This window comes from Cavia porcellus, unplaced genomic scaffold (genome assembly GCF_034190915.1).
Source record: "Cavia porcellus strain 051 isolate PalLab524CR breed Dunkin Hartley unplaced genomic scaffold, mCavPor4.1 scaffold_18, whole genome shotgun sequence".
Taxonomy (NCBI): Eukaryota; Metazoa; Chordata; class Mammalia; order Rodentia; family Caviidae; genus Cavia; species Cavia porcellus.
In genome coordinates this window covers 39,429,341-39,490,061 of record NW_026947501.1, presented here as the reverse complement: position 1 = coordinate 39,490,061, position 60,721 = coordinate 39,429,341, and the positions used below count along the sequence as shown (strand labels likewise).

At 43.4% G+C, this 60,721-nt stretch overlaps 1 protein-coding gene across 1 annotated transcript; it reads right to left on the bottom strand.

Moving 5' to 3' along the window:
• Window positions 1–8,094: 8,094 nt before the first annotated feature.
• Rpia (ribose 5-phosphate isomerase A) lies at window positions 8,095–35,361 on the bottom strand. The gene is made up of 9 exons (XM_063229700.1): window positions 35,034–35,361; window positions 28,196–28,256; window positions 26,629–26,684; window positions 19,836–19,895; window positions 17,964–18,028; window positions 16,977–17,045; window positions 15,854–15,995; window positions 14,228–14,327; window positions 8,095–8,980 (listed from the first exon to the last, which is right to left on the bottom strand). The coding sequence occupies exons 1-9, from the start codon at window positions 35,316–35,318 to the stop codon at window positions 8,886–8,888; spliced, it is 933 nt and encodes a 310-aa protein (XP_063085770.1). The 5' UTR covers window positions 35,319–35,361; the 3' UTR covers window positions 8,095–8,885.
• Between the last annotated feature and the right edge of the window lie 25,360 nt (window positions 35,362–60,721).

The window sequence follows — 60,721 nt, the reverse complement described above, 5'->3', positions numbered from 1 at the left end:
CCTGCCTTACAAAGGCCTTGGAGGAGCTTCAGTTGGGCAGAATTTAACCCGGGCCCAGCCAGCACAGTCAGCCACAGAGGCCTTGTGCACAGGGAGAGCAAAGCTAAGCGCCAGGCAAGGGCCAAGCTAGCAGACACTTGAGATCCACATCTTCACTGCAAAGCAGTGTGCTCTGGCCACTACTCAGTGCGATTCTCAGTACACCTCCTGCTCTGCTGCTGAAGCAGCCTGACCTGGTCTCCCAGAGTCAGTCATTCTGGATGAGAAGATACAGTAGAAACTCAAAAACTGGAGCTTTGCACGCACCCTTTGGAGGTCCTGACGGAGGGAACGCTCTAGTGGATGTGACGAGACATGTACTGTTACATGTCACTTAGTGCTGAGAGCTCTAAGCTGTGAATATGGGCAACTCCTGCAAGTCCTGCTGGGCAGGCGTCATTGGTTCACCAAGGATCAATAGACAACCCAATGCACACAGGTCCTGAGCACCCCACAAGCACAAAAAAAGACCCTCAAGTTCCAACGTTGTTCAGATTGGCTTTCTCTTTAATTTCTAAAGATACTTGGGAAATAGCTTGCCTAAAATGGAACGCAGGTCAGTTCTAAGATTAAAACACAGAGCCCAATCTTTCACCTGGAATCAGCCTACGCAGCCACCGGCATTCGTCTATTGCGCCGGAGCGCCCCCTGCTGGCCACCTTGAGGGATGGACACCAAGCTCTTTGAATAAAGGTGGTATTACGAAGTACTAGTATCTCAAATGTCAGTATCTGCATCGCGTCCATCATTACACCTGCATCACCTTCCGAAGTATGTTTGGCATCTCCTACACAAACACACTTTCCAATGTATATTTTAATAACATTGTTCAGGTTCCTTAGAGAACACAGGAAAATGGGCCACCTATGAAACACATTAGCTCAGACTACTTTAATATCGTTTGATATGCACCGTGTTCATGTAGTCAAGACCATGCTGTGTGGGTCACTGTCACTCTACATCCAGTCTCATCCCCTGTCCCTGGCTCCATTGGCAGCTGGCTTCTGGCTAGATTTGGCCCATGGAGGCCAGTGGAAAGAAACTGGAGAACAGAAAGAAGGGATATGGCAAGGCTGTCCCTCTGTGTGCGAGGCAGAAGAATTTTCCAGCAGTGGCTACGTCTGCTTTATGATTCTTAGCTCCCTCCAAGTGCCCAGTGAGACGAGGACTTCCCACTGTTGTTCATCTTTGGGTCACTTCAACCTAACAATGGGTTCTTGGTTCTCCATCACCTGTGAAGAAGTTCCCATGATAAATTCCTTTTGTTTGAAATGCTAAGTGGTTTATTTTCCTGACTGGATCATGACTGTGTAGTCACATGTGTATCACATGTGTAATTCTGGTTAATTTAGTACTTAGTAATTTATCATTCAATATTATTCCTTATAGGTCTTCCTGTATCTTTAGTTCTTTAAAAATGTTTGCTTTGGTTTTGTTTTTGTTTTATTTTTGAGACAAGGTCTTGCTTGCATTCTAAGCCAGCCTTAAATTACGTAGTCCAGGCGGGCCTCAAAACTCATGGTGATCTTTCTGCCTCAGTTTCCCAAGTACTAGGATACAAGTTTTCTTAATGACTGTTTTGTAACAGCCCTCCATATCATTCAATTTTCCAATTTTTGCTAAAATATAATATTAGTATGACCATCTCTGTGCATACGTATCTATCCAAATTTCTTTTTTTAATTAAGTATTTGCACAGCCTGGCTTCAGAAATAATTTAAAGGCATGATTCATTTTAAGGTTGTTGGTACTTATTTATTGCTGAAAAAATGTCCAGTAACAAAGGTTAGACCAGTTTATAATCCCACTAACAGTCTAAGAAACCTGGTCTCACCATGCCCTCTGCATCTCTGATTACATTAATTTGTTTATGATACAAATAGCTTTTTTAAAAAGGCATCCGCTGCTGTTTGTTTAGGTGTACCCTGTTTTTCTTGTTAAGGAGGTGGAACATTTGTCAAGTGTTTATTATCTAGATGAATTTCCTCTTTGGTAAACTACCTTGTTTTGGTAAACTACTTTAACAATATTCATAATGGCAGGAGTATTCATCAGGGTTCTGTTTCTGTTTTGTTTTGTTTTGTTTTGCTGTTTTTTATTTGTTTTGAGACAGGATCTCACTGTGTTATGCAGGGTGAACTTGAACTATGTAGCACAGGCTGGCCTCAAATGTACAGCAATCCTCCTGTCTCAGCTTCCTGAATGCTGGGATTACAGACCTGTGCCATCATACCCAGTTCATCAGGATTCTTAGATACATCACAACAGAAGCTGGCTCTCGCTTAAATGAATGAGAGAGATTTATTGGAAGGATATCATGCAACTCCAAAGTGAATGGGGAGGCTGAAAAATTAGGTTCAGAAATTGAGCAGAAGCAACAGAACACAAAAAGCTTGAAAGACGCTCCAGTTCCCAGACTAAAAGTCTGAATAAACCCTACTGTACATGCGGCCACCCGAACGCTGTTCCTGGCATTGCTGCCACCCACCACTAAATTCTGGAGCTGAATGAACTCTATGCTTTTCTTGCATCTTTGTCATTCCCCCTAATAACTTGAAAACTGCATTAATTCCTTCCCTTGTCAGGGCGTGGGCTCTATTTCTCTACCGCCTTGATGTCAGATGTGAGCAACCCAGAGTAGGAGTGACACTGCATAAAGCCTGACAGAAGTCTGCTTCCGGCTTCCACAAGAACACTCCTATTGCAGTTTGGATAAATTGCTCTCCAAAGACCCACATGCAACTGGGTGTGGTGGCACACACCTGCAGTCCCCTCGGAAGGTGGAGGCAGAAGGATTGCTGTAAGTTTGAGGACAACCTGAGCTACACAGACTCCTTCCCTCCCACCCCCACTTCCTGGCCTCCATGAGGTCATCAGCTTCATCTGCCATGTGCTCCCACCAAAATATACAGCCTGGCCACAAGCCCAAAGCAATAGGATTTCTCAACAAGAAACTAAAGCCTCCGAAATCTTTTTTTTTTTTTTTTGTCTTTTTTGTTTTTACTAGTACCAGGGATCGAACTCACAACTGCACACTTGCAAGGAAGGCGCTTATGCCGCTGAGCTAAATCCCCAGCCCCAAGCCTCTGAAATCTTGAGCCAAAATAATATTTCTCTCATTCTACATTGAAAGTCTCAGTGACAGAAAAGCTAACACAGCTCCTTAGAACCCAGCTGCCCATCGTGCTTAAGGAACCCCAACATGGCTGCGGAGAGTGAGGGGCCCAGGCAACCCCTGAACCTTCCAGCTACAGTCAGTTTCTCCAGAGGAAGCCACATCCAAAGTCTTCCCACCAGCTGCGCTGTTCCTCAGCCATGAAGGCTTGAAGGTTTCTGTGTCCACCTCATCCTCACTCACCTTTGTCTCTGCCCAGGGGTCCCCTGTCAGTGGACACTGCCTTCCACCCCACTCTTCCCCACCCACCATCGCCGCCTGCCTGGTGTTACTGTAGTTAAAAAAATAAAAAGAAGAACTCAATGCTATGATCAAACAGATACATGTTTTGTAAATGAAAGAAAATAAAGAAGGAATTGAGGAACAGGACAATGGTGGGAAAAAGCCACACAAAAGCTTGTACATGAATGTCCACAGCAGCGTGATTCATCATAGCCTAAAACTGAAACAATTTATAATTGTTTATATGATTTATCAACTATGATACATCCACACAATGGAACCTTATTCAGCAGTTAGAAAACAAGTACTGATCCATGATATAATATGGATAAACCTTGAAAATTGAATGCTAAATAAAAGAAGCAAAATTTAAGAGACTATTGTTTCATTCCATCTTATCATTGCTCAGAGAAGCAAATCTATACAGATGAAAGGTGAATTCATGGCTACCCAGGGCTTAGGGTCAACCACTGGGGAAAAACTGGTGGGAGTGGCTGTCATGAATATAGAGTTCTTTCCATTTTTTAAAGTTTTATCAGTCTATGTTTGCAGCACATAATGATTACATTCATCATGAGGAGCTAATACATATATATATATATCTTAATTCCTTTTATTTCCTAGTCATAAGGGTCTTTCTTTAGGGTAATGAAAATATTCTAAAACTGATGGTGGTGATGTCCACCTAACCCTAAAAATCACCCTATTGTACATTTTGTAGAGGTGCATTATATCTCAATCCAACTGTAAAAAATTTTTAGTTTTTCTTTCAAAAACAGATTCAGCAAAATGAAGGCTGTCCAGGAGGCTTTCCTTGATTTCTTCACACAAAATACACACACACAACCCTCAAGTAACTCTGCGCCATGTTTCATAAAGACATAAAATTATTCTACCAATTTCTCTTTCAGTCAGTTCCAGGACGAAGTGGAAATAAAACATTTTTATGAAATCTTCATCTATTAACAAAAGTAGAGAGCACCACACTCCATGTTCATGAGATTCAGTTCATGGTTTCCCCCTCCACTGTCTTTCCCATTATTTTCCATAAGTCATTTTGCAAATTCCCTTACTCTTAATCCAAGGCCCAGGGAACTTAAATTATGTAGTCTGATAGTAATTCAATGTGTCTTATATTCTTGATGTGCCAACAACTATTCTAAATTCTTGACAGGCATTAGCTCATTTAATCCTCAATCAACCCTAGAAGATAATATTGAGACGCCTCCTTTACAACAAACAGGTCAGGACTTCAAGGTCAAAATAACTGGCTCAAAGCCTATGAAAGAACGGGATTTAACACTGAAGCTGAAAGAACAGTGTCCCCTTTCCTGGAGTCAAGATCACTTACAAGGTCAAGGAGGTCACCTACTTAAAAATAGTTACAAGTTTCAGTTTAAACTGGGGTCATTCAATAGATCCTCACCCCACTGTGCCCTCTCCATCTGACCCAACTCACTTCCAGCTCTCAGAAATCTAGTAAGGCCACAGGGCCAGGCTTGCTCCAAGACAGCACAAGAGCCTTAAATCCTATTACAAGGGTGAAGCCAGGGCTGCTTCCCTGGAATTCTGCCTCTATCTCTTGGAATGTGGCTAGTCCAAAACAAGATGGACAATATTTTAAAGGTGCAGTAAAAAGAACGTAAAACACTGATTGTGTGTTAAAATAGTATTTCAAACATTTGGGATCAAACACTTAAAGGTATGTGACTTGCAGTTGTACAGGACAGTGCCCTCCTGGACGCTCTGGGAGGGCTCCTCAGAGGTCTGCAGACACAGGAGGAGGCGTCCCTGGCACAGAGCACAGAAAGCCAACTGCAGATGAACTCAACCCTGTAGCTCTGGAAACGAGGATTCATTGGCGACCGCAGACTGGTTTCCTTCCATAAGGCCAGTTTCTCAGGGACAGTGAGAAACATACTCTCTCCTCTTTGACGCCCATGCGGTGTCCCTTGACATTCCCTTGAAGATGCAGCTCAGTCACCAGGGACCACATCCAGGGATCTTCCTGCCACTGGGCTAAGTCTACAGACACAGAGGGCACCACCCCGGTTCCCTGAGTCACTTGGCTGCTGTGCTGAGGTTCTTGGGGAACTGGGGTAACACACAGGGTTTCACCCCTGAATTTACTTTTGTTCATCAATGCACACTGCTCTGCTCCTTTCCCACAGAACAATGGTCTCGCCTTTCCTTCCCTCTGGATTCTGCCTCTACCCCACCACCCACATTCACAGGGACACTTCCACTCTGTCTGCGTCCCGGGGTGTTTACCAGCTGGGCCCACCTAGGGACACCTGAGTGCCAGGCTATACTGGAGTGTTTTGCTGCCTTGCTATACAAGCCAGTTACTAAATAAGCAAAGGCACTGAACCTGTATCAAAACAACACCTGATTCCGGGCGAGTGAGGAGCCAACATGAGAGGAAGTGAGCAGTGAGGCTTCTGAGCAGGACGCAAGAGACAGGGCTGGAGCCAAATACAGGGTGTCCGGGAGCCAGGGTGCCCACCACAGGGCAATGGCAGCGCAACAGCAAGTGTCCAGCACACGCCAATCCAAGGCAAGGACGCCATGATTAAGGGTGCTCAGGCTCCTGCCATCCCGAGACAGGGAAATGCTGTCCTGACAGCCAAGGACTGGCAGGCCCTGGTGTGGCTGTTAACACAGGCAAGGCCGCAGAGTTTCATGAGTCAGCTGACAAGGACATTCTGTGATTATGAGAACAAAAACAAGACCCCCTCCTTGGTCATGTGAATACAGACAAAACACGCAGCACCGAGCCAAGCCCAGTTTTTGGGCCCAAAAAAGTCCAAAGCCTCTGTCCTGCCATTGAGACACCCCATGGCTCCCCACAGCAAGTGATTTCCCTCATGCAGTGAACTGTTGACCCCAGCTTGGTGTTTCTGAATGGCCTTCAGCTACAGGAAATGAACCCTGTAGCCACTCCACTAGGACAGCAATGTCTACAGCTGTCACTGTGACTATATCACAAGGAGAACAGGATAGGGGCTGTCAAACATGGAGGGGACAAGCCCAGAGTAGGCAGACCCATGGCCGTCAAGCTTCCAGAGTGACACAAACAGATGTCTACAGAGGGCACCTTTTCTCTGGCCACCGTAGGATGTCACGGGCACCCCACCAGCCTGGAAGCCCTGGTCTTCGGGTGAGGGTTTTACAGGCCCATTTCTCCATCATAACCTGATGTATTAACATGAGTAAGTCAGAGGTGATGGCATGAAGGAAGCCGTGGTCAGTCACTCACTAACCACCTTCCCTCTCCTCTCACGGTCCCCTTCCCCATTGTCTGCCACCCCATCATCTCTTCCATCAGAGATTGCCAAATTCTGGGAGCTTGAAAAAAGATGACAAGTGTCAAAACTGTATGAGCTCAAGCTGGGCTTGGTGGCACAGGCCTATAATCCCAGCACTCAGGAGGCTGAGGCAGGAGAAGCATTCTAAGTTCCAGATCAGCCAGGGCTATAAAGTGAGCTCAAGGCCAGCCTGAACTGCATACTGAGACCATCTCAAAAAAGACAAACTGTATGAGCTCTAATTGAAACTAAATGAAATTTTATTCAAATCCGATTTTCTTCCAGAGGCTTTAGAGGTGGGAGCAACCTGTTTTAGACACAACACACTGGCAGCCTATCCTGTGCCCTTCAGATTGGTGATGTATATTAAGAAACTTGTTTTTTTCACCCAAGTTATTGCCAGGAGGGTTGTGTTTAGTAATTTTATTGAGAAATCCTTAATCAAGATTTACTTCCAGCAACCTGCACCTCAGGTAAAGCAGATGTTTTGATTTCATAAGAAAAACCTTACAACACAGAAGACCTGCAGTCTGCTCACAGGTGCATACGCTGTGACAGCCACAGAGCATTTACATGTGATGTGGTGCATGCAGGTGTTTTTCAGAAGCCAAGTTTAACCTTGTTTACCTCATGAATTCAGTCCATGCCACGAAAACCGGATTATTTTGCAAAATTTGTTCTGCTGGGGTTTCTCTGCTAAGATGTAGAGCCCAATTTTGTGTAAAAATGATCTGACTCAAAGTCTAAAGGAAAAATAAAGCAACACTAACACCTTCCCCACCACGTGTGCCACAGCTCCTGGGGACTTAGGAGTAAAGGAAGCAAGGAGAGGCCTCTGCAGGCCCCAGTCCTGATTAACTTTTATTCTGTGCTTTAATTAAGAGCTCAAGCTTCCCAACAGGGTCAGCTGAGGAAATGAGTTTCCAAACACTGCAAAACCAGCATGGGGAAAAGGAGGGCTCTTCACATAAAGGCCTTAACAACAGAACTGCTGGCCTATATAGATTTGTTGGGGCCCGTCTGGATCTAGAATCATCGCAGAGCTGGTCACACCCTTCCTCTCCCTGCCTACTGAGCTGTCCCTGGACAGTTTGCTGCCTCCCAGGCCAAAAGGGAAGCTCGGCTTCCTTGTTTTACTGTGCTGCAGCCTTCATGACTAAAGAAGTTTGATTCCATTATTTTGTTTAGCTGTGTCACCCTCATGTAGAAGTCAAACTCTTCCAGAAAAAGCCTCGTTCACCAGTCCCGAGTCTGTGGCACAAGATTTCCACCCCTTCCTTACTTGACATAGACTGGCAGGGGCCAGATCTCCATCTCTGCAGATTCCATAGTAAAGACAAAGAGTCAAAATGGCATAATAACGTTTTATTTCAACCTTCAAACAACATAAATAGGTGACGGCTTCTGACAAGGAACCATGCAACATTAATGGGGCAACAACAAAAACAACACAAAGAAAATCATTTGAAAACAAAAAACAAGTACTTCACATTTCATAGCGGTGCTTGGGCAAGTGTTTCCGCCAACGGCTTCCAACAGCAGGGAGCAGAGAACGCCCTGCTAATTCCTATTTGGAGTCCCTACACTCCGCACTGCTCTCCTCAGATTTCTGTAAACTTGATCTTAAAATGTAAGCAGGAATTGTGCGTGATCATAATGAAAGCTACCTAAGTGAACAAACAAAACAAAATACAAAGTGGCAGACAAGTAAACAGTTTCCTGTAAGGGCATCAGGAGGTCACCGCCGGTAGGGCCTTCATCTCACCAATGTAAAGGAAAGTTCTGCTTTTTATCTCAGCAAAGCCAATGTTCAGAACCTCAACCAACAGGCTCAGAAGTGTCAGACCATCCCATCCCCCTCCTCCCCTCCAATTTGTTTTTTTGATAAATATTTTATACAAAACATGAAATCAAGTTCTACTTTATAAAAAACAGTATGTTTAATAGTAAAAATATATATGTTTAAAGCTTTCTTTTAAAAAAGACATATAATAACAATACTTAAGACTGGGTTTAATCCACTGCCCTTGCCCACAGCCAGCTGTCCACCCAGCAGGACACGTTAAGGCGAAGGCTCCAGGAGGTACCACGTCCACCTTGGAATGCTGGAGCCTAAAGAAAGCATTCTGCTCCCTGCAGGGTTAGCAAGGCCTCTCCCTGAGGTGCACCGAGCCGTCTTGCATCCCGAAGTAGACTCTCTCCGCCATGTTGATGAACAGGCCCGTGTCCACCACACCTGCAGGGCAGAGGATGCAGAGTGCCTCAGTGTTCAGCCTTCCAGGGTGAGAGGGGGATTGAACACCACAGAGTGGCTGGAAGCAAAGAGCGTACGTAACACTGGACAAATGACAAGTCTAAAGCCTTCTCCCACTGGGCAGCGCACGGATTCCATTGCCTTCATTTCTTCCTGTGGCCTCTTTCCCCATCCCACAGTGCTGTTATTCCTGTCCCTTAGTTCTGTCCCACCTCAGCACCTTTGCTGGTGCTGTTCCCTTTGCCTGAATGGTCATCTTCACGCACTCTAGGGGTTGCTCTTCGCTACCCTTTGATATATCCAAGTCATCCTCCAGACAGACACCACATAACTGCTGTGTGCATGCTCTGCTCCCAGTTATCTCCCATCACATGACCAGATCTGTAAGACTTCCTCGAGTGGAAAGAGATATTTGCAAAGCACACACATGACCAAAGAACACATCAAAATGCATTAAAAAGTCCTCAAGTCACTAAGAAACAGACAATCCAACAGAAAAATGAAAGACAAGTACTTTAAAGAAACAGCCATCCGAAGCCAGCACCTCCCCTCCCTGGTAAGCGGCGGTAGTGTGGCCCACTGCAGCCCTTCCATGAGGAGATCTAGCAGTGTCTCCTGAGATCTACGCCATGTTGGAACTTAGGACTCTGGGAAGCCAAGCCAGCACCTCCCCTCCCTGGTAAGCTGATGCAGGGTGGCAGACTGCAGCCCTTCCAGGGGGAGAACTAGCAGTGTCTCCTGAGATCCACACCATGTTGGAACTGAGGACGCTGTGAAAACAAATGACCATTCTGCCTCCCTGCTGTATCCTCACCAAAATGAGCCAGCTAGGCTGAAAAGGCAGCCTCACCGGTGGGGAGGGCAAACAGCAAAGCCACGTTGGCAAATGTTTGCTAGTACAATTTCTAAAACTGAACACACGAGCTATGATCAAAATGTACAATGAACTTATTACAATAAAAGAAACATTCCTATAATCTCCTTCAAAATTCTCCCCTTCACTTCAAAAATACTTATCCCATTGTCCTTGCTACTTTATGATGCAAATTCTAGAAGTCTTCTTTCATAAGTGTCTTTACAAGGTGTGACCAAAAAATACATGTACAGTGAATACTGCTGCCGAGAGCCATCCAGCGGAAAGGTAGGCCCACAGGAATTATCAGCGTGTCCTCACCCACCTGCTCACCCGATGTAGCACCGAGCAACTTCGGGATCCTCCCCAAACTCAAAACGATGATGACATATAAATGCTTTGAATTCAGTCAGCACACTGAGATAGCCACAATGGTGTAACTAAAGATGCTCACAAAACAAGACTTCAAAACCTCTTTAGAAAGTACCAAGAATGACAGGATAAGTGTTTTCTAAGCAGGAGGTATTTTGAAGGGGATTACATCAGTGTCTTTTACTGTAATAAAAATTTTTAATTAAAACATTATTATATTGTGAAGGTGAAACAAAGAATTATCTAAAAAGGGAAGGTGATGGCTATGGTTAATTTCCTATTACCTTGCTTTAAAGTCCTGTATTTTCATTGTTTAGTTGGTTTGGCTGGATTCTGTTTTGTTCTGTTCGAACCTATTATGTCTGATGGTATGGACAGCTATATTACGGTAGCCATTGTTGATTTCCTATTACCTTGGTTTTGACATCCTGTATCGCTCTCATTGTTTGTTTTGATTGACTTTATTTTGTTTCATTTTGTTTGGTTTTATTCTCTTTAAAATAAAATTTTAAAAATTCACTATTTTGTTAATCACATCTAATGTTCACATCTAACCACACAGCAGTCCTACTCCTAGACAGGCAATCAGATGGTCACTTAAAAAAATCCTAAGGTATTCATAGTAGCACTTGTCTTTTTTGAGACTGTGTCTATGTAGTTCATACATGTTCTTGAACTCATCATGTAGCCCAGGTTGGCCTCAAACTCACAGCAATCTTCCTGCCTCAGCCTTTCAAGTGCTAGGATTACAGACAATTGTCACCACACCCAGTAGCAGCACTCTTCCTAATAGCTAAATACTGAAAATAACCAAATGCTCATTAAGAGTAGAATTGGATAAACTATACACAATGCAATACCATTCAGCAACGAGAATGAGCCACATTTTGGTTTTTCTCAAAAATGGTATTCAGAGTAGTGCTTTTCCTTTTTGAAACTGTGTCTACTGTAGTTCATATACATGCACCATGTGCACACACATGCACACAACAAGTTACCAATAAAAAGGTTTCATGAAATTCACATGGAGGAAGCCAGAGATGAATATATTGCTGGCAGAAGGATAAACCAGTATAGGGCTGAGGATGTAGCTCAGTGCAAAGGCCCTGGGTTTATTCCTTTTCCCACAAAACACAAAAACAAGAGATCGGAACAGAATTTACATGTAGTGTGATGTCATCTAGATAAAAAGGGGTCTGCAGGGGAGTTTGAACTTGGGTATCTATGAAACCACCTCAAAAAAGATGACTTGATAACAAAAATGCTGCCTCTAGGCAAGGTAAAAAACTGCCTGGGGAGACAGGGGTAGGAAAGATGACCTTGGGAGCTGGATGTGGTGCGGCATGTGTGTAATCCCAGGATGCAGGAGGCTGAGAGAGAAGACTGCCACAAGTTCAAGCCTGAACTACACAGCAATGTCCTATCTTTAAAAAAAAATTTAAAAGAATAAGATTCACAGGAAAAACTGTCATGTTTTTTAATTTTCAACAAGGTAAAAAGGATAAAATTAAAACCTTCAGAGGCAGGTCTCAATAAGCTCATAAAGAGGGGCAGGAGTCACTCAAAGGTGGAGGTCCAAACACAAAGCTTGGCCCAGCCCCTGGAGCCTCCTGTAGGTGAGAGGACAGCACAAGCCCCACCGTCTCTGGAAAGTCACATGGGCTTTAAAAAGGCTTCAAAGAAAGAGCCCGAGAGCGGGGAGAGGTCTAAGGCATGATCCTGGAGCCAGCCACCTGAGTGGGGCTCCAGGGTGACTACTCCCCGGGCCCAGATAAGGCAGGTGGAAAGGGAAGAGGACGCCGGAAGTGAACACGGCTAAGGGAGGGAACCATCAAAGAGCGCCTGCTCCCTGAGTGTCCTCACGTATGCAGATGTACCGGGGATGGGGGCAACTGGGCTAACAGGAAACCCTGTCCTGCTCCTCTTGTGAGGCTGGCCCAACAGCGCATCTAATGAGCACAACTAGGAAAAGGAAAGAGGAGACAACAAACCACTCCAACGGACCTGTTAATAACATACTATGTGACTTAATAGGTAGCCTCCACTTTTTATTGACTTTAAATTTAAAAAAAAAAAAAACCTTCTGGACACCTCAGATGTGGTCTCTACAAACAAGTAGGAACACTTCCAGAGTCAGCAAGCCAATACAGACCAGAGGAATGCAAGAGAGCCCCCTAGCGGGCACATCAGGAAACCCACCTACACAATCATTTCTACAGGTAGCACACTCCTCAGCACCCTGGAGAGATTAGCCCAAGCTTGAAGGCCAATGTAAAATAGAAGCACAGCTAGCATTTTTTAACAGTAAGAAAACAAAGGTGTGGGGGAGTGGTACACCAACCAAAAATTCTTTCCAAGATTAAACACGCAGAGAAACAGAACATGGGCCATCCAACTCCTAAAGTGAGTGTACCTCTTCATCTGGCAGTACCTGTGATAAAGACCTTTCATCTGTGATAAGGACCTTCATCTAACTATCTGATCATCAAACTGATCAATTTCTCTGTGGTTTGTACTGTCTGAATGCGAAGCAAAATCACTACTGCCTAATCCAAAAGCAGTAATAATTGCACGGATTTGCACATGGTTCTTCCTGCAGCCCTTCAGGCTGTGGAGAGTTCCCTAAAGGACAGCCTCTCTGGGAGCGAGGGGACAGGCAAGATTCCTCGAAGGCTAGGAACAGAGAATTCAGAATCCCTAGCCTGATGGTGTGCCAGGGGACAGGGATCCAGCCCTGAGACAAGAACACGGTGTCTGCAGGAATTCCAGACCAGGACGGAAGCCCACTGCAGGCCCTCAGAGCCTTCTGAGACTGCCTAGAGTTAGCCGGGAGGCACCTTGAGGAACTAAGCCTTTGAAAGCACATGGCCGCCAGGGCTGTTATGGGCAGCATTTCCTTTCCAGCAAACCTGCAGTGCTATGTTTTCAGCAGGGGAGGACTAATGAGACAGACCAGACGGGTACCCCCTCCCCTCTCACCCCAAGCACAGGAAACTAACCTACGGAGGAAGGGTAGCTTCCTAGGGGGTCCCCTGGTCTGCATTACTGTCAGGAGCAAATTTTTGGGTTTTATTGCCAGTGACCTCCACATTCATCTTTCCCACCTTCCTGGCAACTTAGTTATCCCTTAAAAAAGATAATCTGTGCATCTTTGATTTAAAAAAAAATCTAGTAATGAAGGGCAACAGAAGATTAAAGTGGAACTGAAGAGTTTTTCTGGGAAGTTGAAGCAGGATTCCAAATCTGATCCTAGCAATTTGTCAAGATCCTACTCAAAAACACAAAAAGAACAACAACAACAACAACAACAACAACAACAACAAACTGGGGCTACAACTCCCCTCACCCCCAGCTTACCCACAGGGGAACCCATGAGCCTTCTGAAACACTTAGCTCAGTGTTTAGACTACACCTACATGATAATGATATGCCCCTGTCACTTCTCTCCCACAGAACTGTGTCACTTTCCAAAAGAAGCATCCCTTGTGTTCTAAGTGCCTCGTGTTCCTCTTAAAGAAACAGCACCCTCCACCTTATCAGCAGGCATGGCTCCCCCACTGCCACGTAGCTTTCCTAAGCATACATGAGCTCTCCTGGGGACAGATTCCACGAGCTACAGATCAGAGCATCCTACACAATGTGCCCTGACATTGTGCCCATGTGTAGCCAACAGAGAGGGGTCAACTGAATCATCTTCTCCCACTGCTTAAGCAAGACCAAGAGTCTGCAGTCAAGCTCCTAGAAGAAAAGGCCTCCAGGGATGGGGGGACCTTATGTCAAGGCACATTCTCTCTGACCTCCATCAGCCCCAGGGCTGTCCCAATTCAAACATGCTGGAAGACACACCAAAACTTCTAAGTAACAACAATCCTTCGGGGGAAAGGAGTTCCAGTTACCATCCCAAACATGGTATGCAACTCAGCTTCCCAACCAAGCCTAAAAAGCCGACCGTGCTGTGCCTCCAGCGGCCAGGGGAAGGGAATTAGGAAGAGCACTGAGGTTACCTGGGATCATCTTGATAGCTGTGTTCACTTCCTTCCATTCGTGCACCTGGTCGAACTTCCAGTCTAGGATGAAATTCCCGTTATCTGTCACCACAGGACCCTAGAAGATAATTTTGCACACTGACCAAGGATGGAGACCCAGGTAGGCAGAGAAAGACAAGACAGTGAAGGTACTAATCAGAGCCAAGCACACAGATTGGTGGGCTGCAGGGAGCACTCCCACTCTGCACCTCTTAGAAGGCAGTGGCTGGAGGCAGCAAAGCTTTGGAGGCACAAAGACTCAGATTTGAGAACTGATGCCACACAGGAATGGAACCGAAAGGAACCATCACCTTCTGTGAGCCTCATGTCTCTCAACTGCAAAGGGGGACAGTGACGTGTATGTCGTAAGATAGCTTACAGAGCGATTACCAACATGGCACAACGTTCTCAAAACCTCAAAACCTTTTACTAAGTGCCATCAGTAACATAAACTAGGGCAACGCTGCTTCACCTTGATGGATCAGGAAGTCCATCAAGAGACAGGGAATGTGTGAACTCCAAAAAGGATGGCATGAAGTAAAAAGGGGGACGACCACTGGCGTAAGAGGGATAATGGGGGATGGACATGATCAAAACTTATCAACCATATACATGAATACACCACACTAGAACAAAATACACTATAAAATGAGTAGGCACTAACACAAATTTTTTTTAAAAAAAGACAGGGTGCAGAGGAGATAGGGTCAGAGGTCACACAGGCAGGGGGCAGTCACAAATGCGCACAGAGCACCAAAGTCACAGGTGAGAAAACTGAAGAAACAGACTGCAGGAAGAGGAGTGCAAGCTCAGAGGAGCTCAGGGCGGCTGAGAGCTGGGGCTCCTGCAGGGTGAACCCCAGAAACTCCACACCCTCCTCCTGGCCTCCAGCTACAGCTGCAAAGTCAGCCACACGGCATCCGTCAGAGCCAGTATGATCATCAGGACCAGGTCTGTGGCAGCTTAACATTTGACACAGCGGGGGAAAATGGTGGAAATGAAAACATCAGAGCACAGCTACAAATCATTTCTGTTCTTAGTCCTCCTAACTTTCTACACAGTTACACACAGAACTATAGTTCTGTTTCAGATTATTTTACCATTGCTTATTTAAATATATACAGACAAAGTTCTCTGCAACCCATTTTAGAAGCTAAAAAGAACCATCTGGACTGAAGGGTCTACTGTATACCTGAAGAAGGTATACAGTTCGTGTAACCCAAGAAAAATTTCTTTCTGTCACATTGTTTGCACAGAAGTAGAGAAAATAGAAAAAATTATACCATGAAGCCTGAAATACTATCTGCTATGTGGAACATTCTAAAGCCATCTGTCAGCTGTTCATCAGGCGACTCAGGCCTAGGGTACAAAGGTCAGATCACCTGAAAAATGTCTGAAGCCAAGAGACAAAAAGAAACAATCACTCCCCTTTCTCATAGAGGAGACAGGCGCTGTGCTAAGTAGGTCTCAGCGTACTATCAGGTGGAACACAGAGACAAGGAATCCAGATCTCTAAGAACAAACAGTAAATAAACAAAGGCTCCAGGGGTCCGCCAGGAGCAGCATGGACTCTGCAAGGCCTTTAGAAACCTCCTGGCTGCTTACTGCCTTGTTGACGGCCATCCGAAGCTCAACTTCACCCCCAAACTTCCGGGTCACAGCTCGGCTCACTGGGACGTAGGCCATTGGGATGACTTCAAGAGGGATTCCCTTGTGCCAATGATCCCCAAGGTTCTTAGAATTTTTCCTGCGCAAAAATATTCAAAAGGCATAATAAAATTAAATCAACTTAACAGTACAGATGAACACTACGTTCCAGAATGGAGTTAATTAGACGGTAGGAGGATAAAACAAGGGACTGGAAGAATGTTCACGGGGCTTTAAAGGTACTGGCTGCTTTACTACTTCAGAGATATTTAATATAAATGTGATAAAAATGTTTAAAATTGATATGGTTGTTTATAAACATTCTTTTTTTGGCACAGGAGATTGAACTCAGGACCTCTCTCACTTATCAGGAAAGCACTTGCACCACTGAGCTAAACCCCAGGGCCTTATTTATTTTAATGTATTTATAAGTACACTTATGTTATTCCCACAGCTATGTTTCCTAAATAAACACATACACATACTTTCTTGTAGTGAGCATGCTCAGCCCAGGCCTCTCTTCAGACTCCCTGAAAGAGCGAGCACCTGCCTGGGAGCCCCAGGCTGTTCACTGAGTCATGTGTGCAGCCTGACCCCAGAAGCAGCTGGGCACTGAGTCACCGCCTTGGGCAGGGCCACCCTGCAGCCTGGAAGACTCCTGGGAAGACGTAATACTCAAGCCATGACACAAGGATGAGCTCTGCTAACAGGCCCACAAACTGCTTTCTCTTCCTCCCTGTAAACACACCATTGCACTGGAGGACCTGGCTCTGCATGAGAGTGCTGTGGTCAATCAGAGATACTCAGCTTCAGCACTCAAGCAGGACTGAGCCCTCACAGACACTGCCTGAATCTGTGCCATCAGCCAGAGAAAGCTATGCAGTCCCTCCATTTCCTCCTCTATGTACAGGGTAAGGAGCAGGCCCCGAGACACCTCAGCAGGCAGTTCAGAACACCCAGTCCCTACCTGAAATCAGCAGGCAGTTCAGAACACCCAGTCCCTACCTGAAATCAACAGGCAGTTCAGAACAACCAGTCCCTACCTGAAATCAACAGGCAGTTCAGAACACCCAGTCCCTACCTGAAATCAGCGATCACGATGAATTGACTGGCGTAGCCAGCCACAATCTTTTCCTGGGTCAGGCAGCCCCTAAGGTTGGTAAAGAGGCAAAGCAAAAAAAAATCTGAATTTAGGAATTATGGTCAGATACAGGAACACCAAATGTGCTCAGTCCTACTCAGAGAAACTGAACTGCATGGGCCATCTATGCTGCCTCTAGTAAATGGACACAGAAACTCTAGTCAGTGTCTAGGGGAAACCTAGAAAGCGGACAATGTGTCCCATTCAGGACAGGAACCGCCACCTCCAAGATGCATGTGAGAAGCATTGTTTGCCAAAGCACATCCTGGCCGTGGCCTGATAAGGGCCAGCTTTGAACAGCCTGCCCTGTGGACTGCATGACAGGGTGATGGAGTGGAGAGAGCCCCAGGCACTGAATCATCAGATGTGGTGCAGCCTATCTCTGCTGCTCACCAGCCACACGACCTCACAGCTGCAGCCAGGAGGGTTACACAATTCATGAAAATCTTAGACAATAACTACAGTGTGATTCTAAACACTGTCATTCAATACTAATCTGCTTGACTGTTAAGAACCAGCAAATCAGGATTTTACCTTTTCCACTCACCAGTCCCTATTCCTGAAACTAGCACTTAAACACCCAGTAAACAGCTTCCAAATGAATGAATCACAACCCAAAACACAGATTTAACAGCAGCTCCAAGGCAAAGCTCACAATGCAACGCCCACAGAGCTAACAACTCAGACTTTTAGTCTGAGTAGCTGAAAAATGCGGAAACACATAAGGTGTATAGTCTTACCCAATGGGAGAAGGTTCCCAGTCACCCACTAGACTGACATGACTCACCAGAAACGTCAAGTACACACAAAGATCATAAGGTCCAAGTAGAAAGACAAATTGTCAGGGCAGTGACAATTTGGCAATTCTAAATTCCATCTGCTTTACTCCAGATACACTGCAGTCTTTAAAGTTCCTGAAACACTCACCCGCCGCCCTTGATAAGATTGAGATCAGCATCTACTTCATCAGCACCATCTATGGCCAGGTCAATCTGTGTTGGGAGAAGCAAAGTTACAAAACTGTTGAGCGTCTCAGGAGTTGAGCCACTGCACCGAGCCTGTTTATGCAGTGACAACTTATGGAGCTCTCTACAACCCTGTTAGTGAGCCTCAGTTTCCCACTTCACCAAGGCCTCAGGTTCTGAAATATTAGGCTGCTCCATGAGGGTCACAGGGAAAGGAGCTCCATGTTTGGGACCTTAACCGTAAGAGCATGCATTGCCAGTGCAGGTAGCATCGCTCCCTAAGAAGCAAAATCTGCCCCGTGCTGCAGAGTGAGGCCAGAGAAACCCCTATCATACTCAAGCCTCAAAAGGGCCACAGGATATAGAGAGAGAACAGGGTGTCTGTGGTATTAAATCCCACGGGGAATGGAGTCAATGAAAACGCTGAGAAACACTGATTCAAAGGCTGGCACAGTGGCTATGTTCCCGAGGTAGAAACCACCTGAGGTGTCCCACAGAGATCCCGCCAAAGCAACTGCCTGGTCTTGCCCCATCCCTTAGGAGGAGGCTCCACTGCCAGTCCCAAAGTAGTCAAGGGCATTAAATGGGTTAATTCTGCTTTCAAAAATCAGAACCAAGGAAGCTGGCCTTCTCATCCCTCGTGGTACTCTGTGTGGATGTGCAGAGTTCTGGTGTTGATTTTTAAAAGCAGTAAGAGACACATCCTATTCGTGTTGCAGGTACTCCACAAGGCCAGTGTAGCTCAGAAAGTTTATGCAGGGCACCACTGTTCCCACCCTGAACTTGCAGCCTGCACTGCTCCAGGACCTGGGAGGTGTCTCCTTTTCTGTCTGGCTGGGAGCCCACCTTCAGCCCGAAGGAGGTTCCTCACAGCTATAGACAGCTGATTCAGCCTGTGCCCCAGCTCTTCCCACAGAAACTCCCATAAGCCCTCCCATGGTTCTGACTAACCCTGAGGCCCCTGGGTACCTTGGGTTAGGCCACACCAAATCCCATTCTCTTGGTCCACTATGCACCAATGCACAGTGAGTGAGTGCATCCCACTCACTCGGTCCAAATCATACCCCAAAACTAGGCATTGCTCACATGCACGCACAATATTCACAGACCTTACCTCCCAGGAATGTCCTCTCCTGCCACTGCCCCACAGCCTTATAGTTCAGCTCCAACCACCTCTTCCCTCAAAATACTATAAGCACTGCCCTGAACAGAAGTGCACTGGTTCTAAATCTGGCTCTGCACTTACAGTATGGCCTTCAGCAAATGACTTAGCCTCTCTGTGCCTTTTTTATAACCATAAAATTGGACAGTTATGTTACCCACAATCCAGGGTATTGGAGATTAAAGATCTTAATACAGGAAAAGCATTTCACACAATACCTGATACATAAAAATGACCCAGAAAGCACTAGCTAGTAGATGTGTGATGCCAGTCATCCTCATCACTTCTGGCTGCTCTGCCCCTGTGTTTAACAGTTCCTTCCTGAAAAACTTAATTACTTTCCAAATGTGTGTGGTCACCTCAAAGGATGACCTTCCTTTCCTCTCCATAGCCTGCTCGTAAGAGAAAGCCAGCCCTGGACCAGCACTGGGCTTCTCTACTCTCCTTCACTGCACTCAAGCCAAGCCCTCAGGGTCAGCTCACAGCACAACTGGAAACCACTCGCCACTTAAGACCTTAGGCAAAATTAATAATCAGGATCCCAGAAGAAAAGTTAGCAAGACTCACTGGTCTGATTCCTCTAAGTACCAAGGTAATGGAGCTCATGAGCAAGACTCAGTCACAAAAGGAGAAAGGTATAGTAGTCTCTTGCTTGCTCATTTGCTTTCTTACCTGTGGGTGTCGATCCAGGTCACTGAGGGTCAATCCGTACTGAAGGATGAGCTGCCGGGCCTAGGGAGCACAAGAAAAATCTCCTGTAGCCATTTGCTCTGAATGCATGGCAAAGATTCTCAGAATTCCTTTTTTGTATTTATCAAATAGAGTAAGCCCGGCCCATGGTTCTTCTCAAATCTCATCCTGCTCTGCCAAGAAGAGTTACCATCCCATGAACAGCAAAACTGCCTGTCAATGAATCCAGCCCAGGAGCTGGAGAAGGCAGACAGCACACAGTGAAGCCCACATTCATGTTAAGAGTACCTATTCCGTGATTTGCTGCTTCAGAAAGTGCCACAGCCTCTTAAAACTTCCAGCAATACATGTTTTTAAAATTTTTTTCTATGAACAAAAAATTCAAAGTTTTTAGAACACTGCAATAGTACAAAAAAGGTTGAACTGACAGTGATTACGAGGCCACACTGTTGAGGAAAAATAAGGAAAGAAGTATATTCAGAGGCAAGACTTTTGGAATGGTGAAGTGAGGAACTTGCAAATTTAGAACATCAGACTAGTAGAGATTTCTAACTTCTAGAAAGCATACCATTTACTTTAGTGACAGGCCTCACAGGTGGCCCAAGAAGGAGTCCTGGTTAAAAGAATGATGCTGTGTGACTCTGCAATGGTCCACCCAGATCCACACAATGAGGGTCTGTGTTCACATCATTACTTATAGTGTGCAGGGAAACCAAGAGTGAAAACTTTTTCCTCAAAAACGTTTCTTTAAAATATTTCCTGCTTAAACTGAAAAGTACCTGTGATTAATACTCAGGTTATTAGAAACCACAAAGTCACAATGGCTAATTGTTGGGAGTTGTTAAAGATGGAAATTGAATACACACGCAGGGCTGGGGCATTGCCAGGGCATGGCCAACCCAGAGCAAAGAGATGTCTCAAAGGGCAAGATAAGGCTACAGCTGAGGACACCTGACTCCACCCCCATTAACAAGATTGAGACTGCATCTGCAGGCATTTCTCTCTTGTAGTGGAAGTTAACCTGAAGATTTTCTAACATTCTTCTAAATTAACATAAGATAGTTCTCCTAAATTAACATAGTCTGATATTTAGAAAAGTCCTTGAACCACTCCCAAGGTCCTGCTCAGTTTTCACTTTCTACTCTAACTCCTTGTTTTTGAAATTTGAATAGATACTGGCTGCCCAAAGACATTCCCTGTCTCAGCCGCCAGTCTCGAACTCTGCTAGTGGATTTTGATCCTCCTGGAGCCCTAAAATCACATCACTTGTCTCATTTATTTAAACCTTCACCATACACTTGTTTGGGAGATTAGGGACCTTGGCCTGGTCCCCATAGCTAATTTTTCATACTTCCCTAAAGGATAAATGGAGGCTTGGGATCATGGTATCACCCTTTTGAAACTTCCCATAACTCTTGGGATAGGCCATCCTCTCCCATCCACTAAGACTACTAAGATGAAAAAAAACACTCTCAAACAAGATCCTTCTTAGCATAAGATCATCCCCACCTTGAGTTATCCTAGGATTATTTGTTGCCTGCAGTGTCACTGACCTCTGAACCTTCATTACCCTCTCCTATCACTATATACACCCACTGTATTATACACACCCAACAGTGGCTGGTTTGGAGTATCTGGGTCTTTGCCCATCCTAAGGCACTGACCTCCCAGCCCCCTACTATGCATTACTAAATTTGTCCCTTTCTTATTTTATCCTTCACCGTACCCCTCAAACAGGCAGTTAGGTCCTGTTATCAGATGTTGGTTCTAATCTTCAAGAACACAATGCACAAAAAAGAGAACTCTCATCCAGTGCTGCCACTGTGGAAAGCAAAGAACTTCTTTATTAAGTAGAACTACCACCTGACCCAGTTGTCCTGCTAGAGAACACACACCCAAAGCAAAGGAAATCGGTATATCAAAGTTCAACCTGCACTCCGGTGTTTATGGCAGTGCTTGTTACCACAGCTAATATTTAGAATCAACTTGGTGTGCACTGACAGATGAATGGATGAAAACAATGTAGGATATAAACACAATGAAAAATTATTCAGACAATAAAGAAAAAAATCCTTATTCACTTCCCCACTGCTGGGTAAAATACATGACATCTAGAGGAGATCAGATAATGAGAGTTGAGACCTAAATGACCTTCTCTGTGAGCATACAGAACACCAGGCTGTGCTCCTCCTAGGAAGTGCACACATGCTGGAACTTTCCAAGATCCAGGGACTAGCCAATACAGCTGAGATCCAAATGTTTACCTGGCCATATACTACAAATAGAGGCAGGTTAATCTTCTGATACCCCATTTGCTTGCTTCTGTGCCTAAGTAAATAAAAACTAAGCAGGCCAAATGCCCAGGGCTCTCTGTCCACTAGAGACAAGAGCCCCTGGTCCTCCTTCAAAATGAAGCATAAAGAATAAATTCAAGTGTTCTACAGAGGAATAATTATAGTTCAGAGCTACTATGTCTGAAATAGTAAGAAAAGTCTGTGAATAGGGCTGGGGATTTAGCTCAGCGGCATAAGCACCTGCCTTGCAAGCAGGTGGTCATTGTGATCGATCCCCCGTACCGATAAAAAAAAAGAAAAGTCTGTGAAGGCCCCAACCAAAAGAAAAATGCTAATTACCCTTATTTGATCATCACAAATTGTGCATATGTATTATCACACTGCACTCTACACATAAAATTATGTGTCAATTAAGATTAGATAAACTTGCCATAGGGCCTTGGTAAATTTTCTCAGTAAGAAGCCAGAGACTGGAGTTAGGGGTATAGCCCAGCAGTACAGAGCTTGCCTGGCCTATGAGCGGCACTGAGTCCACATCACAAAGAACAAAAGAAAGGTGTGGGGAGAGGGAAGTAGAAAAGGAAACAGACAGGAGGAGGATAACCAAGGCCAGCCTTTAATCAAAACTCCTAACACTCAGAATAAAATGCTATGCGTAGGATTTGTTACATGTAGGTCTTATCTGGGATTCTGAATCAAACTTAAAATTTAAAGGATAATGTGAGCCCTGTTTTTATTTGATGTTATTAAGGATATTTTAATTTTAACACATTGTTGTGATAGAAGATGCCTTATTTTTCAGAAACATAACAAAGTATATTTAATAAAATTATGCCTCGAAATTATTTTTGAAATAATGGGGATAGAAAGGAATGGGGTACAGATGAAACAGAATTGGCCACAAGTTGGCGATTGAAACTTCATGATTAGTACTCTGAAATTTATTTCAGTGTGTTTTTATCCTTGCTGAAATTTAAAATTTCCCAGAATAAAAAGCTGAAATAAAATGTTCAAAAAAATTCATTGCCTGGCATGGTGACAATGTGTCTATGATCGCAGCACTCAGGAAGCTGAGGTAGTAAGTTCAAGGCCAGCCTGGGCTACACAAGACCGTCTCCAAAAACAAAAATAAAAATTTTTAAACCTTCATGGTTTTGTTTTTATTAAAGAGAAATATAAAGGGGAAGGTAAAAATATAAATAGTACATATAGGAATTGAGAAATAATCCAGTAGAATCACTTGTACTTTTTGTCTAAAGCTGAACACCATCATCCATGCCAACTGAAACTGGCCTGCTTAATTAAGAAAGTCTGCTGTTAACCCTTATGCTGATTTCTTGGAAAGTCAGATAACTATTTTTGGTGTTGTGCCAAAAGCTCCACTAGAGACAAGAGCCCCTGGTGGAAGCAGCCTCAGAAAGAAACACTGCCAGCATCTCCATCTTGGACTTCGGTCTTCAGAACTGGGAGAGAAGAAACATCTCACTCAGCCACGGTCCCTTGGTCCCTTGCTCTGGTTAACATGCTGGGTTCCACACGGCACTGCAGGAGCCACAACCTATCACCCAGCACAAGGCAGCCTGAGGAGCCCACCCAGGCAGCACCTGCGAGCCCCCAGCTGTCTCCCGCAGGCGGGCTGAGGGGTCTCCCAAAGGTGCAGCAAACACGGTGCGCCCCCTCCTGGCCAGGGGCCGCAAAGTGCGGGGTGAGGGGAAAGCGAAGCTTGTGCCCCTGAAGACAGGAAGCAACAACTTTCTGCATTCCCACGGCTGTCCCCCGCGAAACGGTGGCACAAGACAGGCGAGTTAAATGGTCTCCTGTTCCCATGAATTTCACAATGAAACCTGAAAATGGTGCGTTTTCCTTTCATCACCTAACCGAGGTGGAAATAAAGGCAGAGTGAATAATAAAAGCTGATGTGGGCTTAGATCAGACCAGGCTTGCAAATGCTTTATTCTTCTCTTCTAAAAATCTCTGGCTTTAAAAGCAAAATCTACCAAATCATTTAAATCCTTTTAGGTTTACTTGCTTTAAAAGTAGAGCCATGGGCTGGGCATGGTGGTCCATGCCTGTAATCCCAGCATTTGGGAGGCTGAGGCAGGAGGATCACTATGGAGTTCCAGGCCAATCTGGGCTACACTGTGACCTCAAAGTCAGCCTGAGCCACCTAGCAACACCCTGTCTCTGAAAACAGGAACAATAAAATAAATTTTAAAAAAAGAAACAGAAGAAAAAAGAAAACACAAGTAAGGCATAAATATATGACTAAACGTAACTCAAAAAAAGTTTGGGCAGTGTGGTAAGGAGAATAACCAGACAAGTGAATCCGAACTTCAAATGACTCCACCTAATTAACTGGAATTGGCCAGCGTTTTCAAGTCTAGACACAGTACTATCAATTACCACTAAAAACAGGTGGTAAAGAGACTGCTGTTTTTTAAAAAGTCACAAACTCTAAAGATAGCAACTTGAATAGCTCAACTTTCCAAAAGAGCTTTAAAACTTTAGGTATAAATCTCACAAAAGAAATCGGCAACTTCTAAAAGCTGGCATGTGACAGTTAATACTGGCTGTCAGCTTGCCTGGGCTGCGGGACTGCTGAGAAACCTGGAAGAGCACACTTCTGGGGCATCCAGGGGAGACTGGCTCTGGGTCACCCAAGTGCTGGGCTAAGTCCAGTCCTGAACAGTTGGGGCCCAGTGGAAGGTAACATCAGGGGCATGGGGAGTTCACGCTGGGTACACGCTTCACCCCGGGGACAGTGAGGGACAGTCTCTGAATGCAGCTCTCCAGGGGCCCCAGGCCGTCATGAGCCTGAGCCTGAGACTGGCCCTGCATCCCTGGTCCTCTAGATCTGAGCCTTTCAGCTTCTCCAACAAAGCTGTCAGCTAGCTGCTTCCCTAGTTTTCCAGTCTCCAGACAGCCACTGCCAGACTAGGCAGCCCCAATCACTATAAACCTCCTTATAATTAATATATCCTACTGGTTGTTTCTGATGAACATTGGTGAGCAGCAGAAATAAGGAGGATGTACCAGGCCAGTACTGGAGGTAGCTACAAAGCAACCAAATCAACATCGCGCAACTTCCCAAAGATCCAGGAAGTGGTGTTAGAAACAGCAATTACACAAGGCTGGTGCAAAGTCTGCTTAAGAACATGACTTCCCTCCCAAAGCAGCATATTGATTCTTGAAAAAGGAAAAATAGTCTTAGGACTATTCAGTTATGGCAACCATAACTGAAGACAAGAGTATTCTCTCTCGGTGAGCTCTGGCTACCCCTGAAAATCAGAGGTTTTAAAGAGCACCTATTTATAAATCTCGTGATTCCATGGACAAACTGGATAATCTTTGCAACTAGGTGTTAGTATAGAAGGCCCCACTCACTGCCTAGAACCACATCCATATCGCTTCTCATCCCCCAGTCAGCTAGTCTCATCTTGTTCACACGGTGGCAGAATATTCCAGAACCAAGAGAGACCAAGACCCTGTGCAAAAGCACTTTCAAAGCTGGGTGTGGTGGTACATGTCTATAATGCCAGCACCCCAAGAGGCCAAAGCAGAAGGACCACAAGTGCAAGTCCTGCCTGGGGAATTAAGCAAGACCTTGTCTCAGGAATAAACAAAAAAATCTAGGAGCCAGGCAAGCTGACACGCACCTGTAACCGCAGCACCCTGAGGGGCTGGGCAATTTACCGTCTTCATCTTGAAATAAAATTTTTTAAAAAGCAGGGGTGGGAAGAAGACTGGAAATGTACAAAGGCTCTGATTTCAGTCTCCAGTCCCAAAGAGAAAAAATAAGAATTTTTAAAGCCTCTGCTGTCATCGCACTGAATACAACCAGATTCGCACACGGTGTTTTCAGCATTTGTGCACAGTGTTTTCAGCATACTAAAGGAAGATCCCTGAAGGGCATGTGGTTCTGAGAAGATTAAAAATACATTTCATACAAAGGCTCACAATCACAATAGTATGAAGCTCCTCAACAGCAATTAAAAACCGGAAGACAGACACCCTGGCAAATTCCAAGACATTTAAAATAGAATTCTCTAGCGAGTCAAAGGACTGACTCAGACATCTCCGACCCTCCTGTTCTCACTGTCTGCTCTTGTGTCCTTATCTCTCCTGGTCTTTAATGGCTCCACTGCTTTCCTCTTCCAGTTCCTATAATTCCTCTTATCCTCAAATTTTTTCACCCATCAGCAGGATAAGTAGGGCTAAGACTGTGCTCCTTGAGGACAGAGATCATGCAATCACCTCTGAGTACTCCAGAGCCCAAACTCAAGATCCACTGAAATATTTTCCCCGATTAACAGATGAGCACATTTACGTATTTTCAAAGAACAATCCATCTACAAACTCCTCTCCATGCCTGGCTTCCTCACCTAGAACAATCCTGACCTGCAACTCAGAACCAGGTGCCCACGTCCTAGGGAACCTGAGACTGAGCAGGGCTCACACTGGGACCGGAAAGCAGGACTCACCTGGAAGGAGGAAGGGATACACACGACCTTCAGATTCTCTTTTGTCACTTTTTCAGCTGTGAAGACAAAAGGCAGAGTAGAGTGGTGAGTTTTCACTCTTCTCACTTTATCTCCTTTCCCTTTGTTCAAATTCTGTGTCCCTCTCTGCCCGGAGATGAAAACCAGTAACAGGTACAGTAGGAACAAGGGTAAGTGCGGGCACCACAGCAAGAGTGATGCTAGCGCCTGCCGTTGCTGTGGGCTGGAGACAGGTTAAGAACCTTGTATAAATGAGTGTTTACCCCAAGAGACAAGATTGGATTATCATCTCTATTTTACAGATGAGAAACTGAGGCACAGAAAGGAAAGTATGTAACGCAGTAGTAACCTAGTAGTAAAGGGGCAGAGCTGGAGTGGATCTGATCCTAGGCACTTTAGCTTTACAGTCTTACTAACCACTATCTTACAGTTGTCTTTTCCAAGATAAAGTTACAACTTTACTTTTGCACTGAATAAAAATACAATTTGTAGGTCTCAGAGGATCTTGAGAAGGGAGATTTTGTTTATTCATTTTGGCTTTGCTTATATATTCACTTTAAGCACTCAGGAAAGTTTAACTTTTAAAAATGTCTTAAACTGGGCATAGTGACACATGTACGTAATTCAAGCAGCAGAAGCCCTCATGAGGCAAGTGGATCTCAAGTTCAAGGCCAGCCAGGGTAGATAGCCAAGACTTTGCTTCAAAGAAACCAAAAAGAAAATACGTATGTCCTAAAGAAATAACTCATTAAAATTTCAAGTCATTCTAATCTGCACCCTGGAAAGTTAGTGCCACTCATGAAGTCACAGTAATTTCCACATACTTGGTTAAGTAGCAAGGTAAACAGCTCTACAGCCCCTGCCCGGCCCTGTGCAGGATCCCAGAAGCCATGGTCCACAACCAGTTCTCCGAGACCAGGTGAACCTGAATTTTGCTCCCGGGCCCTGCCCCTTGGCACCTGGAAGACACCAGCACTGCACTTAAGTAAACCTTTCCCGGGGCTTTGTTTTCACACAGACAAGGAACGGTAGAACCTGTTGGGCAGCCACAAGGCAGATGTTCCTGTGCCTTTCCTAAAGAGAGACAACCCAACCCAGTGCCCACATCTACTCCAGGGTTGTGGACAGAGCAAACCCACTAAGACCTCACCTTGGCTGCCTGAGGAACCCACAGGCTTCACAGAATGCCCAAGACCAAACACAGGGCCATGGAGGGAATGCACCAGCAATGCGACAAACTGTTGGGACCTCAGTCAGTTCTCACCCACCTTCCTACCACCACGGCCACTGTTTCTATCTCCTTCCACAGTCCTGCTTTGTATACCATCTCCACCCCCACCATCACCCACCCCAGAAGCTGAACAGAGTAAACAAAAGCAAGAGTACCCCCAAAGTCATCTGAAGGGATCCATGAATCCCACCCCAGAGAAAAGCAGAAACATTCAAATAATCTCAGACAAGCAGCCCCTGCTCCCCTGCTCTGCACAGCTGGAGCCCCCATCCTCCCACCCCTGCCGCCATGTGCAAAGTGCACAAGCTGAGAACATACCTATTTGCTGCACAGCATGGACAATTGTAGAACCACTTCCGATTCCCAGTACTTGGTTATTCTGCCAAAAAAGGGAAGAAAAGAATATCATTCTTTATTCCATTTTATCCTTTTCCTACCTAGAGCTACGAAAATTATTATGACTGCATTTCACCAAAACAAGTGCAAAGTTGGTTCTATGCCTATTTTACAGATACACACCACTGAAGCGCAAAGCTGTACTTTACGCTGTTGCCCAGTATGCACTTAACAGAGCCCTCCTGTTTTCATTGCTGACACTGTCAACGTCACCACTCCCTCCTTACATTCTGCCAAAGGAACAATTTGCTCAACATATCACATACCAACTTCACAGCTGCAGATAAACTGTAGAAGATCCCTGGTCAACCCCAGTGAGGGCAGAAAGAAAAGGCCTTAGGAAAACAGAGCCTGGATGAGTGTGGAAAGTTGGGGTTCCTGGCTTCCAGTCCTTTTTACACAAGTTTTATGTTTATTTAGAAGGCAGTGTCTTCTAGTTGGCAACAGCACAGAAAACCTCAGCAACATATCAGGCCCATCCAGAACAAGGCCAACGAAAGACAGAAGGTTCTAATCTAACTTCAAAATAGTAGGACAAATCAGCATCGGTCCAATTAATGCCAAGGGAGTCCTTGTTTGAGGCAAGTAAAAGCTTAGCAAGGAGCGTAAGATAAAGTCTTCACCTGTAACAAGGATGTGCAATAGATGTAGAGCACTTTCTGAGCACAGAGGACAAGAAACAAGTGTCGCAATACCAACCCTGCAAGGATGAAGGAACCTATGAGCAGACCAGTTCAGCTACAAAGAGCAAAGCAAGGCCAGGGATTACCAAATAGCCAGGAACTAATATGAACCAGAAAAAAAACTGAAGAAGCAACTAGCATTTATTAAGTACCAATCCAAAGGGACTCATGAAATGTTAATACAGGGGCTGGGAATTTAGCTTGGTGGCATAAGCATCTGCCTGGCAAATGTGAGGTTGTGACCTCAATCCCCTGGTACCAAGGGGGAAAAAATGTTAATATAAAGACATATCTCACAACTATCTCTTATGACCTACAATTCTAATACTTTAGTATTAGTATTAATTCAACACTGAAAAGAAAAATTGAAATAAGATGTTCCTGGGAATCTTTTCAATAGAATGCTAAACCTGCTTTTATCAGCTGATCACACAAGACTATATGCTATTTGACAGACTTAAACTTATGGAAAATTTTTCACAAAGCAAATAATTCTTGTCCAAAGTATCAGGAAGGGCTGGGATGGGAAGGAGGGTGCCTCATGGTCCCTCACACAGGAATGGCTCAATTGGTTAGTGACCACCAGTCACAAGCAACTTTGGGGGTTTAAAAAGGTCAGCAGGAACTCAGCCTCTCTAAACTCATTAATCACAGGCACAGTTCAAAAGGAACTGAGATTTTAAACAAAAACTGGTTACTCTGTATTTTCAGATTCCTTGAAATTCAAGAACTTAGTAGAGAGGGGCTGTAACTCCCTGAGGTTATATTCTCTGGGGCCTTCAGACCTCCCTGGCCAAAGTCCTAGTTTCCCTGACTATTCTTATTTTAACTCTTATCAGAGTGGCACAGCATGCAACTAGATCACAGGCCCGGCTGTCTACTCCTCATCTGTCTCTTAACGTAACAGGACAGATGTTCCTTGACTTACAACAAAATTATGTCTATACACCCACCAGAAGTTGAAACACTCAGTCAAAAACACATGTGACCTACAGAACAACTTAGCAACACCACAAAGCACTGGCTCCTTCTTCCTGTGTGACCTTTGGCTGACTGGGACGTGCCCCTCATAGCTATTCAGCATTCTGGGAGCTTATCCAGCCATGTATCACTAGCCCAAGAAAACATCAAAATGCAAAGTTCAGTTTCTACAGAATGTACATGGCTTCAAACCATCAAAAGCTCCTAAATCTAACCATCTTAAGTTAGAGGCTGTCTCAAAGAAGTGGGCCCTTTGGGAAGTGAGTAGCCACGAGGATCCCTTACTGGTGGAACTAGTGACCGTGGATACTACTGATAGCTATCGATCATCTCCCACTGACTCTCTTGCCAGTGCCAGCACCTTGGTATTGTATGTCCTAGTCTCAGAACTGTGAGTCAATACATTTCTGTACATTACAAATCACCTAGTCTCCGGTGTCGTTGTAGCAGGAAAATGGACTGAGACATCTGAGAAGAGGTTCTAATATCCTTTCCAGTTCCCCATTAGTTTCAGGAGTTAAAATCTTAATATGTGCACTTTATGTCTGTATCATGATTCTACCTTTTGAAAAAAATCTTAGCATGATCAATTCACACAAACACACCAAATCTCACTTATTTAAGTCTCACTACTTACTGGTGTACCTGAAATCTAACCAATTTCAGGAGGCTAGACTTGTTGAAACATCATTGCATGTCAAATTTCTTTAAAGTTCTAACAACTGATTAACAATTCATTTGGGTAAGGAAAAGCCCACTGTGAAGTTTTCTTTGTAAACAGGAAAGTCCTGAAAACCCTCAGGACAAACAGAGCCACAGGCAAACGCTTCACTCCCTAGAAGACAAAGCCTCAGGAATAAAACTCCAGGAGTAAAGTCCTGATTCCCATGCTTACTATGATCCTTCTTACACTACAGCTAACGCTAAAGAACAGTAAAAAGAGTGACAACAGAGAGAACTGAGTATTAAAAACCAATAAACAAAACCCCACAAACCAAATACTAACATCCCCAGCCACACATTTGGTGTAACAAAAAATGCTTGTAGTCGGGCTTCCTCTATGTAACTACAAACTCCATGGATGCCTATCCTCTTAATCTGCTGAAAACCACTTTTACTACTCAAAGGTTCCAAGTGCACTGAAGGGCTTAGGCCATCAGTGCAGCATGTGCCCTGATCAAAATTCCACCCACAACAGTCTCAACACATTCAACAGTCATTTAGCTGCCTCAGCAAATCCCAATCCCCAGGACTTTAAGACAAGTCAATGGTCTTGGTAACATCACTGCAAGACACTACAACAGGAAGACATTCAACATGGCTAAATATTTCAATATGTGACAATCTCGAAGCAATGAAGATGTCTTGATTTCTCAATGTTTGGGAACAATCTGAAGCTGAGAACCTGGTCACACAGCAATTTGATTGCCAGATTCCTCACCGTCAAGCTCATCCATAAACTCCAGTCACCCATAGGCTCCCACAACAGGCATTTACTCAAGATGAACTTGAGTCACACAAGGTCTACATAAGGTTCCTTTGGCTTTTACAAAAGGGTAGGAATTGCAGGTACCTGTTAAGACTCAAAGCTCTTATACCATCAATCCTGCTACTACAGACACAAATTAACAGGCCCTTGAGGGCGTCAGTGCAGGAGATGGGAACACATCACCACTGTGGCTGAAGGTGCATCTGAAGAAGGGAAGACCTTGAGATTGAAATCACAATAACCAGATTCACATGCTTCCCTAAGCGATAAACACAAATCTAAGATTATGCTGTTTGGTACCTCCCTTGAGATTTTCCATAAAAATAGATCACTATCTCACTGGACCACCCTCTCCCACCCACTAAGACTACAGATTACCATAAACCCTCTCCCACCCACTAAGACTAAGACTAAATATTACCACAAACCCTTTCCCACCCACTAAGACTAGATTATCATAAACCCCCTCACACCCATTAATAAAAAGATTATAGATTATCATAAAGTTAATGTCATTCATGCCCTTGCTTCCCTACTTCCCTGGTAGATTAGTGTTAGCTAAGAGATACTTGTAATCTCATTGGTTGATTAAAGTTTTACCCACAAAAACCTACCTGGTGATCCTGACTTAGAGGCAACAAACTTTGGACCTCTCCTGCCTTTCTGGAGCTATTCCTATTCTATAAATGTTTCCTATTCTTAACCTTCCTTGTCCTTTAGAATTCATTCAATTCAAGGGACACAAACTCAGCACATGTGACATCAAGTAGGTTGGGAATTTTACCTCTTACATCACTGCTACCTTGGTCTTAAAGTGACTGGCTCAGGAATCAAAGCCAGTCAGAGATAGTCAAGACTACTTATGAGGTGGCCCAACAATAGAAAGCCCTTTTAAACTGTAAGTCCTATGTGCAACTTACCTTGTCTAATGTAACTTTGGAAACACTACATCTATTAAACAATCAGAACCACTGCCACAGCCCAGAAGTTTCTTCAGGCTAAACCAGTCAAAAAGCAAAGCCCCGGTACACAGAACAAACCAGTAAGGCCATAGACCAGGAGAGCACAGTCTTGTGTAGTAACCCATTTTGGGTAACCACACCCTCAGAAACAGATCTGGGGGCTACAAAGGACTGCGCTGAGATTTCTCCAGATTCTCCATTCCCAGAAATGGTGCTGGTCACCAAATTGCAACACCAAAAGGCTAGAATTGTGATACCCTCCATCCCAAAGATTCTAAACAAAGGGCCACCAATAACTACAACCTCCAAGTATGTGTCCTCAATTCAGACAATTCAGCAACCATTTAAATGGCAACTCCTGCTGGGGTAAGCATATGTAGATAAAGCTAAGTCTCCTCCAGGAGCTTACCCTTTTACAGGGTAGAGGGACAAACACAGCAGTGTGGAACATAAGACACCAACACAATGTACCTCAGAACCTTCTCCTTAGGAAGTTAAAGCAAAGCTAAAACCAGGAAATGGCCTTTGAATCAAAACTTGAAAAGCTTATGTTTTTAAGAGGTGTCCCCAAAAGGCCAATTGGAGGGAGTCCCCATGATCATCCTATAACCTGCAATGTGGCTGAGATCCAGTGGGTTTCAGGAGGAATCCTGCTTGAGCTGAGGATTTGAAGATTATTTAACCAAATAGGAACTATAAAACAAAGGTCAAGGAGAAAGGTGCCACCAAATATTAATGTAACATGATAGGACAAGTTTAATCTTGAACTTTTCTATTTGTATAATTTTACCAATCTATTAACAATTCATTACACAATAACTTTAAAACTTCAGTTTACTGTCCATGTTTTATAGCTGTGGCACTGAATTCCAACCTTATGGCAAAACTACACATTTTGTATTATATCTCTTAACCACTATAGAAAATCACATTGCTAAACAGTTGCCACAAGCTGACATAGAAGAAATAAAGATGAGCAGAAGACAAGGACAAACAAATTTTTTTAAATTGTATTTTTAATAAAAAACTGAAGCTTCAGGACAGAAACCCAAGAAAAATTCCTAAGGGTTTTGTACACAATAATCCTATAAACCTGGCTTTCACTTACAAATTGTGCTCCCCCTCCCACTAACCCCCATTTTAGGAAGTTCAGTTTTTCTGTTTTGGTTTTTGTTGTTTTTTTGAGACAAGGTCTCACTATGCAGTTCAGGCTAGCCTTGGGCTCACTTTGTAGCCCCGGGTGGTCTCATATTTGCCATGATCCACCTTCCTCAACCTCTGGAATGCTGGATTACAAGGAAGAGTACTATTAAGAGAACAGTGTATCTCAGCTTCAAACACACGTAAATGGTTTGCATTTTAATGTAGCCTCCAAATGAGTAAATTCAACAGACCCTAGTATATACATCCTAGATAATCCATTTTAAGGAAACCCCCAAATCCCTGGGCCATCACCTTTCATCTGTAAATTCTCTTTCCAGATTCCCAAATTCCAGATTTCCACCCCTAATCCCCAGACTGAAACGTACTTCCTTCTGTGAACACCCACACCGCGAGTATGTACTTTTCTAAATGAATCCTCCCCTGGCATGGCTGTCACTGACTACTGAAAATTCTTTTTCTGCAACCGGAGGGAGGAAAGGCTGAGCCTGTTGTGTTCTCCATACTTACTCTGGGAACCTCCTCGAACCCTACCAAAAGCTACACCAGGACAAGGCAGCGGTGGAACCCGTGGAAAGGCAGTGGCACAAGTGACAGGGTCTGGGCACTCTTTCAAAAGAACAGGCTGAGCCACAGGTTGTCACACTGGCCCCTCCCACACAACCAGGCTGCAGGGAAGCTCAAAGGATCTTGTCTTTGTAACTTTGTTGTAGGAGAAGCATCGAGGAAAAAGAATATAATGCTACTACCTCAGAAGCAGAAAACAGGGACAAAAAGTTAACAATGCAGAAATACTCCACTTGACTTCCGATCAGGCGCTAGAATTAAGATAATGAACTTGACTGATGACAGCAAACACACTTGGGTTAAGACTCCAGCCACTAACAGCCCCGCACTTTCCACTTAAAATAGTGCCACGATCCACTGACAACCCCGCAGTTCCACCTTAAAGACGGACATCATCCAAATATCAAATTACCACCTGGCGCTGTCAGAGAAAAGAGGTTTAACCGCGATTTCCCTGCTGGCCGCCGGCCAGGACCCCGAGGAACCCGCGCGCGCCAAGTTTGGGGAGAAATGTCCCAGCATTTTGTAAACCGGCTCTCCGACATCCTTCCAGAGTAACAGGAAGTAAAGACCTCTAGACAGCCCAAGGCTCAGTATTTTCCAGTTCCTGACAAGGAGGCCGCGCACCAAGTGCCGCTAATCCCCACTCCAAACATTAGACACCGCAAGACTCCACTTTACGAAGTGTTCCGAAGACAAGGAGTCTGTGCAAGGCTCGATTTTTAGGGGACTTACTCCCCACGGGTTCCACGTCTAAAAGGTCTTCCTAAAAGGTCTGTCAGGAGCAGGGAAGAGAGGTGGGAACTCCGCCAAGCGCTCACCCTCCGCGCTGGCTCAGCCCCCACCTTCCCAGAGCGAGGCCGCCCAGAAGAACTCCGCGCGTGCACCACGAACCCTTCACGCCCCGAGCTGCTCACCTTCACATGGTTCTTCACGGCCACATGGCCCGCCAGCTTCTTGGCTTCCTCGGCCTTGGACATCGTCGAGCGAGCCGGGTATAGACTGTTGGAGGCCTGGCAGCTGGTGCCTGTGCTTCCAGTGCCGCTGACGGCTCCAGACTGTGCACGCCCCTGCAGCTGCACGTGGGAACCCTGAAGGCCCCAGGTGTTCCCGCCCCCACCAGAGGCCGCGCCCCCGGCCCGCCCTGGCAGCGGGGCCAAGACCCGCCCGTAGAGGGTGCTGAAGGGCCCGGGGCGCTGCATCCCGACGCCTCGCTCCAGCCTCCGGTGCTGTCCCGCCCCCGGCTCGTCCGGAAGTCTGAACGCTCTTACGCCCGATCCGCGCCCGTTGCGCGGTGCTTGCCGGGAAATGTAGTTCTGGACACTTGATCATTGCTCGTAGCCGCGCCACTGTCTGGACTATTAGCCCCACAATGCCTCGCACCCGGAAATACAAATGCCCTTGCGACGGGCGGAGGCAGTGGAGACTATCACTGCGGTTACTTCAGTTTCAGGGGCTTTGAGTTCTCGCGCATCTGAGAAAGGACTATTAGGCTTGACCCTGTCGTTTTATCCAGCAATGAGAACGTGCCGTGAACGAGACCTCAAGGCAGTAGTTCTGCTCTCCTCACGGCTTTTTAAAGGCGATTCCTCTAGATTCACTTCCCAGGGAAACGTACTTGCGATACCCATGCCCTCTGAAGTTCATCCTGGACCCCCGTAAGGCTGAGACCACAAGTGCAGACTCCCCTGCTTTAGACGTTGTCCTGAACTTGGTGCTATCAGATGAAATGGTTTATCCAGAGTCTGGTTCCGCACAGACCAATGTAACTTCTGTACCTTAAAGTTTCCTTCTGTGGGATAGTAAGGAATGGAGTTGTTTGTTTCGGGTTATGTGGTGGTTTTTGTTTTTGGTGGTACCGGGAATTGAACCCAGGACCTTCACGCCAATCTAGACACCCAATCCATATAGTATTTTGAGACAGGACCCCCACAGTTACCCCAGGCTGGGCTGAAACTTGTGTTTCCAGTCTCAGCCTCCCAAAGTGCCAGAATCAAGAGGCTGGCCCTCAGCTGAGTGAAGAATTCTTAATGTGGTCATTTTACAGACATGGAAACTAATTTTGACCACTCAGGGGTCCTCAAAAGTATGTGGCTTTGCCAGGTGTGGCAGCACATACTTGTAATATCAGCACTCCGGAGGAGGATCAAGGGGAAGCCAGTCTGCACTACATAGCCAGACCCTATCTCAAAAACAAAGCTTTTTTTCTTCAACTCGGAAGCCTGTGTGCTGTCAGACACAGCTCTTTATCTTCTCCATGCAAATCTCCAGTGAGGACTATTATTACTGTCCCTCATCTTCTAGATATATTTTAATATATCTGTCTGTGCCTCCTGGGCCTATTTGTCTGTCTCTGGACCTCCACCTTGACCTGAGGGCAGAAAAGTTGCTTGAAGTCATATTCAGATCCTCAATTTTAGGCCAAATTCAGAAATCAGTGTAGTTTTCTGGCTTAAGATGCAGGACAAAATATCTGAACTCCCACTACTTGTCATTCTATAAAATTGAAAGCCACCATAGATAAATCTCTGACTTGTTTGCATGGTTATAGGCAGCTGAGTTAGTTAGAAATATAGGTAGTCAGACAGGGCTAGCCTCTTGGAGAAGCTGGCACAGAGGACCAGATGTCTGGTGACCTTAGAGGAGACACACACCTCTTACTGTGGGCCATATCTCAAGACAGAAGGCAAAATAAATGCAACCACACCTTTAAGTATAATCCTTAGGGATTAAGCATGGATCACCAGGAATCATCCCAACCCCCTATAGGAAGAGTCACTGATCCACAAAGAATGCTCGATGCTTGCTATGTGACTCATTTCCCCATTTCTCCCTGATTTGGTCAATTTGACCTGAACAATTAAACTTACTGGTTGACCATATCTCTGTCCCATCTCATGCCCATCTGCCATTGAATTCCCAGTTTTTCCCCAACTTTAGAACTGCCTCACCTTATGGTTTTATTCTAAAAATTCCGAGAATCTTTGGCAACCCACTTGGGTTCTCTCAGAGAGAAGCTTTCTTTCTGTCAATAAATATTACTGCTCTTAACTTCTATTGTTCCTAAAATTCATTCTTCGATTTTAGAGAAAACGAACTCGTATCAGACATATGGTAGGTTGGGAGTTTCATTCCCTTATATCAGTATCTTCTTATGGGCAGTCTTTCCTACTTGCCAAAAGGTTCATAGAATGAGTCTTGGCCAATCTCTGATTTATCGTCTACCATTAAGGCTTTTACACCCCCCTAACTGGTCTACCTCCCTGACTGTTCCCCTCAGCACCACCAGTTGCATCTTATCAGCTGAACACCAGTCCTTAGGGAACTCCTCTAGCTCATCCTATCTAATTTGTGTTTCCCACCCACATTTTATCGCATTACCTATGGTTTATCTCCATTACAAAACTTTCCTTGATCCTTTACTTACTTAGTTTGCACTTATCATGTATACTCCAGAAAAGTAATACTTTTGAGAAAGGACTTCTGATTTTCCTCCTACACAATCTGTCATCCCTAAACAGTCTTCAACAAGTAACTAAAGCATGACTTAGTAACAAGACATTTCATGCCTGAACCCAGGCTGCCCCTTCAGCTGTACAGAATTTCAATTCTTTCACACGAGGGTAGTTCTGGGGGGGAGGTTGTTTTTCAGGGGGAGGTGGTTTGGTACCGAGGATCAAACTCATGACCTCACACTTGCCAGGCCAGGTGCTTACGCCACTGAGCTAAATCTCCAGCTCCAGTAGTTCTGTTTTGCACAAGACTTGTTACTGGCTACTCTGGATCCCTAAACATTCTTCCTTGTACTGACTGCTCCTCTGATCTCATTCACCCGCACCTTCTGTGTCATGCTCTATCTTGCAGTGGTCACTTGACTGATTCACTTAAAGATTTACATCTCTTGATGATATTTACCTCTCTTGATGATAAAGGACCTTTACTCATCATCGAATATCAAACTCATGGCTCAGTTACATTTCAGAGTAAGCAGTGTTCTACAAAAGCCCGCCTGTCTGTGCCTCTTACCCTTTTTCCTTCTCTTTTCTCTCCATTTTGCAGTCAGTTTTCCAATCATTCTCCCACTTTAATCCTTTTCCTTCAGTCTGCCAATGGTGGATGTACTGAAATCCCATTGGTAGTTTTGGGGGCTGAAGAGTATTCTGATCCTTGGAGTAATTTGAGTACTGTATACCTGTGACATCTTATTACTTTTGTACTAGTTGCAAAATAAATGCTCTGCAGACTTTTACATGTAATCATAACTCTGATAAGTGATTGCTATTGTCTCAATTGTACAGATTGGGGTAAAGGAACTCCTCACTTACCTGACATCACACTGCTTATAAGAGAGGCTACTGCCTTTTTTTTTTTTTTTTTTTGTGGTACTGGGGATCCAACTCATGACCTCGCACTTGCCAGGCAGGCACTTATGCCTGCTGAGCTAAATCCCCAACCTGAGGCTACTGTCTCAGTCACTGTACTTGTTACTGGGACAAATTATTCCACATATGCAACTTAAAGGAGGAGAAATTTCCTTAGGCTCACATTTTAGAAGTTTCAGTCCATATTGTGCAAGTTCAAATATAGAAACCACATGGTGGAAAGGCATGGCTAGAAGAAAGCTGCTTACCTCATGGCAGACAGGAAGCTAAGACAGAGAGGGAGCCAGGTCACAGGTCACAAGCCCAGTGACATCCCTCTTCAAACCAGGCCCCATCTGCTAACAACACATTTAGTCATAACACCCCCATCATTCAATCACTGTTTAGAACCCCACCCTGAATCTCATGAGGCTTGGGGACAACATTTAGAGAGAGGTCACAGAAACTGGCTTGCAAATCTTTAATGACTGTAGAAGCAAACTTTGACCTAATAGAATCACTTAAAAACTTACTGCCTCACTTTGAGACAGAAAGGACCTTGGTGAGACAAAATACTGAAATAAGAAACTCTGGGCAAAATAAATGATTAGTGGGATGCTGCAGTGGTGGGAGCTGGGAGGCCAAACCAAGGGGCTGTATCTTGAGTTCATCTTCCCCACCCCTAGGCGATTTACCTGTGGCGCAAAATAAATTCCAATGGGTTACTTGTGCAGCAATAATGCCCCTTAGGCACCACTCCAAACCTAAACTATAAGTATGCCCCCACACCACGTGTCCGGCAGAGAGAAAAGCCAGACCTCAGTGGTCGTGGGTTCTCTCTCTGCATTCTTAAAGACCACTTTTATTTCATATTTCTATCTTTTTAACCATGCCAAAAATTCTATCAATTAGCACGGAATGTTGTTATTTTTTCCCTGTGCTGTTTTCAACAGACTCATTGTGAGACCCTTGTAAAACCACAGAAACAGAATGTTTGCATGAAATGAGAAATGATTACCAAAGAGGAATCTAAATACACTCCTTCTAGGTTCATTTCAACTTAAAAATAACTAAGTTTGGAGGTCACACAGCAGAAAAGATAGACACAGTATGAAAATGCAGACACCAAATTTTAACCCACTTTAGTCATTCATCAGATATCTACAAGCCCAAAGTGAAGAGTCAGTGCTTCAGAGAAAGTGAACTTCAACTTCCTAAGATGTAATCTAGACAGTGGACATCTCTGTCTTCACGTTGTCTGTTCACTTTGCTATTTCAACCTTGAAGATTCTACTGTGCTTTGCACCCAAATGTAAATATTTAAAATTGTGCTTTTTTTTTTTTTTTTTTTTTTTACCAAAACTCAGTATAGGGTTAATTTGCCTGTTGGAGCTGGTGTCTGTTTTCTTTCTCTGCCTCTGCCTCTTTTCTGCCCCTAGCTCTTCCTCAGAAACCTGAGCGTATGAAGTTGCTCAGCCTATCATGAGGCCAGGACATTTGCACAGGACGATGGCAGCAGTTACAAGAGTAATTCAACAAAAAAATAAATAAATAAAATAAAATAAAATAAAAAAGAGTAATTCAACAATTCTAGAAAAAGTGGACCATGACCACCTGGTCGTCACAGGAAGAAAGACCTTGCAGAGCCAAACCCCTGACCAATGGGAGTCACTGGACTTTAGCCTACTGCAGTAAATCAGTCACACCTACTGCTGCTCTCTGTTCTGAAACCACAATAGCCTAATCTCTGCCAATGCTGACTCCTTTCAACTGAAGCCCCAGTTTCCTCAAGGCCCCCAAATAAACCTTTGCTCAGCAAGCATGGGTGTGCTTAGAACACTTGGCCCAATCTCATTTCTACCATCTTAGGATCAGAAAATCCTCTTGGGTGGTATCGACCCATCCAAAATATAGTCTTACCTTTTATAAACCACTCAGATAATGCCTTTTCTCCTGAAAGTCACAAATAATAGCAATGAATCTTAGGACAAAACAGTTAAGGAAAAAGAAAGAAAAAACTGGAAACAAAGAAATACTAAATCAGACATGTGCAACCCACAGCCTGCAGGATGACTGTTCTCTTTTTTTGTATTATAATGTAAAAAAGTACATTAAGAGGAAATTTTGTTATTTATACACACTAACAATATACATTGTGTATGCAGCTCAAGAAAATTCTTCTTTATTCAATTAACCCACCTGTTGGATAGATCTAGACTATTCCAAATTCTCATGTGCTCAGAGCTGGAGCTTTTGGAAGGTAACTAAATGATGGTGCTATAGCTGACTCGCTGTTACAAAGCGGGGCCTCAAAGGTGGGCGACCTAAAAGGGTCTCTCACCCTTTCCGGTTCCTTCCTCACCCCCTGCCTCCTGGCCACCATGATGTGAGCAGCTTTCCTCTGCTCTGGCTCTCTGCCATGCCATTTCTACCCTGCAGCCCGCTGACTATGGACTGAAAATATGAGCCAAAATAAACTTTTCTTCCTTTAAGCCATAGGCGCTGGCTATTGTATCCCAGTGATAGAAGGGCACAAAACTCCCGACCTACTGTATGTCTGGAACTAGTTCCTATTCTCTAAAATCAAAGAAGGAATTTTAGGAACAATAGAGTTTAAGAGAAGAAATATTTATTGAGAGAAAAAAAGCTTCTGTCTGAGAGAGAGAGACAGAAACAGTCCTGAATGGGTTGCCAAAGATTTTCAGAATTTTCATAGAGTAAAACCCTGGGGTGAGGTGGGTCTAAAGTTGGGGAAAACTGGGAACAGGCAGATGGGCATGAGGTGGGACAGAGCTATGGTCAACCAATAAATTTAATTGTTCAGGTCAAATTGACCAAATCAGGGAGAAATGGGGAAGCGAGTCACATAGCAAGTGAGCATTCTTTGTGGATCAGTGACTCTTCCTATAGGAGACTAGGATGGTGACTCCTGGCTTCTCAAAATGATCCAGACTTAATCCCTAAGGATTATACTTAAGGGTGTGGTTGCATTTGTTTTGCCTTCTGTCTTGAGATGTGACCCCCAGCTAGAGGTGTGTGTCTCCTCCAAGATCACCAGACATCTGGTCCTCTGTGCCAGCTTCTTTGAGGGCTTAGCCCTGTCTGACTGCCTGTAATATTTTTAACTAGCTCAGCTTCCTGTAACATCATCAGTGAGGAACTACACAGAAAATGAGAGAAAGTGCAGAGGTTTAGATTCTAGACTTTCAAGGTTTCACAAAGCTGAGTAAATTTGCCATGTGATCTAAATCTACAATCTATTAAGGAACCTTTTTTTCCTAACTAAAAAAGAATTGCACAGTTCTCATTCTTCCCTCTGTCATGAAACTGAATTAGACTATGTTAAGATTCCAGTGAACTCTTAGAAAAGTTTTTTGGGCCAGAATGAAGGATCCTAGGAAGACAGCCCACCATCCTGCACTATGTCAGGGTCCTGGGGACCTCACTGCCTTGAGGTCTCCTGTGTGGACCAATGGGAAAGCCATCTTACCCCCACCGCAGTGCCAGGATTTGTTTTTTCCAGTACTGGAAATGGAATCCAGTAACTTCATATTATACCACACCCTTGGCCATTTTTTAAATTTTGGAGACAGAATTTCACTCAATTGCCCAGTTGCCAGGAAGCATCAGGATTTTTAAGCCATTGTCTTTGTTTTGCCAAATATTTTTCACAATATCTGGTGTATTTCTTTTCTCCTCTCTGTCAGGCCAAACACAGAAAACGTATTTTCTGAGGACTTCAGCCTCGTTGGAGTTATTCTCAAATTCAGCTCTGCAAATATGAGATCCGGGACCAGCTTTTAAACTGAGTCTTGCCGGATCAGGAGAAGGCGAGTGCCACCCTCAGGATCTTGGCAATGAAGGAAGAGGCCGATTTGTACTGAGCGCCTGTCTCATCTGTCTGCAGCCTGCGGTGGGAAGCGTTCCTAAGAGCTAAATCAGAGGCCAGAACAGGTGCCTGGGGCAGCTGTACATAGGCCAGGAAATGAACGGGCACTTGAACAGGAATACAGAACTGGATGAGCAGGAAAGGCACTAGCCGAGGACTCTGGAGACTCCACTCTGGCACCTGTTGTGGGTGCTCTGAATGTTACACTAGCCCAGCCCCTGGGCATCCCATCCTCAGGTCTACTTTCCTGAAGTCAGCTAGAAAAGGTTCGCTCAGGACTAAGGTGACAGAGGCCTTGTTACAAAATGAGAGCGCTGAGGAAGCCCTGGATAGCGTGGCGTGAGAAAGTAGACAAGATGCCCACTGGATCAGAAGACCTGGATTTCAGCTCCATTCTGCTCCTTCTGGCTCTGGGATCTTGGGCAAAGCCCAGCAGCCTCCTGGCCTGAATGCAAACATAGTGGAGTCGGGGTAATGCTCCTGCCCTGCCCCACTCCAGAGCTGCTGCTGCTGCTGCAGGCGTCAAGGATCTTTAGGAACGAGTGGGCTGTGCAGGGGACAAATCAGCAGAGCCCTTGGCAGAATGAAGAGAACAGGGAGCAGCGACTGGAGCTGGTGGCCCACAGGTGGAAAGGCCAAGGCTGGGTTGGCCAGAGCCAGAGCAGCACTGTGAATGGGAGGAGGTCCGAGCAGCAGGGCTGCACCTGAGTCTAGATGGAGGCCAAAGTCTCCGCAGGGTTTTCCCAGCTTATAGCCCACTCGGGGCTTTGTATGACAGATGGCATGTGTCTGTGGGACAGTCACACTCACGCATTTGTGTGCAGCTGGTTTGTGCCCAGTCAGCCCAGGCTGCCATGTGCTTCTGTAGGGCACACGGGGGATGCACTGTGACACCAACATAGGGAGCTCTGCTGTGACCCTTCCTCTGCCAGGTGTCCCCTTAGGGCAGGATCCTGCTCAGAATCCCAGACCCGGGCACAGGGTGGGAACAGAGCAAGTCATAGAAAACACACTTGGCTGGAATAGTAGAGGAATGCTTTCTGATGATTGGATTTGACCCTTCACAGACCTCTGAGCAGAACCAGTAAATTAGAAAAGCTACCATTTTAGGATTAACTCCCAAAATACCAGTCAAACACCACTTAGACTTGAAAGAAGTCACAAGAGTTAACACACTTAAGTGTGTCCTGTGTACCACCAGCCTAAATGGATTCATTTGAGAATTTTTACAAATAAAAAATAAACATACATCTATGGGAGAAAATAAAAGCATATACCAGTAATTAAACTTTTATGTATAATCAGTTTGGAAGATGTACCAACCTACAAGATAACACAGAAGACAGGATTTTGTGAGTTAATAAATCCATAACTACCGCATAAGGTACACATCTATAATCTCAGCAGTCAGAGTCTGAGGCTGGAGGAGCCCCTCAGTTCTGAGACTAGACTGGCCGACCAAATGAGTTCAAGGCCAGCCTGAACTACATTACAAAGCCCTGTGTCAAAAAAATAAACAAACAAACAAACAAACACAAATCCCACAATTGAAGAGGCTCATTGCAACATATGAGTCATTTTTAAAAACAGTACTTTGCCTTCCCAAACTAGAACTTTAAGCCAACTTAAATTTTACACCTCCCCTTTCTTGGAAGTAAAACACAAAAGCCTCTTAAGCATTCCCCCAGAATCATCAGGGAATAAAGCTATTGAATTCTACAAATAGGACTGTAAAACTACAAAGATAAACCATCAGTTTGTACTGTTTATCATCCAAAATAGTGCAAATTCCTCATTTACCGACCAGAGACAAAAAAAAAGGTCAGCTTTTTATGGAAAAGAGTTCTAAAATCATCATATCTCTAGAAAGCATATATCTGCAACAGTATCTTTCCACATGGGAAAATGTTTCTACCTCTGAGGCAAAAGGCAAGGCTCCACGGCTGGGTGAGCGGCTGCAGGAGAGCTCAGAAAGCCCCGTTCTGGGAGAAGAGTGCAAAGCAAGCATTGGCTCCAAACAGGGCAGACTCCAAGTCCAGCTTCAGTGTGACTTGGAAAATGCAGCCCAAAATTAGACTGAGCAGAGAATAGAATGCTCACACCTGCCACTCTGGAAAGCTGGGCTCCTAGGAGGAGGTCACTGTGCCCGCCAGGCCATGCTGCAGGCTGACAGCAGGACCCAGAGCTGACAGCTGGGTGCAGGGCTGACTGCCGGGCACAGGACTGTCAGCTAGGCACAGGGATAACTGCTGGGCACAGGGCTGTGAGAGCTTCTGGGCAGCCTCATGGGCTTTGTTCCAGATGAGCTCAGGGAGCGAGACCACTGTCAGAGCACTGTTTTCCTGGACAGCCCCAAGTCTTCAAACAGAGTGTTTTCAATGATGTTTGTGGCTTCAGGGCAGTCCACAGGGGAGGGAGCATGCCTTGAACCATTATATACTTAAATATTTGTCTTGTGATAAAAGGATCAGATTTAGATCACTAAACAGTCTATTAAAACAGGCAGTTTTTTGTTTTCTGTAAATATTTTCAGTTTGCAAACCATACAAACTGAATTACCTCTGCCATCAAGGCTCTGAAGCAACCAGAGACAATATGCAAACCAAAGGGCATGGCTTTGCTCCGGTAAACTTTTATTGCAAAAATAGGCAGCAGGCCAGCTCTGACACATAGGTCCTGGTTTGTCAACCTCTGCTCCAAGGAAATGTGGGCCATTTAGGGGCTAACTGATGATTTTATAAAATGCAATAAACAGTTTTAACCTCATATTCTTGAATTACACACATCATCTGATTTTTAAGCATAAATCCATCATACAATTTTGTAGGGATCTGTAATTACCTCAATAAAAATTTCAATTGAAAAGTAATCATGCCAGAGATCAGCATCTAATACTCTCTTGATTTTTTAAAAATGTTTTTTAAATCTACTCTACACTTTTATGAGCTACCTTGGGGACAAACTCATACAAATTTATGAAACAGGAATGATAATTTTTATGAAAACATTAAATTTCAGGTTAACATATATAAGTGTTATAAGTGTGTTGTAAACTTCATTTTTTTTTTTTTTTTGTCTTTTTGAGACAGGATCTTGCTATGCAGTTCAGGCTGGCCTTAGCTCACTTTGTAGCCCAAGCTGGTCTCAAACTTGCCACAATACGCCTGCCTCAGCCTCTCAAAGCTGGGTTTACCGGAGTGTGCCACCATGCCTGGCTCTTTAAGATGTTAATATTAACTAAGATTTAGGAATTTTATTTTCATGCTATTTGATTCTCGTAGTTATTGGTGCTAAATTGTTTGGTTTGGTTTGGTTTGGTTTGGTTTGGTTTGGTTTTTTTGGTACTGGGGATGGAACTCATGACCGCATGCTTACAAGGCAGGCACTTGTGCCGCTGAGCTAAATCCCTGGTCATAAAATTCATTTTTAATGCAAGTCTTCCCTAAGAGTAGTGAAAGATATATTTCACCCTTTTCCTTCTGCTTCACCTTCCCAGCATGCAGAAATTACAGATACATACTATTAAATTTAGAGGTATTTTTATTGTCACAATTGGGAAAATGTTACCAGCATTGCTGGGAATATGGCTCAGTGGCATAGCACCTCCCTGGCAAATGCAAGGTCCTGAGTTCCATTCCTGGCACCAAAAAAAAAAAAAGTTACCTGCATCTAGTAGAGGCTAGAGATGTTGCTAAATATTCTCCAGTGCAGACAGACACATACACGCAAAGAATTTTTCCATCCAAAGAGAAGCTTTCCCTTAAAGAATTTTCAGGTTCCCACAGAATAGAATGGGGTTAAAAAAAAAAAAAAAGAATTTTCAGGAGTCATGGATATAGCTCAGGGGTAGAGAGCTTGCCTAACATGCACAAATCCCTGGATTTGATTTCCAGCACTACCAAAAAAAGCAATACAAGGAAGAAAAATTATGTATAAGAATCCTCAGCTAGGGATTCATGGATGGCTCACTGCCCCTTGCAGCTAATTTAACGTGTTTAACTACACCCAGAGCTCCAGCAGGATCAGCCTTCTCCAGACACGTCCTCTGGCCACGGAACTCCCCACAGTCCATACCACAAACTGGCATTAGTTGTTCCGTGTTACTGGCAGCACCTAGGGGTGCTCACCTCTTCTCTGTCTCAGGACTGTCATCCAGCCCTCTTGATATTTTCCCCCTCTGGATAGAGCTGAAAGAGGCTTCAGATCCATGTGGGTGGAAGAGGAGGAGATGAAAGAAATCAAACTTTGCCTATTTGGTGGGACAGACACCCGCAGAAAGCCAATCTTAGCTACACTGTAAGAGGGGTCAGCTCTGGCCTTAATACTCATGCTATTGCCCCGAGTGCCTGTGTTTCTGTTGAGCCTGATTTTTCAGGTACAAAGCCCTAAAAGAAAAAAAGGGTGGATTCGAGTTCCACCTCAAAAGGGAGAAAAGAGCTGGGCCTGGTGGCATATACCTGTAATCCCAGCACTCCAGAGACTAAGGCAGAAGGATCGCCACAAGTTTGAGGCCAGCCTGGGGTACATAGCAAGACACTCTCTCTCAAAAAAAAAATCTGTTTATCATTTTTGTTATGTAAATAATTTCCCTGAATTTAGAAGACAGTTTGTAAGGCTGGTTCACACATTTAAGACATGACCTTCCTAAGGCTGGGCTCCGTACCTCATTCAGGTCTCCCTCTCAGAGATTGCCCCTGATTTATTAATAATGTACTGAAGTTGTCTACTGGCTTAAAAATACTTCCCAGCATAAATTAATTTCTCAAGATTTAGATCTTGTTTTCCCGATTCTTGCCTGGTTAAAATGCACACCAGCGCCACCTAGCATCACTTGCTCCTTCCTTCCAGATAATTCCCTACACCGGAGCTGTGGGAAAGGTCACAGAAGTCACACCTGAATGACAATAGCCAGAAAAAAAAGCAGCAGTTGGTCACAAAATAATAATAATAATAATAATAATAATAATAATACAGACAGAGAAATAGTCTTTTTTGCTCATTTCTATTTTCTTTCAGATATACAGGGTCAGGACACTCACTGAATTTCCCAAAAGCAAGATTAATGAAAAACCCTGGTTTCTAGCTATCTGGGACCCATATCCTTTTCCCTGCAAAAGACGCCCCCCCCCCCGGCCCTTATGTACATGGCAAAAATAGCCCAGGGGCTTCCAAGCCGGTTAGTTAATAAAGCTCTTCCTTCTCAGTTATTCTCTCTCCTGAGCCACTGGTTTTACTGAGGAGCAGCAGAATGGGAACTTTCCTGGGTTACAACATCACTGCAGCAAGCCTCAGCCCCTCATCTTCACCATAGCACAGCCTGTTATGCTTTCATCTTGTTATGTGCATTTTTCTTTATTTATTGCCTGTGCCTCTCTGTTTACAATGTAAATATAAATTTTTCACCATCGGGTCCCTGCATTTGCAGAATGAATAATTACATGGCTCCAGTACTTGGTTCTGCTCCTTCCTTCATCCTCTGCTCCCTACACACTTGCCCCTACTCCACCTAGATTCCTCTTTTCAAACCTCTCTCCTTCTATGTTGCTCACGTGCAGTTTAAACATTTGGTAATTTTACCAAGACAAAATGAATCAGTTTAGCTCCATCTCAAATCTTTTTCTTCACCTGCATTCCTGGAGTAGCAAGCTATGTATAAAGCACACACTCCATAGACTCCATTGGATCTCCATGCAGTGCTCCTGGTTCTTTTGCTGGTCTCCTTTATAGCAGACTCAGCCAAAGCTACTAGGTACAGGCTTAAAGTCACCCAAAGGTGGAGTTCAAGCCGTGAGAAATAAACCAGAGGTCAGATATCTTAGTTATCTGTGCTAGAAAACTACAGGAAGTCTTCAACTTGATATAAATTACTATTAATGAAAAAGAACACTAATGGAAACGACCATTGTTTTTATGATTTCAGGGAGGGTAAAAGCAAAACAAATTGCCAGCTCTCTGAAGATATTTTTCCTAAGTTACTTAGAAAGTTTAGGCTCTCTGATGTCAGTTTTGATATCCAGCCTCTCCTCTACTTTGCAGACATTTTGTATGACCTACAACTTTGTTAAAGACACGTCTAAAGCTTGCAAAGCTTCTTTTACTGGATGAAAATACACTTTGGCATAAAGCACTAAAGCCTGCAGCATTCAGTTACATCAGTCTGGGAAATCAGAAAACACATACAGTTATTAGAGGCACTGTTCTTCTGGTCACTGTCCATAAGAGACCAATTTATGTCTTCCAGTGGGAAAGGATCTGATTGGCATCAATCTACAATACTTTGGGCTAAGGCAATAGTTGATTAAGTCAGCTATTGTACTTGTAATGTCTTATTGGACTGTCCTATGATATTTTTGACTGAGGCACCCATTTCCAATCCTGTTCGTATCATGACTTCCACAGACCATGTATTTTCTCACAGTACAAATTAACCCCTGGATTCAAAAGTCAAAAAGACCTGGGGCTCAATGCAAAAAGAGTGACATCTTGTCCCAGAGGACAAGATCCATGGAACTCCATAAAGATTAGCATCTCACAAGGGGTCATCAGAGCCTTCTGTCCAGGTTCCTTAAGGAATCTTTGGAGCTGTTGGTAGTTACTTTAGGATCTATATGACTCATCAAAATTGCTTTTAAAGAATAAATTACAATAAATGTAGTTTTCCAGATCTTAACTGTATTCCTTGACAGTTCAAGAATGGAGTGGTGGTCCAGACCAAAACATGGTTCAGAATGCTGTATTTCACCCTAGATACAGGTTATATTTATAACTAGAGGGTTAGGCCCTCCACAGAGCCAGAACGAAAGTGAAACACATCCCAGCGGTGGCTGGAGATGCATCTGTTAGAGACTCGGCCTTAAGATAAAGATGAGATGACCAGACCTCCATACTTCTAAGACCTCTGGATCCATCATTTCCTAGAAGAAGTCTTTGTTCTTTCCATGCACCTTCGCTATGTGAATTGTTTCTCCATTGGGTCACTATTACCTAAGGGACTATACTTGTAACCATATATTGCTCTATAAAGCATCTCTGTATAGTGAGATCCCTGGCTATCCATTTGGAACCCTTTCTGTCTCTCAGAAAGGAGCTTTCTATCTCTTTCTATCTAGAATATTTCCTATTCTTTTTTTTTTTTTTCGGTACCAGGGATCAAACTCATGCCCTTGTGCTTGTAAGGCAGGCGCTTATGCCACTAAGCTAAATCTGCAGCCCAGTATTTCCTATTCTTAACCTGAGTTGTTCATAGAATTCATTCTTTTACTTTTAAAGAACATGAACTCGGTGTATCAGGCATCTAACTGGTTGGGGTTATAATGTTTCCTTTATACATATTTAGATATTCTGATATCATCCCTGTAACATACTTAGAGGTCCCACTAAGATATGAAATGATTAACTGGAGGTGAGAACTTTTATTTCTTGATTGCTGGATTATTTTAGGTAATTGTAATCATCATTCTTGTTTGCCACTGCTTGTGCCTTTTGTAAATCACTTTATGCCTTGAATTTATATCCTTCTGTTAAAGTGATTAAGATGTTTCTTTAAAGGTATGTTTTACTTTTTCAGACAAGTTCTTGTATTCCTGTTTTATATATATTGCATTTAGACTCATGACTGCTGTGGTTTTAATTTTAATCTTAGCACAAAGAAGTAATGTTAGAGCACCATCTAGTGGAGACTGATATACAATTCTGTGAAATGGGTCTTTTTATGAAATTTCATCTATATTTAGCTGAGGCTTTTATCTGTCCTTGAAAGGACACTAAAACCAACTGTGGTTACTCTGCCAGTTAATAATCACCTTTATGGCAGTGGCCACTTTCAAGGACAGCATAAGTTTCTCCAGGACCTCCTGGTGAATCCCCATTCCCATTAAAACCAATGCCTGATGGAATGTTGACCAGATAAGGAAATGGATTCCTTTCCAGAGACAGATCTCTGATCGCAAGAACCAGTGAAAACTGAAAGAACAACTAAGGGATCATGTCCAGAGCAGCTCTCCAGTGGATTTTCAAAGGTCCCATCAGCCCTGAGTGGGTAATTGGCACAGAATCTTCGCTTACCTCTCTTCCCTCTAGAAGGCTAAGCTGATGTAAGTTACAGCAGCTCTCAGCCTTTCACAGAAAAACAGCATATATATATTTTAAGTACAGTAGAAGCCAAGCAAAGAGGTATAGGGAAAAGGAGCTTCTAGACAGAGGAAAGATAGGCTTTGAGCTGGATGTGGTGGCACACACTTGTAATCCCAGCACTCAGGAGGCTGAGGCAAGAGGATCACTGTGAGTTCAAGTTCTGTCTCAAAAAAAAAAGACCCCCAAAAAAGGATTTATTAAAATTTTTTTATCGGGCCGGAGATGTAGCTCAGCGGCACAGTGCCTGCCTGGCAGACACGAGGGCCTGAGTTCGGTTCCTGGTGCCAAAAAGAAAATAGTAAAAAAAATTTTTTATCAGTCTTTGTTTCCAATCTTTATTTTATTTTAAAGGGAATAAAACAAAGCAATACAATGAAGCAAAGCAAAACAATCCGAAGGATATTGGCAAAAATAAGACAATAGGAAATCCACAATAGTTACTATGTTGCATATTGCTATCCTCTAAATAGATTCTCAGACTATAGGCTTTAGGTCTGCAAAATCAATCAAACAATACATGCATCAAGTTCTTTCTTCACCTCAGTTGCTATCATCTCAGCCTGTGTTCCTCTGAATCAGCCTGTTGCTGAAGGAGGGTGGGATATTCTTCCCCTGCCCATGGGCTGCCTGACTCACAGGGAAGGTGCCACTTCCTGATTCTCTCCTAGCCAGCTGGCTTTCTTAAAAATTAATGGAAAATCTTACTGGGGCAGCTTCTACCTCTGTAGGTAGACTCTACAGTTAGAGCAATTAGAAAGATGAGAGAGAGAGAGAGAGAGAGAGAGAGAGAGAAAGAGAAAGAGAGGAAGAGAGAGAGAGATCGACCATACCCACAGAGGCTCCAGGTAGCACAGTTACCATGAAAAGTTATCAGAAAGAGTTGGAGCAAGAAAAAAGTCAAAAGCCTAAAGGACCTGGGAAACCGTCCCCCTCAGCAACCTCTGATAAAACGCAAAAGAGACAATGGGAGGGCCACCTAAGGACTCTTATTTAAAATGTAAAACACACACCTTTACACCTACACCTATGTGTCTAACCTTTCTTTAGCATCACTGCACCTGCACCAGATACACACATGTCCCCTTTGCTTGGTCATTAATTCTTTTTTTTTTTTTTTTTTTTTTTGTCTTTTTCATTTTTATCGGTACCGGGGATCGAACTCATGACCGCCTGCTTGCAAGGCAGGTGCTTATGCTGCTGAGCTAAATCCCCAGCCCCTTGGTCATTAATTCTAAGTTACCTTTCTATAAGGCTCTCCTCTCCCAACTTCCATCACAAAAGACAAAAACTTATCAAATAGCCAAAAATATACAGCTATAGAGTCAGGCTAAGATCAAAGACAGCCAGAGAGCCAATCAGATGGCTACAGCTTCCAGGTCCCCATAGTGGATGGAAGAAATCACTGATTCTAAACAAAAAAAGAGCTGAAGACAAAAGTCCATGGGTATTCATTTCTGATGCTCACTACTCTTTCAGAGTATCGGTCTTCCTTCTTTCTGTTTTTCCAAATAAATCTTCTTTCATTTTAAACTGTCTCTTTAATTCATTACTAAAGCTGAGAGTTTGTGATCCCGATAAGATTCGGACAGCTGCATGTTCCAACACAGCAGTGCTGGCATGGCTGGCTCAGTATGCATCCCTCCTGCAGACATGACGGTGGCCCACACCTTTCATCCCAGCTACAGGACTTGGGAGGCCAAGGCAGGAGGAGTCCAAAGTCAGCCTGGGCACTTTAGTGAGCCCCTTTCTCAAAAAATGAAAAGCTCTGGTGATACGGCTCAGTGCGAGGCCCTAGGTTCAGTCCCTAGTTCTGGAGGCAAAAACCTTACAGTGGAAGACTCCTTTGCTAAAGTTCTTTACACAAGAATTTCTGTAACAATTGCTCTGTAAATTCAGAGTCCAAGAAAACCTTGTGCTCTCCATCTCACTAACAGATCTTCTTCCTGCTCTTAGACAACAAAAGTTATATTCAAGTCTTTCTTTCTTTCTTTCTTTCTTTCTTTCTTTCTTTCTTTCTTTCTTTCTTTCTTTTTTCTTTCTTTCTTTCTTTCTTTCTTTCTTTCTTTCTTTCTAGAAAAGGAAACAAAAAAATACATGGAGATTAAAAAAAGGTAGAAGTAATACAAAATTACAGAAAAATAAATGGTAAGAAATCCCTACTTGATAAGTTACATATTGTCATCCTAGAAATAGCTGTTCAGGTTACAAAATTAAAGTATGTAAAATGACATTCAAAAAATGACACTGCAAACAGTTCTGCTCAATGATCAAAAAAAAACTGATTAATATGGTTATCAGTCCTACACACTTGTTTTATATCTCAAAGATGGTAAGATTAAACATATCAAAACAGAACAAAACAGTTAAAAAAAAACAATTTAAAGAAATACAGATTTTAAAGCAAGTCCACTGGAGATCTTCACTGTCTATCTAATATTCTCTAGTTTCTTACAAATAGTTGCCCCCATCTTCATGCACATTAAATACATATTGCATATTATAGAACTAATCAAATCATTACAGGATGATGAAGGCTTTTTAGGTCTTCAAGATCTAACATTGGGGAAAACAATAACTACCATCGCATCTCTCATTCTCTTCGTAGTAGTTGTCCTTATCTTTACATATGCTGAAATTGAACTTAAGAGACTAGACTAATATCATTCTGATCAGTGAAAAATAGTATTGCTAGAATTTATATCATAATGCTACAAAATTAGCATTGGGTTTCTTAGTGTCTCTTCTTCAGAGTATCTGTTCATTACATCTTGCATTATTTAATCTGTTCCTGTAAATAATTTTTAAAAAAAATCTCATGTGTGAATTTCTACATATATATCTATCCTCTCTGTATCATAGGGAAAAACAAATCATAACAAGACAGCAAAACAAATTCCTAGAAAAATATGCAATGGATAAGACATATAAGACCACAATATAGGTGATCTTCCATAGTTACTATGTTTTCTCTTGTTATTTTCAATAGATTTGTCCACAACATCAGCTTAATATAGTTAAACATAGTATTACCTATTTTTATAAAAACACAACTTTGAAAGCATTGCAGGATTTGAGAGCTGTTAATAATACCAGTATGGTTATCTTTTACATCTTGTCATCTTCAGAGTAGTTGCCTCTACTTTTAGGGTTGATACTAACAAGCATACCAAATTCAAATAAAATCAGCCAAGGCAAAACCGTGGTCTTACGAATCGGATCCAATTAAGATCAGTTATAGTAAGACAATGTAAGTAATACAGGATTTCAGTTTAAGTTAATAGGAAAGTAAGGATAGTTACCATGGTATAACCTGCTATTTTTGGGTCAGATGTCTGTGCCCTCAAATCTGACATGAGTGGACAGACCAAAATAAATTAAATTAAAACTAAACATGGCGATAAGACTACTGAGTCTTTTAAATCCTGATACACTATTAACAATGACCTCTGCCTTTTTTTATAGTGTTTCAGAGCTATCTATACTAAATACTATAACTTACCGTCTCTGCCTCATGTCTGCTACTCCACTTTTCTGCTATAATTTGTCCACCTTATTCCCTCATTCCACTGTCTGCCCTGTTCATTGAGGCCTCTCTGCCACTGTTGCTGGAATCCTGGTATCCCTTCCTCTCTTTCTCTGGAATGTCCTTCAGCACTCTCTGTAGGGTTGGATTGGTGGCCATGAACTCCCACAGTTCCTCCTTGTCTTGGAAGCATCTTATTTCTCCATTAACTTTAAGAGAGAGTTCTGATGGGTATATGAGTCTTGGTTGCATATTATTTTCTTTCAGGACTTGGAATATTTCTCCCCATTCCCTTCTTGATTTAAGAGTTTGTGTTGATAAGTCTGTTGTTATTTTGATAATTTTCCCATTGTAGGTAATCTGCTTCTTTTCTCTGGCTGCTTTTAATATTCTGTTCTTTTGGTGGATTTCTGGAATCATGATTATTATATGTCTAGGTGTAGATCTGTTTTGGTTGTAGGTAGCTGGTGTTCTGTATGCCTCTTTTATCTGGATATCATTTCTTTTTGCTATACATGGGAAATTTTGCTTTAATATATCTGTGAATATTCTTTGTATTTCATTTTTTGTTGCTCCTGCTTCCTCACTCACATTCTTTATTCTTAAGTTATGTATCCTTTTGTCATCTTCTAGCCTTCGAATTGTTTCTTTCTAGTTCCTTGTTATTTTTAAGAGGTTCTTTCTTTCACGATCATATTTCATAAATCTCTCTTCAAATTTCAAAAGGCTGGCTTTAGTTTCTGTCAAGGCATTTTGCCAGTGTTCAATGGAGTTTTTAGTTTCCTGGTAATCTCTTTGGATCTGTTCCATGTATTCTAAGTTATGTTTAAATTCTTCTTCAGAAGATTCTCTTTCTTTTCTGATTTCCTCTGTTCTTCCATCTGTGTCCTCTTGGGCGGGGCTTGTCATTTCTTTAATTAATCTCTTTATATCTTGCCTCACTTGGATCAAGAGTACAGCTTTAAATTCATCTATGAGGTCATGGAGGTATTTTTTAATTTCGGCTGATGCTTTGTCCAGTATTGGATGGTTACTGTACTTGTTCTCTTCAGTATTTACTTCTTTTGGGCTTATTTTCTCATGTTGGGCAGCTGGAGATTTTTTTATTTTTATTTCTTGTTATGTTTGGTTTCTTTCAGACTGGAGTGTCCCGGGGGTCTCTGGCCCTCTCTGTATTGCTTAGGGCCTTTCAGAAGTGTGCAGACTTGAGTTTTTGCTGTCTTCCCCAATTTGCTGTTATCTGGGGTAGGCAGGGATGCAGGGACGGTGCAGGCTAGCCTCCAGCCTCTGTGCCAGTCAATCCATAAATTAGGCTGTACTTTCTGGATGTCATGGAGTTGTGACTACTTTGTATCTGTTTATTGGGCCCCAAGCAGAGGCTTGGTTCAGCCCCAGCAGACCCTGCCAGTTCTCTCTGTGCCAGAAGCAGCTGACTAATGTCACTGTGGTACAGGGTTCTGCCCAAATCCCAGCTGTCCTCTTCCAGACCTCTCTGTGCCAGGAGCACGGGGACAGCGGGCCTGCTGAATTCCAAGATGTCTTCCACTACTTCTCTCTATGATGCTGAAGCCAACACAGTGCCGGGCCCTGCCCAATTTCAAGATGTCCTCCACCAGACCTCTCTACACCAGGGGTGACTGTCTGATGTCACCGAGCCACAGGTTCTGCCCAACTCTAAGATGTCTTCCACCTGACTCTCCATGTTATTGATGTCGCCCGTGGTGGCGGGCTCTGCCCAATTCCAAGATGTCCTCTGGCCAACCACAGCAGCCTTGGGACCCAGTCCCTAGTACTCACCAGGGCTCAGTGCCGGTCTTCCTCTTGAGTCTACTGCACACTATGCCGCTTGCCTTCACTGTGTTCCCGGCACAGCATGGAATGATCAGAAAACTGCACAGCGTTCGGTTTCGGAGCTCCAGAGCTTTTCACAATCTCCTCTGGTGCAGCGGGGCAGTCATGGCTGCTTCGTGGGGTCCCGGGTCTCAATTTTCAGCAGTCACCAAAAGTCAATACAGCTTTTCCTATTGGGTCCACTGGTCAGTTTGCCGCATTAAAGGTGCAGGATTTGCAGCCTCCCGTTATCAGCCTTCGCAGTCTCAGCATGACTTTAAATCCTCCAGCCGTGCTGTCTTGGTTAATAAGAATCGTTATCCATTCCTCTGGCCCTCTCTATGTTGTCATATTCTAGCATCTAATATGATTTCTCCACCCAATCCCCTAGCAAGCCGCCATTTTTGAAAACTCCTATATTCAAGCTTTTCAGAAGCTCTGAGTTTCCACTTTCTAGAGATAGAGTAATGCTGGTGGATTTTTTAAGTTTTATACACTTGGGCTGGGGATATAGCTCAATGGCACAGTGCCTGCCAGGCAAGTGCAAGCTCATGAGTTTGATTCCTGGCACCAAAATAATAATAATAAAATATTAAAAGTTTTTCACACTTTTTAGAGACTTCTGGGAGAACATGGAGGATAGATAACAGCAGCTATGGAGGCTCTCTGAGATAGTCAGCTTAGAATCCAGGAATGGTGTGGTGTGAGGAGTCCTAAGCAAGGGGAGATATACCCTGCCTACCCAGGAACGAACTAAGCTGACAGAAACCAACTGGAAATGCAGTCCTGGTGCTATAACTGGAACGGATAAAATCTCAGTGCCAAAGCTGAAACCTGCGCCTCTGGAACCTGAGATTTGAATTTCCTGCCACTGCTGCTGCATCTGAATTGGCACAGCAGGGACAGAGAGGGGAAAGCTCTGAGAGTGGGAATTGGTGAACAGAGTTGACAGCAGGACTGGCGGGGAGCCCTACATCGACCTGTGATGAGTGAGAGGAATGGGGACCCTTCCATAGACTAGGCGGCTCCAACAGAGGACATTCTGGGACTGGACAGACTAGCCAGAACAGGGTGGTACAGTGACTTCAGTCACATATTCCCCTCTCAAGCAGGATTGGTGGGGAGCGCTTGGCCTGGGTGATGCCGCGGACTAAGACCCAGTAGGCTAGACCAAACCAGGTCCCAGTGCCTGGCGGTGCACCCTAGCAGTGAAGCCTTCAGTAGGCTGACGTGGAGGGGCGGGCTCAGCAGAGGCTGCCCAGGTCTGTGTCTCCCTAGTATACTGCAGTGGGTGAGAACACCTAGCCAGTGGATTCAAACAAACTAACCAACAAAGAAAGAAACTGGGCTTCCTATATATGCCTCTATGGAAGGAACAAAAACTATGAGAAGAGGAGGCAACAAGAAAGGGTCCTCAGCCCCCAATCCTGAGAACACTGATCCAGGAAAGGTAAATGCAAAGGAGAATGAGGACAGAAAACATGCAATATCAGACATGGCACCAATAGACATAAAGTGATATCTCTGGAGCCTCATAGACGAGTTCAAAAGTGAAGTATTTAATGAAGTAAAGCAAGATATAAGTAGAATAGTTAGAGAAATGCTAAGCACCACCCAAGAAAAAACAGATGGTGGAATGGAAGAACAGAAAAAAAGGGGAGAATTGTTTGATGGAGAAAATAGAGAAAACATAGAATATGTGAAGCAGGTTCAAAGAGATTACCAGGAAAATAAAAACTCTATCAAAAGCTGGCATAACAGCTTGAAAGAAACTAAGGATAGATTATCTGAACTGGAAGACAGTGGGAACATGAAATGAAAAACTTCTTAAAAATAACAAGGAAACAAACAGCAATAATACAAAAGCTAGAAGATGATAAGAGGATCTGTAACTTAAGAATTAAGAACCTAAAAGAAGAAGTAGGGACACAAACAAATGAACTACAAAGGCTATTCACAGAAATAATCCAGGATAATTTCCCTAATTTAGCAAAAGGTAAAGATACTCAGATGTATGAGGCATATAGGACCCCAGCCACCTACAACCCAAACAGAACACACCCAGGAATATAATAATTAAAATTCCAGAAATCCAATATAAGAACAGAATATTAAAAGCCATCAGACATAAGAAACAGATCACTTACAAGGGAACACCCATCAGAATTACAGCAGACTTCTCAGCATAAACCATCAAATCACGAAGAGCGTGGGGGGAAATAATTCAAGCTTTGAAAGATAATAACCTCCAGCCAAGACTGATATATCCTGAACAACTGTCCCTAGAAATTGATGGAAAAACAAGGTACTTCCAGGATAAAGAGGAACTAAGGGAATTTGCAACCACCAATTCAACTCTACAGAGAATACTACAGGACATTCTAAAAAAAGAAAAATACCAAGATTCCAGAAACAGTGGCAGAGAGGCCACAATGAATGGAGTAGAAAGCCAAAAGAAGAAGACAAACTGACAACTAATGACAGAAACAGAGCTCAACAGAAATGAGGCAGAGAAGGTTGGATGGTAGGAACAGCTATTTTGGAGAAAACAAGACATCATAATAGCTAGTGCTGATTTAATATCATCTTGTTTTAAAGGCCCATCAAGCTTTTGTTCTTCTGTCTCCATCAGTCTTAACATGTTGTATCTTATTGGATTTTATTATATGTGATAATATAAACAAAAACTTTTATAGACAAGGAGATTATACAGAAACCATTGTTCATTTTCTGTTAGTTGATTCTAAATACCCTGTAATACTGTCATTCTCTTGAATGGTTTTACATTATCTTGATATGTTTGATGCTACAATATACGAAGTTATACTCAAAGATTTCAAGGGAAGAAACACTATGGTAAGTACTTTTATGTCGGGATATCTTGTGGTGAAACACTATTTTGCTTAAATGGTTATGTTTTGACCTGTGCTGTTTTGTTGTTATGTCCTCTTTTATCTCAATCTCCTTTTTTTATTATTTACTTTTTTATTTTTATCTTTTTAATTAAGGGAAAAATAAATAAGAAATAGCAGGATATATTATAGTAACCCACTTTGATTTCCTATTAACTTGATTTGAAACCTCGTATTGTTCTCACCATCTTGTTTTGACTGATTTTCCCCTTTTCTGTTTTGCTTGATAGTACCATATTTGACAGTATAGGCAACAACTATGAAGACAATAAGATTCATTAAGACTCCCATTCTGGTTTGATTATTATCTTCTTTTGAAGTCCTATAATATCTCCAATGTTTTGGTTTTATTGGTTTTGTTCTTTACTGTTTTGTTCAATTTTATTATAACTGATGATATATATATAGGCAATTCTTTTTAAGATAGCAAGAGGCATTATGGTAATCATTGTTGATCACCTTGTATTTTGTTTTTAAATTATGTATTATGTCCATCCTTTTGATTTGACTGACTCTGTTTTGTTATGTCACATTTGGTTTTATTCTCTTCAAAAAAATTAATAAGAACTGTGGCAGTAATAAAACCCAAAATGTGTAATTGTCATTATTCAAAAGAGAGGAAAAGAAAGTGCTGTAAAGGATATAACTGCACATATATTTAAAGTGTATAAGATAGATAACCAGATTACTGAGTTATGTTGAATTATTGAACAAAACTGTTTGCAGTCTCACTGTTTGAATGTCCACTTTATATGCTTTAACTTAACTTGAACAATTATTTCTAAGATGACAATATGTAATTCATTAACTAGTGATTTCCTACTGTTTATTTTTTCTGAAATTCTGTATAACTTGTACCCTTTTATTTTTTTCTTTTTCTCCTTAAATAAAATTTTAAAAAAAAGTTTTGCACACTTTTTTGTACACTTTCAACTACTACCCCAATCTGTCTGTGGATAACTTGTGTTGTTTCCTTATATATCTACCTGACAACAAAAATATAGGCAGTTTCACTGTTTACATAGTCTGTGAAGGGCTTTCATTTTTACACCAGAAGTCTTTGAAGTGCTTAAGTTGACCCCAAAGCCATGCTATTCACTGCAGAGAAAAGTTGTCATCTGCCATTTCTGTTCTGCTTAGCTGTCTGGAGAGTCTCCTGCATGGTATCAATAATAGATCATAGAGCCACCACCAATGTAAAGGGCTCCCAGTACACTGGCACCTTTCCTTCTATTAGAAAATCAATTGATCCTTCTCCTTAATGATTCTCTCCTTCTTTGTTCCTACTCAGTCTAAGCGTGTTTTCATTCAGTTACTTCATGTAGTCATTCAACAAAACTTTATGAAGCATTTACTAGTGTGTCACATTCTGCTCCCTGTACCAGGAATTCAGCAGTGGCCACACAGACAGAACCCTACTCTTCTGACGGTCACATCAAAGCCCAGATTCCTGCCTCAGTTGCTGCAGCCCAGGCACTTTCCAATGGAAATTATTCTGTTTCCCTCAGCTCTCAAAGGTGGATGGTACCGTTAAAACATATTCTTTGAAAAAAAAAAAGAAATATGACTCTTATACTGCTGCAAAAGAAGAAATAGTAATGTTTTATTTAACTCACTGAGGAAACCAGTGATGTGTTACAACCAGTATAAGGAATTTTTTTCTTTTTAAATATCAGGTTATATGGAGTGCAGGGGATGTTGAAATGAATGTCTCCATGGAGGCAAAATAAGATTGCTCCACAGTGGTATAAGGAAGTGTACTGAATCTCTGCCACACACAGCAGATTTTGCAGGTCTATAGAGAGGAATAGTTTTATATCACTGTTGTTTATTACCTAGAGCATCAGATAACCTAGAGGGGTGTCCTATGTAGCATAAGCATGCCGAGCTGGCCACAATGCACAGAACACACCCTGTAAAACTTCAAGGCGCCTGTGCATCCTCCCTCTCTAAAACT

Coding starts and splice junctions, on each gene's coding strand:
- Rpia (XM_063229700.1), bottom strand. CDS start 35,318: ATGCAGCGCCCCGGGCCCTTCAGCACCCTCTACGGGCGGGTCTTGGCC. Junction 26,685..28,195: donor CCATGCTGTGCAGCAAATAG/GTATGTTCTCAG, acceptor TTGTCTTCACAG/CTGAAAAAGTGACAAAAGAG. Junction 8,981..14,227: donor AGCTATCAAGATGATCCCAG/GTAACCTCAGTG, acceptor TCTGCCCTGCAG/GTGTGGTGGACACGGGCCTG.